The 72,089-nt window shown below is 44.3% G+C and overlaps 2 protein-coding genes across 5 annotated transcripts; one reads left to right on the plus strand and one right to left on the minus strand.

Annotated features, from left to right (window-relative positions):
- Positions 1-13,582: 13,582 nt before the first annotated feature.
- Positions 13,583-16,716, plus strand: PLA2G2E (phospholipase A2 group IIE; the record flags this gene model as incomplete). Its single annotated transcript, XM_081056108.1, has 4 exons — positions 13,583-13,622; positions 14,303-14,441; positions 14,598-14,704; positions 16,574-16,716. 4 exons carry the CDS (start codon positions 13,583-13,585, stop codon positions 16,714-16,716), a joined length of 429 nt encoding a protein of 142 aa, XP_080912234.1.
- Positions 16,717-22,974: 6,258 nt separating this feature from the next.
- OTUD3 (OTU deubiquitinase 3) lies at positions 22,975-50,527 on the minus strand. 4 transcript variants are annotated; one of them, XM_081055885.1, is made up of 8 exons: positions 50,165-50,527; positions 43,411-43,559; positions 39,208-39,320; positions 35,494-35,616; positions 30,892-31,023; positions 30,368-30,464; positions 28,998-29,182; positions 22,975-28,020 (listed from the first exon to the last, which is right to left on the minus strand). In XM_081055885.1, exons 1-8 carry the CDS (start codon positions 50,383-50,385, stop codon positions 27,844-27,846), a joined length of 1,197 nt encoding a protein of 398 aa, XP_080912011.1. In that variant the 5' UTR covers positions 50,386-50,527; the 3' UTR covers positions 22,975-27,843. The 4 variants fall into 4 exon arrangements, with proteins under 4 accessions (XP_080912011.1, XP_080912010.1, XP_080912009.1 ...); XM_081055884.1 differs by having other exon boundaries at positions 50,179-50,299; XM_081055883.1 differs by having other exon boundaries at positions 22,988-28,020; positions 28,998-29,176; positions 50,165-50,522.
- Positions 50,528-72,089: the final 21,562 nt, after the last annotated feature.

The following is a 72,089-nucleotide window of genomic DNA, read 5'->3' on the forward strand; positions in this document are numbered from 1 at the left end:
CCAACCAGAGTGAGTATCAGAATTACCTGGAAGCCTTGTAAAAACGAATTCCAGGGACCCACCCCTAGTTCAGACAGTCTGGGGTGGGGGCCTCAAAATTTGCCCCTTTTCTAAGGAAATCTCTCCCCTAAGATAACCTGCCTGTCTACCTTTATTTTGTTTTCCTGCTTCTATTGCTCCTGTTCAGATTAAAACCAAAACACGTGAGGCATACTTCTCAAATAATTCTGCCCCTTTTCTAATTTCCTACGCAATCTTGATCCCTAGAGACAGAGTACTTATTATTAAAAAAGCCACTTTAACTGCTTTCTTCACCCTCAAGTTCACAACCATGTTATTGTATTATTTCTACACTTCACTATAGGTAGACGCAGCTTGTGACGATTCTATTAAGAGCGCCCATTCCTTTTCGGTTTTGTTTTTTGTGTTTTTCTCTGTTATAAAATCTACCATCTTTCCATGGGTAAATCCATCTTTTAGCCATAGCGTGACTTCTGTAGTTACTCAATTATAAATATAAAAGCTAACTGGAGCCTTCAAGTGCGATTGACCACATTGGCTAGGCCATCCAAATTCAAGGCTGATCGCTTTACAGGAGGGTTTTCCAACCTCAGCACTCTGGACATTTTGGGGGCCAAATCACTCTGTGTCGTGGGGGCTGTTCTGGGCACAGGAGGATCCCTGGCTCACACCCACTGGATCCTAGTAGCTTCCTCCCAAGTAGGACAACCAAACGCATCTCCAGACATTGCCCGTGGCTCTGAGGCCATGTAAATGCAGCCCCTGGACATGGACCAGATAGGCCTATGACACTAACGGCTAAAACCCCATGTTCTAGAGCAGCACTTCTCAGAAGGTAACATGCTGGAAAACCACCCAGAACAATCTTGTCAAAATGCAGATCCTGATTCAGGAAGTCTGTGGTGGGACCTACCTGGGTACTCAGAGTACGGTCCAACCCAGACTGAGAGAGTCAACATCTGCATTTGAGCAAAATCTCCAGGTGACACGTCTGCACATTAAAGTTTGAGAAGCAATGCCCTATAAAAACACACTCGAATTTAGCTGAGGCTAAAGCCCTGGCTTGCAGACCTGGCTGAAGAAACACACAGGAAATGCAGCCATTGTTTTGCCCCCAGGGACTCACTTAGGGAAGCCTCTCCGCGCCCCCCCGCCCCTTCCCATAAGGGATCCTTGCCTCAGCTGTGCAAGCTGCCTGACACTTGCACAGCCCCCGGGGCATGTGTTAAAGAACCCTGATATCCCCTGCACTGTGGTAGGGTCAGGCTCTTCTGAGTAGTTCAAGGTCAAGTTTAAACTAGCCTAGAACAAGGCCTGCATGGCCCATGCTTATGCCAAGTCCCTCTCCATGAACCTGCCCGTGTTGGCTAATTGTCACCTGAAGCTCCACCTATATGCAAACAGCGGCTTGCCTCAAATGCCACTTGCATTTTGTTTCCCTGGTTCGACTCCTTATCTATTTCTTAAGTTCCTAGCTGACATCAGATTTGGGTTTTGGAGGCAGGGTCATTAAATAATAGGTGTTCTCTTCCCGCATAAGTAGCTTTTGTAGTGAATTTAATCTCTGTCTCTCACTAACCCAAGCCCAGAAGAACACCTTATCTCACCTGACTAATTTTACTTCAATGTTTTGAACACTTCAATGTTTGAAACATTTGAAAACAAATACTATAGAATTTTATCTCTACCTCTCCTATGCCACTTATCACTTTCTACTGAGAGTTAAAGTTATTTCTGCACCTGCTTATCTCCTCTCTTTGGGACCACAAACTTGGAGGAAAGGTTACATACCTGATTTGTTTTTGCACCAAGACAAAACACTGCACATAAGAGATGCTCAATAAACATTCATTAATGAATGCTCACAACTGTTTCTACTGTGCCCCTTGGTCCATTATATTATGAATTGAGTAATCCTTCCACTTCTGGGTGGGCATAGAGCCTAGTTCTGTAGGTTAGCCCACCCTGGTCAGACCGCTCCCCCCATACCTGAACTCTGAAACTGTCTCTTGTAGATCTTATGCCATGTTGTCTAATTTACTGCGTAGTTCACCGCTAGCCTTTGGTTAATATTTGAAGTCACTTATCTTATTTGCTTTCATCTGTTTTTGGATCACCTTTGTTCCATTATCTCAGCAGCTAAGGACTTGATTGACAAATTAATTCAGATCTTGATCTGGAAATGTTCTCTGTCTAACATCAAAGTATAACAAGGTGACCCTTCCTGAGTAGGAAAAGACTCGAAGCTGTTTTAACCCTTGCCTGCTTAGAGAAGGGAGCTGGTGCCTTATGGAATTCGTCTATCAGATCTGCTCTGTTTGTCCGGTCAAAAGGGACTTATGAGACAATTAACTAACCTCAAGGAGCCGTTACATTCTTGCCCTGGAGTGAAGGAGTTATTCTAGAACCTGGAGGTTCAGGACATGGCTGCCTTTGTTTACTTTACCAGGGACCTTCCCGTCAACCTGACAACATGCTAACTCACCTGTCTCAATAGCACCTGGTGTTCGGCTTCATCTCCATATTCCACCGAAACAACCCCGTCCAGGGGTCTCCTGAGTACAATTAGGACCAGATTTCTGCCGCCCATTGAAACCTCCTGGATCAGTCTAGAGCCTTCTCAGTTTCTAATGACAGAACCCAAGTCAAACCAGTGTAAGTCACAAAGCGAATTTTTTTGGCTGACATAATTTGAAGGTTCAAAGTGGAAGTCAAACAATGTTGAAGCCAAGAATCTATCATCCATCCATCTCCCTGTCTGTCTGTCTATCTCTGCCTCCCTCAACACATTGGCTGCGTTCTATAAGCAGCTTCTTCCATGTAATCAAGATAGATGGTCAATAACTGTAGCTTGCATGGTCATTACAGCTCAAGACCCCAGGGAAAGGGGAGACCCATAAGTCAAATCTAATTGAAAGATTCTGATTGGTCCAATTTAGGTGCCTATTCCTGAAAATAGCCCTGTGACCAGGAGAAATGGAGGACTGTGTGTGGATATCTTGGGCCACGAGTCCACACTTGTGGTGGAAAGTGCAGGGAACCATGACAGATGGATTCCATGGAATAGGGGGAGAGATGGTTTTCCAAAGTAAATATTGGCTATTACCAAGCAAATGGAGAGGAAGTGTTGATAAAACCCTTCCCACCATGCCAGGCACACACACTCATATTCACACTCACATAAACATACGTATATACACATAGAACGCCTAATGCCTGGGCTTCCCATCTCCCCACCCCCTGCCACACCACTACCACGGCACTCCTAGTAACAAATTGGAGGACTTTTTCCTATTTCAGCAAGATGTCTGGGAATAATTCGGGAAATTAGCATGGACTTTAATACCCGAGATAAAAGAGCTCTTCATGCTGGCTCCCTGCCCGTTCATCTGAAAACAGAACCCACTGAAACACAAGCCCCCCACACATATATGGAGATGTTTATTGTCTTGTTTGGAAATGTGAACAAACAATCAAGGATCACCAAAAATGTGAAGAAACATTGCAAAATAAAGGAGATCACTATAATCAAATAGGGGGGTGAGGGTGGGGAGATGACCCAGATGGCATAGAGATAGTTCAGGAAACAGAAGATAATTTTTAAAATCTCTAATGGTTTCCCTCAGAAAGATTCAAGAAAATAATGCATTCATCAAGCAGAGAGATATGATGTTAAAAGAGTAACTGAATAACAAGAAAGAGCTCTTAGAAATTTTTTTAAAAGATATGATTGCTGGAATTTTTTAAATCAAGGAAGGACTGGACGATAAAGTGAAGGTAATTCTCAGAAAGTAGAGCAAAAAGACTATAAGAGATATATAACAGAAATATAACAGAAAAGAAAAGCGACTCAGAGAATCAGTCCAGAAGCCAACAGTCAACTTATAGGAAATTGAAAAAGAGAAAACAGAGCAAGAGACTCTCAAAGATACATGAGAATTCCCCAGAGCTGAAGAATAACAGTCCATAGATTGAATGACCCCACTAAGTGCCTAGAATGTCAGATGGAAGAAAGACTCTTAGCTCCATCACTGTAAAATTTTAGAACCTTAAAGATGAAGTAGGGATCCTAAAAGCTTCTGAGGAAGAGGAGGAAATAAACAGTTATCTACAAAGGAACAAGAATCAGGCTAAAGTTGGTCCACGGGCCACACTTTGCCAATCCCTGGGCCAGAGTTCTACACCCAGAGAAAGTATGAGGCAACCAAGATATTTTGGGACATGGAAGGATTTAGAAGATTGTTTCTTTTTTTCTAGAAAATTACCTGTGGATGCATTTCAACAAAATGAGAAGGTCAGCTAAGTTAAAAACATTAAGTCCAAAACACAGTCACAAAAATGATAAAGGTAATCCCAGAACGAATGACAGTGGTGCCTGGTGGAAATGTAATGCCAGTCTGAGTCTCCTTCTGATTTACATAGGATATCCTGATACATTTCTGGATCCCAAGGAACTTCATTGAAATGAAAGCATTGAAATGAAAGCACTGTATATGCACCACCCTGTAGTTCAGATGTACTGTTTACACAAATCAGACTAGACCTCTGTGGGTGATGGGCCCATTTTATTTCTGGTGCTCTGAGATCTCATCACCTCACCCACTGTCCTGATGACCCCACTTATTTTGTCCCAGGTGATTGCCTGCTGCCTCCTGGCATGCTGCCCTGGGTATCCCTCAAACCCACTGAAATAATGTCAGCTGTAGCTTCTTCAGCATTGGGGGACAACCAGCATTGCTGGCCAAGAAAGAAAAACCCCAAACAAGCTTTTAAAAAAGTATGATGCTCCCATCACCAATTGGGTTCTCTGAGTGAGAGTGATGGAAGAGGAATGTGGACCCTCTCAGGGGATAGTGAGAAGGTGCGCGGGAGGCAAGGTGCACGGGATAGATACAATCAGGAATTCACGTCTCCTCAACGTGTTTCATTCCTAGTCCCATGTTAAGACAGTGAGTCTGGCTTTAATTAGTGTGCTGAACTGCAGAACTTTAGGCCAGAGCCCCATGGCTACATGGGGCCTCATGTGATAATGAATTAGCAAATTCCTTCGATATTTTCTAGGCTAACTCTTCTGTTTCTTACTCTAGCAATCCTAAGCTTGAGCTTGCTGTTTATTCACATTTGTTCATCAAATTACTAAGAGCCTACTGTGTGCCAGGTGTTGCTCTAGGCACTGGGGCTAGAGCGGTGTGCAAGGCAGTGCCCGCCCTCAAGGAACACACATTCTATTAGGGGAGAACAGAAGTAATAAACAAGAAACATATAATACATTGGGTGGTGCTGGGTGTAATAAATACCTCCCTCTTTAATTAACCTGGTTCTGTCAAAGCAACCATCCTATTCCTCATTCCCTTTAAATTATTGCTATCAGCAACCAGCAAGTCTCCCAAGCTTTGCCCTCGTTGAGCAGGTGACAGTTTAGCAACTGTGGGTACCACGGGAAGCTAGTGTGCCAAATGACGGTCCCATCTCTGCCCAGTGACGTATCCCAGATTCCCTATTTCCCTCAGGGCCTGTTGCCTACAACCTTCTTCCTAGTATAATTTCCGTATCAGTTAAAAATCTTTGTTCACAAGCTACAGAAATGCATTCCGGCTAACCAAAGACAAGAAGCAACTTGGTGGTGAAAGGAAGCTGGTGACTCATGAAATAGAAAGAAGAGCTCATCCAGCAGCCTTTGGGAGGGACGGGATGCAAGGAGTCTCAGTAGCATGACCTTAAGAATAGTCTCTTTAGGACACTAAGGACAGAATGTTCTGCTCCATCGGCCTTAAGCTCTGAGTATCCTTCTGCTGAAGACGCTGAGTCCCAGGAGAGAGTCTGATTGGCTGGTTTGGGTCAGGTGTCTGCCTTTGGGGTGGGGCCTCATTTTGATTGTCAGTTCCACCAAGACCATATAGAATGAGAGAAGGAAAAATGGGGTATCAAAGGAGGAGAGAAGGGATTCTGAGCAGTGAAAAGCAAAGATGCCTATAGGACTTCAGAGCTTATGGGGCTCTGTACCCACAATTCCTACTGCATTTTCCTCCTTGGGGCTAGCTTCTACATTTGCACCTTTGGAACACCAAGACTCCTGTGTAAGAAAGCTGATCAAGCCAAGTGGAGGATGAGTCATCACTTCTCTCATCCTGGTGGAGAAAGAGAATCAAGGTGTCCAGCTGACAGCCAGCACTACCCATGAGACACGGGAGTGAGGCCATCTGAGACTCTCCAGCGCAGTGGCTCCTCCAGCTGATGACGGACCCACAAGTAAGCCCAGGTGAAATCAGCAGAGGAAATACACAAACGACCCCCGGAATTGTGAGAAATAGTAATTTGCCGTTGCTTAAGCCACTGTGTTCTGGGGTGGCTTGTCACCCGCGATAGATAACAAGAACTCAGGCTCTTTTGCATCTGGAATCCCTTGCGAAGAATCCCACCAAGCCCACAGCCACGGCCTGAGTGAGCTTTAGAACTGCAAGGGCTCTTGCCGATTCTCTCATACAACTCTCTCATAGCTCCTAGAAACCCAGAAAGTGCGGTGGGTTGGTTATTGGCCAGAGCTCAAAGCCCAATCTCTCCCCTCCCTGTTTGGGATTTTTCCCTCCAGCCTGTGTTTGTTCTCAGGCTCCTTAAGTTTTGCAGGAGCAGCATTTCTGAGCACTGGGGCGTTGGTGATGTCAAGTGACGAATCCCAGGAAAAAGGAAGTTTGCTGAGTTTTAGAAAATCCAGGTCACAAAGAAGCCCCAAGGATTGGGCTCTGGGCACCTGGGTATCTCCAGGGAGGATGGAGCAGCAGGCTCCGGAAGAAGCACAAATGGTCAGAGGAAGCAGATGAGGTCAGCTTTAGTGCAACCCTGGAACTAGACACCACCTTCCAGAGCCCGGGCCTCAGGAGTGAGTGAGAAAGCGGTATCAGGCCTGTGCCTAAACTCACCACTGGGAGGCAGCACGGAGCAACAGCTTCGGACCCACCCTGGGCATCGGGCAGTCGTGTTGCTGGGCTGGTTACTTCCTTGGCAAGACCCTGAGCCTGTTTCATCATCTGTAAAACAGAATAATACCGACCTCACAGGGCTGTGGTGCAAGTTACCGTCAAGCCCCTAGAACAACCTAGAAGGTGCTGAATGGATGGTGGCAGCCGCCACCACCAGCACAGACCCGAGACACAGACCAAAGGCGGCCCTGCGCTGGGCCCCACGCGCTCAAGGACCCCACGTATCACAGACACACACAGACGCAGATGCGCACACACACGTCACGGAAAGGCCTGCGTGTACCTCTGTCCGCTGAGGGGCACTAGGCGCTGGAGCAGTGCCGTCCCCAACCGTAAACGTCCACTCTCATAACACCCTGCAGGCCCCAGTCAACACTTCCTTGCATTACTTGCCCTGTGTTCTCCAGACAAAAGGCAACGGCATCAAAGTATCGCGAAGGCCGTGGGCGATGGACGCTGCTTCAAAGGGAGCACTCCCGGGTGGATGGGCTGACTCTCCGATCCTTCCTGTCACAGCATGAATGCACCAGGTCTTGCATAACAAAATATCACATCCCATTAGTTTACCCAACGTCCATTTTCTTGCATCTGTTCATTTCTAATTCAGAGGGTCTGGAGGTGAATTAGTGGGATATTCGCGGCAGGGTCCCAGGGTGATCTGGTGACAACAAACAATGCGTACACCAGATGTTTGACAACAAACATCGGGTGGCAACAAACAATGCGTATCACTCATAAATTTATCTAAATGGAGGGCTACACCTTACGTGTGTGTCGTGATAGCAATTCTTCACATTGGCAACTAAAGGACATTGAACCCTATGATTGCAAAGAGTTTTATTTGTATTAAAATATTTGGCAAGACGTAACTGAATTTCAACCAAAGAAGAACTTGTTAAGAGTCAACTTTATTCAACTAGTGTTATTCATTTTTTTATATTCATTAACTAGACTTTATATTTTGCCTTTTAATTTTAATCAAGGATTTTAGAAGAAAAATCCTTTTGAAAACATATATTAATTTTAATTTTTTTCTCTTTAGAGTCACTCTAATTTATGATTTTCATGAAACAATTAGATTTTATACACTTCAAATACAATTACATTTTAAAAATCTTCTGGGTCATTATTGTCAGAGGAACAAAAATTACATAAAAATGTGATTATAACATAATTGGAGACTTTGCTGAAACGAAAGCATGAAAGACAAATGTTATGGAATAAATGTATAATAATTTATGATGTATGCATGGCTATATTTTATGAGTTATTCAAACATTACCAGCCTATCAACAAAACACCCAGATACACGCAGTAATAATTCAACTCAATCTACTTGGACACATTTCTGACTTTCAGTCATATGAAAACTGGCTTTCCGTATATTTACTTTGTTGTTAAGAACGTATATTTACATAGAAGGATTGAACATGCCTTATTTCCCAGTCTGTCAGCTTGACTGATAACTTTCAAACACTTAAACACATGGTCTGAGGACTCCCAGACCACACAAATGTTGAAATATCAGGGGTGAATCTGACCACCACCAACCAGAACAGGCTCTTGAGGCCTCCAGGAAAGACTGGGGGAGGTTCCAGGCAGGAAGGGGCTTTGGACAGGAGGCCCCCAAACCTTTGCTAACCAGTGACACTGCTGCTAACAGCCACAAAACAATGATTGGCGTAGCAGGTTCCACTTCCAAGCTCTTTGCAGGTATTGCTTTATTAACTCTCCCAACAATGTGACAAGACAGATACTATTATTATCCATCCCACTGTACAGATGAGGAAATGGAGCCGGTGGGAAGTGAGGTCCTGGGCCCAGGAGTACCCAGTGAGCTGGTGGTAAAGACAGGCAACCTGACCCCAGAGCCCACAGTGTAGTCTCAGCCACGACACTATGGCATTTGGAAGCGAAGGGGCCCCCACAGTGGAGCATTGGTGCTTCGAGGGTCCGCTGTTTCCTCCCCTCCCCAGGACCACTGTACTCTTGAAGGCTCAGTGAAGGGGGTGGCCCAATGCACTCACCCCTCCTCAGACGCTACCCCACAGAGTTCGCCCCATCACAGCCCCTTCCTACAGCCCCTCCCTGTCACCAGATACCCGGGGCTGCGCCACCCAGGGGCCTGAGGCACAGCTCACTGACCTTCTCCTCTTTGTGGTGTCCCTCCTTTGCGTTCTCTCCTCAGCAGCCAGAAGCATCTTGTCCAAACACGGACAGGAGCAGGACACCTCCTCGTTTCAAACTCTTCACTGGCATTTCATTGTTCCCTGGACAAAGACCAACAAGGCACGGCTGTGCCATTTTGTAAGGACACTGGTGATCTTACGAAAGATGACAACAGGCTCGCATCAAGGATTCTTGTTCTTTACTCTCTGTCACAGAGGGAACCAAACTGTGTGACAACAGCTAGACAAAGCCTGTTCCCACTGGAGGGACAAGCCTCCCCGTCATTCATTCGGGTGCCCATATAGAGACTCCCTACAGGGAGGAAATGCTACCGGTCTTTCAGAGAACTGCCTCATTCCCATGGGGGACTCCCGGCCCTCCCCAGCATTCTGTAAGCTCTAGGCCACCTGTCCATCAGGCTCTAGCAACAGGCTCTCTGTGGGGTGAATGGGAGGTTTAGGGCCCCCAGGGCCACTTCCTGGTGAATCATACCCTTCAAGGCCCATCCATCACCAGCCCAGCTACCCCAGCCTCCTTTCAGCCCCTGCTGCGTGATGTTCCTCGGACCACTGGGCCTTTGCACAGGCTGTACCTCTATTTAAGCTCTCTCTACTTCCCTCTTTACCCAGTTAACTTCTTGAGATCCCTGCTAAATCATTTCTTCCACAGAGAAGCCCTCAACGACCTCTTGCCCAGATCTGATGCCCCCGTTAAATGCTCTCATAGCCCCATGGACCATTCTGTCAAGCTACTTACTTCTATTTGCAAGTAGGTATTTACCTATTCAGTAGGTAATTACCAATATCTGCCTCCCTACGGGACTGTCAGCCCCCTGAGGGCAGGTATTATACCTGGTGTTGCCCTCTCATGCCTTCCCTGCACCTAGGAAGTCCTCAATGTAGTTATTGATGAACAGGCAAAGATTCCTTCAGGGAGAAGTTTAGCCCACTTTGCTGGACAAGTCTGTAGGATGCGTCAGGCTCTCACGGAAGCAACAGAAGTGGTGAGATGGAGCCGCATAAGAGCTGCCAGCCAGTGCCTGACACACTGGCGGAGTTTAGTAAATGATAATTGTTTTGCCATTTTTATTGTTAGAGTGATGATGATGATGACGATGAGGACGACGACCTCTGAAGTACAAGGGACAAGTTTACACCCAGAGAAGGAAGACAGGGCTCACTGTGCCCTCTACTCACCTCCACCCCAGCCACCCTCCTCTGTGGAAGTGAAGACCCGTCAAGTGGGCACAATAATCCCACTGAAATGCTGGGGGCCCTGGCCCAGTTGCATGCTGTACCCCAGTGGGGTAAGTAGTTTGAGCTCCTGGGACAGCAGCTGCCTTCTCTGAGGCCAGGTAAGGGGGGAGGGAGGGAGGGAGGGAAGGAAGGAGAGAGGGAGGGAGTGAGTGAGGGAGCCAGAGAAGGAGGCAGGGAGGGAGGGCGGGAGGGAAGGAGGGAGGGAGGGAAGGAAGGAGGGAAGAAGCAAAGGAGGAAGGGAGGGAGGGAGGGAGGGGGGAAGGAGGAAGGGAGGGAAGGACCCAATATTTATGGGTTCTGTCTATGGGCATGGATGGCATCCTGCAAAGGGCTTTACACATTTCACTTCTTTTCCATCCAGTCAAAACTCCAAAAGGTAGGTCTAATTATCCCCATATTATAGATGACAAATCTGGGCTCAGAGGTGACAGGCTTGGCTAAGGTCACACAGCCTCTGAGTGGGGGAGCTAACACTCAAGTCCTGATCTTGCTGATACAGAGACGATTCAACCACATTGTGCCAGTAGTGAGAAAACCATGAGGCCAACCCCATTTCCTGAATGCCTGAAACTCTCCTCCAAGTCCAAGTCCTCCCAGCGCCCCCACTTTAAACGTCAGCTGGAGACACCTCCGCCTGGAAGCCTGCCTAGATTTCCCTGCCTGACTCTGGCCCTACTGATCCTCAGTTTTCTGCCACAGGTACACACTGGCAGGGGCTGGCAGGGGCTGGCAGGGGCCAGGATTCAAAATGGCTCACAAAGGGATCGTCTCAGAAACCTGCCCGCCCTGGTAAACACCCTGATGCTGCTGTAGGAAGGGCTGTGGGCCAAACCTTCCCAGGAATCAAAGCTAATTTCCAGTCGTTTAGGAGGTAGCTCCTTAGTGACTCACCGTTTGGGCTCTTGTGACGCAGGCCAGGAGCCAGGGGCTGCCAGGAGATGCCTTTGTTAAAATCAAAAGACGATGGTGAGCATGAGGGAGCCCCCGTCTCAGGAGACCATGACTCACAGCTGCCGTGTGCTCCTGGCCAGGTGCACTCACCTCTCTGGTCCCCCTCCCCCACAAGTCTTTTCTAAGTGGGGTGAGCAGAGCCCAACATGAAGAGCTCCAGGAGGAGTTATTAGCAGGAAAAGGGAGGGGCGGGAGGCAGGGCCACTGCTGAATATATGTCAGTGTTCACCCTGCTTTACTCTGTGTCAAAAACCTTGAATCCCAAATCACTGCCAGGAAACCCAGCCACCAGCTTTCCTATCCCTTTCCAAATGACACTTCCCCAGGGACTCTACCCCTGACAGGGTGGGGTGAGGGAATCTAGTTGGGACTCCTTCCTGACTGCCGTGTGAGACCCAGGCTCTCCTCTGGAAAGGAGGCCAATGCCAGGCCCTGCCCGAGTCAGCTCGTGAGAGAAGCCTTAGGCCTGATGGTTAAGCTCAGGGCTGCAGCGTGACTTTTTGTCATGGTCCCTGGGTACTTCTGCTTGCACGGGCCCTTTCTTCCCTAAAAAAAAAATAAAAAGCAAATGTTATGAGCTCATTGGAATAAAGACAAATATAATCCAGACTGGATCATAGGCTTTTTTCTCTTCTGATTTTAAAGAAATTAAAACATTCCCAAAGGGTTTCATGGGTATTAGGCACCGTGCTTCCTGTTGGCAATTAGTGAAGCCCTTTGACCTGCCTGGCCTAGATTCTGGCTCACTAGGTACTTAGGTGTGTGTCTCAGTTTGCCACTCTGTAAAGTGGGGATGCTCGCAGCACTCGCATCATGGGGCTGTTGGAGGGCTCCTGGCGACCCCACTTGAGAAGAGCTTGGCACAGTCCTGGCACAGTACTCAGCACGGGCTGCCTGCTGGGCTGCACTTGCGCTTCCCATCTTTTCATGAAGGAGGCAAGGGTGGGATGCCTTCCATGTCCATAATACAGACAGGAAAACTGAGGTCTGAGCAAGGGAAAGGACCTGCCCAAAGCCACGTAATAAGTGGTGAATCAGACTCCGAGGCCACAGATCAAGCAGTGCCCGGGCCCTGAACGTTGATGGAAGTGGTTGGTCAAGTTACCCAGTCACAGACGGGGAACAGGAAGGGTAGGGGCAGGAGGAAGACACGGGCCAGGACGGGGGTGTCTTGCCTCCAGTGCTGCCTGAGTGGATGCAAGGGAAGGGGCAACAGTCAGCAAATGAGTCACTGTGAGTCCATGGTCAGTGGGACTTTGAAATTTCTGACCACAGCAGAGCCGGGCCCTCTCCTCCATTCCTGTGACCATGGGGACAGCAGCTCTCCCTGGAGGACAAGCTATGCCAGGGGGCTACTGTCTCCCCCATCCAGCCCCGAAGATGACATCAAGAGGATGGACGTTACCAGTCGATGCTGGAATATGGGTTGTCAAGCTGACTCAGAGCTTATTTCTCCGGCAGCCACACTACCCCAACTGTTCAAGGATTCGGGGAGAAAGAATTCCCATCTGGGAGCATTTCCACTGCTTGTCAAACAAGCAAGCACCTGCCCAGGAAACAACAATAAGGAAAAATCCCTAAGCTCAGCTAGCTGAGCTCCCAGGTTTCAGCATATATGTTCCTGGACAAATGGCCCCCCTGGTGACCTACCGGTGGTCAGGCTGCTCTCAGGGAGGCTGGAGGTGAGGTGCGGGCAGGAGCAGAAGGCACGCTGGAGTAGTCAGTGGCAGGAAAACAGGACAGACTTGGCACTTGGCACTCCTGGGCCATATGAACTTAAGTTTCGCAGCCTCTCTGGGCCTCAGTTGCTACATCAGTAAAATGGGGCTGAGACAAAGATACCAAGAATGAAAAGCACATGGCACAGCTCCAGCTCAAAGCTCTGTCAGTAGGACCTAGCACAATGAGTTTTGGAAAAGGGTAGGTGATGGGAAGGGCAGTGAAAATAAAGACCGACACATTGCACCCCCTCCCCAGACTGCCTGGAAGCGGAGCCCATGGGCCTCAGGCTGGCCCCTCCCCTGGGGTCTTGGCCGAAGTGTCAGACCTGGAAGGACGGTTGCATCACAGGGCATTCAGGGGTTAATGACGGGGAGTGGACAGGATCTGGGTATTTAACTAATTGAGGAGGTGCCCTGAGATCAGAGCTGCCCCTGCTCACTTCCTTCTGCAGCCCAGCTCCTCTGCTCCTGCTCAACTGCCCCCAGGATGAAGCCTCCCCCGCTTCTGACCTTCTTTTGCCTCCTGGGTAAGTGACCTTAGTGACCTTCCCCCATCCCCCACCCTAACTGGGAACCCTGAGCTCCCTGGAGGCCCCTAAGTCTGGCCCTGGGGAAGGCGAGGGTGGGTCATCCTGAGGCCAGTTCTGCTTGAGCCAGCACTGGCCATTGAAGAGGGAAAAGAGAGGGGAAGGATGCAGCCTAGATGTCCTGGGGAGGCAGAAGAAAGGGGCTGTCAGAGACCCCAGACAGCAGACCTGGGACTCCTGTCACCCATGTTCCATTCCCCACCCCAGCTTCCATTGTTGGAAGGATCTAAGGGAATTCGGGGAAGTCCGGAGCTTTGGAGGCCTAGCCAGTGGCCTCTGATGAGACGGCAGGGATAGGGTGCTTCTGGGGGGAAGGGGGCTGACACCTGGGGAGGTGTCAGGACCCAGTGGGAGACACTTGAGGAACAGTGGGGGGTATTCTAGAAGATGGTAGAGGAGAGTGGGTGGCGGATTGGGTGCTCGGACACGATGGGGCTGAGGACGAGGGGATCCAGGCGCCACGATGTCATGGGCACATTACTGATTAGCGTTATTGGGACTGGGAGTGAGGAGGGGGAGGCAGCATTACCTGGACAACCGGAGAGATGTCTGGACGCAGACTGGAGGGGATCTCAGGAGATGCTCAGGGATCTGATGGCCTCCGTCCTCCCTCCCCGCAGTGGCCCTGGCTGGTGGGAACCTGGTCCAGTTTGGGGTGATGATTGAGAGGGTGACGGGGAAGCCGGCACTGCAGTACAACGACTACGGCTGCTACTGCGGCATCGGCGGCGCCCACTGGCCAGTGGACCCAACTGACTGGTGAGCAGGCGGCCCAGTGGGGGGACTCCCTGTGGGATGGAGGCACTGGGGAGGGGGCGCATCTGGGACGAGTGAGGAGCTGGAGACATGGGGCTGGCCTCTCCTCGAGCCCCTTTGAGCCCGGGGCCCCTGGGCAGTCCCTGGTGATGCTTCTAGGTGCTGCCATGCCCATGACTGCTGCTATGGGCGTCTGCAGAAGCTGGGCTGTGAACCCAAACTGGAAAGGTATCTTTTCTCTGCCAGCCGGCGCGGCATCTTCTGTGGTAAGTGAACAGCCCTAGAGTGCCCTGGGGAAGGGGGATGGCATCCAACATTAACCCCCTACTGATGGTGACTCCTGAGCCTCATCAGGGCCAGACCCTGGGCTGGAGGGGTGGAGTCTTCCATCATCATGAAATTGGGGAGAGGCCTGCCCATCACCCAGATGCTCACCTACCACCCATAGAGGCCCCGTGACCCCTCGGCTCCAGCCCTGGGCACAGGCGCCTCCCCCTCCCAGAGGCCTCCGGGCTCCAGCCTCTGGGGAGAGGAGCAAAGGGGCAGAGCTGAGCCCGGCCCCCAAGGAGCTGTACGCACACCCCCTCCCAGCCTGGGTGGTAGCTGCAGCTGAAGTCCCCAGGACAGAGCATTGAGGGTATGATGCCTGATAGAAAGAGCTGAAGCTTTCCTTTGCGACCGCAGACCTCATTCCCAAAGCCTGACCCCCGCCCTTGTGGGGCTGTCAGGCTGGGCCCCTTTACTCAGCTGTGCCAGGTCCAATGCCCACTTGGACCAATTAACTTTCCTCTGGTCCCTTGCCCTGGGGAGCAGCAGCCCAGTCCCGTGGGGAGCCCAGAGCAGAGAACCAAGTCTTCTTCCTGCTGCAAAGCCAGGAGCAGCCTGCAGAGAAGGCATGCCCAGCGGGCACAGCAGGAGGACCTGGGAGGCTCAAAGGGGACTCAGCTCAGATCTCCAAGGTCTGGCCAGGGGGAGGGCAGAGCCAGAACCAGAACCACTGGAGGCAGATTTGGCTCAGAGTTTCTTGCTCCTGCAGCCATCCACTCAGCAAGGCAGCTTTGTCAGGTAGTGAGCTCCCCATCACTGGGGGTTCATAGCAGGTGGGGATGGCCACTTGTCAGGGGCAGTGCTGCGAGGAGGAGTGAGGGGAAGTTTCAGGTGAAGATGGCCACAGGTTCGGGGCTTCGCCTCCTACCCACTGTGTGACTCTGGGCAAACCCAGGGATTTGATGTAACCCCTCAAATCCTCTGCTTTCTTCTCCGTAAATGGAGATAATCACTCTCTCGCCAGCTTAGTCCAGCTCCTAGCAAGAACCACCCAAAAGAACTGACGTGACTGCTAAGCCCCTTCCAACTCTGAGTTTTGCTGAAACAGCAGCGTGGGTAGAACCCCAATGGGGAATGGAGACTGGCCTTTGAGGGGGGACATGAAAAGCCCTGGACATTTCTGAGCTGTGAGATGTAATCTGGGGACAAAAACCCATCCCTGGAATCTCAGTTCCCTCTTCTGAGGGCCACTCGGGCAGACAGAGGCAGTGACAGAAGAGGCTTTGGACCCCTGGTGTTCTGGTCCCAGGCTGGCTGTGGGCACACATGGGGGTAGGGTGGTTAAGGTAAATGCCAGAAAATTTGGCTCCATCCACGCATGGAGACAGGCACAGGGTCCGAGCAAGCCCCCAGCTTCAATGCCAATGGCCTCCCGTCTGGGCACAGGCTGCTCGGCACGCACAGGCCACCTGGGATTGGGTGGCCATCATTTCATAGTTTTCCTCTCTGCTTGCTGGCTGCAATCCATCATCAGCAATGTTTCATGAGGGGGCAGGAGTTGCCTAGAAATCCCCCGGGGCTGGGGCAAATGAGGGTTAGTGAACCAGATGGTCTCCCTGGCGGGGAGAGGGCTAAGGGCAGACAGAGAGGCTGGGGAGAGGAAGGAAGATGCAGCCTTCCAGCAGGCACCCTGGGCCCCAGCAGGCCCTCCTGGGCCCTGCCCCTTCTCTCACCCTTCCCTTGGACATCCCCTGTGAGAATGAGCTTCCAGCGGAATGGGGTGAGAATGTGGACCCCAGGGCAGGCCTGTGCGTGTCTGAGAGTAAGAGGCCAGAGCCCCTGGTCCCTGACTCACCTTGTCCCATCAGCCGGCAAAACTGCCTGCCAGCGACAGACCTGCGAGTGTGACAAGACAGCTGCACTCTGCTTTCGCCAAAACCTGTCCACCTACAACCGCAAATATGCCCATTACCCCAACAAGCTATGCACAGGACCCACCCCGCCCTGCTAAGGCCATGCTCCAGCTCCTCCCTGAGGCCTGCCCAGGCCACCACCTTTGTGGCAGTAGCCCCAGGCCTGGGGAACACTGGCACCAAAGCCCTCCCTCTGGAATGTTCCTTTCCTGCAAACCCATCCCTCCCTGACAACACCCAGACTGTGGCCTGGACCATCGCTGGATTCCCAGGTCATATCTTCCTCTTAGGAATAGCCGTGCCCCGGGACCCCTCCCAAAAGACTCTGTAACCCATCCCTGGAATCTCAGTTCCCTCTTCTGAATAAGTGAATAATGGTTTCTATAATTTTAATATTCTCAGATTCTGTCATTGTAGGATTTGATTAATCTAGTTTCATTTACTCATTCCTTCATTTCTGAGCACCTGCCATGTGCTAGCAATGAGCTCAGCACTGGGACACATGGGAACAAATCTGACATGGTGGCCCCTGCGTGCAGTTCCAACGTCCTGTCCTAATTTTCCATTACAGAGCGTTCCTGTGATGCTTTTTCTAACATTCTACAATCTTATCCAAGACAATAATGGCAATCAATGCAAGGAGTATTTCTGGGCCTAAGGCAGAATGTGAGAAGCATGAAAAACACCAGCCTAAAAATATTGTCCCCACTATGTCATCGGGCTTCAAATCCCTCCCATTAGCAGATAGGCTAAGAGCGAAAAGAAGCTCTAGAGTCATCTTATCCAAATCTCCCCTTTGACAGAGAGGCATCGGGGGGCCCAGAGAGGGGAAGGAAGTTCTACCTGAGGGGGCGTCCTCACTCTCAGGCCACTGTGTCTTCAATTCTTCAGGAGTCTTTACCAATCACTGACACTCTGTCCCTCTGGCTGTCATCTTGGACAGCCCAGAGTGCCCAGGGAAGGTCAGCTGCGAGGACGTTCAGGCAGGCTGCTGATACAGGGAGGGGAGAAGGAAAAATTTCAACATCCTGGGACTTACTCGGCGCTATGAAGAATTTAAGGGACCAAAGGATTCCTAACAGATAGAATGCAGCCTATCCTCGAAGTAAAGTGTCTAGACAGAGGCTACTCTTAGATAGAGATATAATATCTCCACTATCTATAATGTGGTTATAAAATCGTCCAGGATCCATCCGGGTGAGCCCATTCCCTGACCTAAAGTGTGTAATGAGGCATTGCACGGAGTAAAGCTCATAGTGGATACACAAAAAGTGAAGAAATCAAAGGGATGGTTGTCATAGACTTGAAAAGATGAAGAAGTTCTGTGCTAGCAAACAGGGGGCCGGGGGCAGGTGTGCAGCTTTGCAGTGTCGACTGACCCAAATCCTTGGTAAAGAGCCACCAGATCAGGTAGCCCCGGTTGGCTGGGAAAAGCGGTCCTGAGGCGCCCTCTGGTGTTGATCTTATTCAGGCTACTAGAAGGAAGCCTACATTTGCCGTAAACCTGATTTCCCTTCAATGGTGGGGGCGGGGGGGGGGGTATGGCGGGGGGGGGGGGGGTAATGTGTGCTTCTGGGGTAGTGAAATCGGTCCCCTCGCAGTTTCTATAATAAATACGCTAAAGAAATAACCAAATAAGTCCTTACAACCATCTTAGAACGATGGTGCTGCTGCATAAATGAGAAACACAGAAAGAAGGGAATGACTTGGGAAAGATGGAGGGAAGTTGTATTCTGGGCGTGATGGATTTCATGGAGCAATGGGGCAAGGACCTGGTGACCCAGCAGTTGTGTAACCATCCAACAAAGTGAAAATGGAACTGGAGAACAAGATTCCAGTACACCTGTTGTGACTTTCTGGCCACAGATCATGGCATATCCTTTGCTTTCCCGGAGATCAATAAATGTTTGGTGAATCAACGGGTTTGTCTAAATTCTGTGTGTGTGTGTGTGTGTGTAGTACACACAATTTCTCGCTGCTGACTTTTGGAAACGACTGAGAAAAGGAAAGAGAACCCTGAACTAGAGGTCAGAGGTCCAGAGACAGACCTCTGTCACTTAGCAGCAATGCACCAGCTCCAAAGCCTCGCTGCTCAGTGTAGCCCATGGCCAGCAGCAGCAGCGTCAGGCGCTTGTTAGAAATGCAGACTCTTGAACCTGACCCCAGACCCGCTGAGTCAGAATCTATAGGTTAACAAGACCCCTGGGTGATTTGTGTGCACACTAAAACCTAAGAAACGCTGATATATGGCCACACCCTTAGTTTCTGCATTTGTCAAATGGGATGACATTTCCCTGGCAGGTGGATTGTGGCAAGGCTTAAATAAGTTAGTACGTGTGAAAGTACACCAAATAGTGCCTAGCACGTAATGAGCATTCGTGTTCTATGAATGAGTGAATAGTAACAACATTAGCTAACATCTATTAAGAATTTGGCATTTGCCAGGCACTGTTCTCGGTACTTCATATTTATTTATTTATTTATTTTTAATTTATTGGGGTGACAATTGTTAGTGAAATTACATAGATTTCAGGTGTACAATTCTGTTATTACATCATCTATAAATCCCATTGTCTGTTCACCACCCAGAGCCAGTTCTCCTTCCATCACCATATATTTGATCCCCTTTACCCTCATCTCCCTCCCCCCACCCCCCTTACCCTCTAGTAACCACTAAACTATTGTCTGTGTCTATGAGTTTTTGTTTCTCATTTGTATCTCTTGTTCTTTTGTTGTTTTTGGTTTATATACCACATATCAGTAAAATCACATGGTTCTCTGCTTTTTCTGTCTGACTTATTTCATTTAGCATTATACTCTCAAGATCCATCCATGTTGTCACAAATGGTCCTATTTCATCTTTTCTTACCACCGAATAGTATCCCATAGTGTATATATACCACAACTTCTTTATCCATTCATCTATCGAAGGACATTTTGGTTGTTTCCATGTCTTGGCCACTATAAACAAAGCCGCAATGAACATTGGAGCACACGTGTCTTTATGCATGTTTTCAGATTTTTTGGGTAGATACCCAGGAGAAGGATTGCTGGGTCATATGGTTACACTTCATATTTATTAATTCACTGAGAGAGGGAAGAAAGGAAGAAAGGGAGGGAGGGAAAGAGAGAAAGAGGGAGGGTTCTTTGCAGTGTCACTGCTGGAGAACTGAACACTGTATTAAAGTTCCTTCTATCCTTCACTGAGCTTTTCTACAAGCTATGCTCCTGGCCTCTTGCTGAACACTGAGAGAGGGACCAATCAGATGTGGCAGACTGGCAGGTGGACACCACCCGTTATTCCACACTAGTGAGTTCTGTGACAGAGCTGAGTGGCCTTTCAGGACCAAAGGCTCCTCCGCCCTCCATCCTCCATCCAGTCTCCATCCTGTCCACCAATGCCACCGTCACCTTCCCACAGTTTGCCTTCCATCACGCCACTGCTCTGCCCCCTGAACCATCAGTGGCTCCGCATTGGCCGCAGACCCTGGACATTCAGGCTTGGTGTCATCTGCTTTTCCAGCCGTCTGTATTTCTCTCTGCTCCTCACCATTCCTAGAACATGCCCACTGCCTTCCTGCCTTCACAACTCTGCACAAGAACTTCCTTCAACCTAGGAGCTTCCCTCTTCAAAAGGCATCTTATCACCATGTTCAAATCCACACGCTTTAAGGCACATCTCAAATGCCACCTTTTCCATAATGCTGTCCCAACGGCAGCGGATTTCTCCCTCCCCTGAAGTGCCAAGCAATATGTTTATACCTATCCTGGTGCTGCTTACCCAGTTATCTAGTTCCTGTTTGGGGTTCCTATATGGTGGAGGCAGATTGCCCTGGGTTCAAATCTATGACCTTGGACCGTTCTTTGTTCCCTCCTCTGTAAAATGGGTCATCAGCCTTACAAAGTGGTTTTAATGTTTAAATACGACACCGTATTCAAAGTACCTGAAGTATTATAAAAACTCCGTCTAGACTAGGTTACCTTATGTATTTTTGCCTCCCCTATTATACCCATCACACAGTAGATGCTAAATAAACATCTGTTCAACTGAATCCATGGACACAATAATTGGAATTATTTAGGGAATCAGCATCATCCATATATGATACACTAATTATGTGAAGAGCCCCTCGGCTCATTACTCTGAGTGCTCATTTATCTTACATGGAAATGTTTTGAAAATCATTAACCTTCAGTGCCCTGAGCTGACGCCCCACAGAGACAGAGGAGAGACAGTGCACAGCACTTCCCTGGAGGGCTGCTACCTGTCATGGGTTCCAAGGTCACAGGCCAACCCCTGACATGAAAATGTGGTCAAGATAGACTCAGTACGTCTGATGTTTGGCATTCATTCAGCAAGAAAAGCATTCGTCTTCCAGTAGTCTAAGGCACGCGAGAAGTGTTTGAAGACGTTCCCCGTCTCTCTCCAAATGACCTGCAAACCCTTCATCAATTCTGTCCCACTCCAGGGGTTTGTTTCTGCTGGTCCTTCAGGACAAAATGCCTTTGCTCCCTATTTCCACATCCTTTCTCCCCCTTCACGCCTAGTCCAAATGTCACCTTCTCCACCAAGCCTTCCTCGAGGTCCTTTTGAGTCACAGCTGGCCTATCAGTCTGTCCCTTCTTTAATGGCATGTGTGCTTTTGGGTGATCTTAGGCGTCCGCTTTCACTCCTGGAACGGACACTTTCTTGAGGACAGGGTCCACCTCCAACTCAACGCCTGGAAATAAGGACCCCCACACAGTACAGGTTGTCAGTATGGCTGGATTTGTGGATGTTTGGGTGAATACACAGAATAAAAACGCAGTTGTCGTGAGGTAGCTACCATAGGGAGGTTCGGACAAGTTTCTCCAGCGTGGAAACCTTTGCCTCCTGTCAAGCCAGGATCTAGGAAGTAGCAGGATCGGTCTTGGTCCTTGAAAACCAGTAGGTTGCACTACAGTCCAAGAGTGTAGGCTGCTCTATCCAGCAGTGCAGCCAAAAGCATACAGGAGCAGGCCAGTTTGTGACAAATTTTGATTGTCTGTCAAGGCACACATACACTTCTGTGCGTTAGGGGTAAGGGCTGGGGGCGTGTCTGATGAGCTAGGTAACTTTAAAGCTGGGTTTCCAGTCCCGGCTCTCTCCTAGGCAACCATGAGCAGTTACTAAGAGACATTTTCCCTCTTATGGTATTTCAATCTTTGGCTTCATACACTGTTACTCACCCAGAGTCAGCAGTGCTGTACTCTAAAGAAAAATAGAACTAATGGACCTTGTTTTCTCTAACTATTCCCTGTCTGGCCTGAGAACATTCCAGTCTCACAGACAGGACCTCACAGGTTGCCTAGACCTAGGCAAGAAGCAGCTCCATCATCACCCGACCTAGCAGGGTGGCCTCCTGGCCCCAGCTGAATCCCTGCAAAGATAGAATTAAGGAGGCCATGCAAGTCTCCCAATTGGGGGCGGGGGGAACACCAACATCGGGACGTCACTTTGGTCCTAGGCAGGATGTTCCAGAAAGCATCTCGGTTGGATTTACAGGGTCCAGAACCTGGGCTTCACGAGCTCAGGAACTGGATAGCATCACTGCACCCAGCGTCTTATCAGTCACAGAAGGAGGTGAGAATCATACGAGAAGGACAGTGACGGAGGAAGGACCTCCTTGCCAAAAGAGAAGCCCTTCTTTCATGCTGTGTGGTACTTGACACCTGTTATCAAAGCACCACAGAGCCAATTCAAAAGGTGCTTGAAGGGTATAAAATTAGAACAAGAAAGAGTGGGCATTTCAAGGCCAAAATCGCAAAGACAAGGCAACAACTCGTGAGACTGCGCCAGTCTTGACCTTGAAGTTGACCAGAGCCCTGGTGTGGGCTGGGCCCCAGCTGGACTCGCTGAGAGATTCTGCTCTCTCTGTGGCCACCCTTCCCCCCTCCCCTCTGGGATCTCTTCTAGGTGTGTCCATGCTGCATTCACTGCCATCCACATGTATCTGGCAGAGTGTCTCCTCCTAGAACGGGGTCAAACCCACATTCAGAATTCTAGAGAAACCCAAGGTGTCAGCCACAGACAGCTGCTCCACATTAGACACTCCCAATTATGAGACGTTCTTAGATAGCAAGCAGAAACCCTAAGTGTTCCGTCCTTAAGGATGGCTCTGCCAGTGTGGGGGTGGCCGTACTCACCTGTACTAAGGCCACCAGCCGCTGTTTTAAGCTCAGTGAGATCCCATCCGCCTATACACAGGAACAACACTCAATCGGACACACAGACACCTTCCACGTAAAGGTCTCTAAAAAGGACATTTTGCAGAATGCTCTCTCAGACTCATGCACTCAAACGGTAGCCAGATAGTAACAAAAACAACTTGCAACTTTGTCTTTAAACTAGAATTTATTGGTATACAAAACTCCATTTCATAGAGAAAGTGGCACGTCTTTGCAGCTTCTATTGCACCAAGTATTGAAAATTAAAAACACAAAACAAGAAACATTTGGTTCTGAAAACACTGCAAATAGCCAAGTACAGTACTTTGGTAAATAAAAAATAAAATGGTTCCGATGAACACAATCTGTGGAAAGAAACTATGGAAAGGAAATGGACTACAGACATCAGACAATGTTCACATTTCTGCCCGTTGAGCCCCATAGATAAGGCGAGGCTTGCTGAGTCTATGGATCTTGACCCCATGGAGGTCTCCAATATTTCCAGACTGACGCTAGAACAAGTATAGTGCAATTAGAAAAGCGAAGGTTCCTGAGCCTGGGAAGACTCCCTGTATTCTCCAGACACACTTGCCATCCTTCATAAAAGGTCCTGATGCCCACCAGCGCTGGTACATCAGCAAGACTAACATGTGGGTTTCAAGTCCGACTCCTGGCTCTTTTCTTCTTCTCACTAAGCTCAGTGCTGGTGGAAGATGCTGGAAGGGTAGCTGGGGAGGCTGAGGGCCCTTCCCACCAGGGAAAATGAAGAGGAGAGTGGGAAGTGGTGAAGAGCCCCACACCAGCATTCACTCCTCAAGTTATGGTCGAGGGACCTACCAGGGGATCGAACTGCAGGCTCACCTGACTGAGCTTAAATGATTGTCATGAACGGCTGGCAACAGTGACCTGCTGGATGTTGACATGCAAAGGATTAGGGGCCGACCACAGAGGTTCTGTCCGGTGACCACTACCCTCCATGCTCAGCAGCAAGCGAGCGGAAGAAGTTCTGTGTCATGGTCGTGCTTTGACAGAAATACAGTCTTTACTGATACCATCTCATCCCCCTCAAGTAACTTTGCCAGGACGCTAAACATTTAATAGAGCTACAAAGTAGTTCTAACTAGGATAGAGACTCTAGAAAGTAACCCCTCAGAGGAAATGGTGAAGAGCTTGAGGTTTTGCAGGGAGTTTCCTTGGGGACAGAGCAAGGACAGAGCTTCCCTAGGGCCAGGATCCGGGGCGCACGCTGCCAGAGCACCTTAGGACTGACTGGTGCTCCCCATCTCCACTTCACACCAATGATCCATTTCCCCCTCTAAAATGAGATGGCAGAAGATTTCCTATCCTTTAACTATGCCATCTAGAGCTTCAATTGAACATCAGCGGGAAAATACAATTTGCTTTAGTCAGGAAAACATACCTTATAAAAAGTGCCATGATTAAATCACCTCAGAACAACTGTCAGAAGGCCCCAGTTTTAGTAACACCTGTTCTGAAAGCTGAGCTGAGACTGTGAATAATGAGAAGGGCAAAACAGGAGAACTGCATCAGACTGAGTCTCAAGGTTGGCTGGAGTCGTGAGGTAAAGAGCTATGCATCTACCCCAAATGGAGTCCCAGGGCCACCGACTGACACACTGAAACTACGAGGCTTGGTGCTCAGCCCGCCCACAAAGACCCTTTTGATCAGAGGGACTTGCAGTGAACTCTGACTAGGCATCCAAGTTTCCTTTAACCGACTATTTGGGTTGAGCATCTCACAGAGGTAAATGGATAGCATTCTATGTTGACCCAGTAAAACCCAGGCAGAGTCTAAAGAGTTTCTCAGAATGAGAGAAATTGCACATTGACGACAGGGACCCACTACGAGTACAGTTCAGTGCCCAAGTCCACCTGCTACCTACCTACTTAATATGTGAGCAGCTCTCCCCCACTGAATGGGGTCCCCCACCCACATCATTTCACATTGTAAAAGCTGCCCAGGGAAGCAGGCCAGGGCATTTTAAATCACCTATACAGCGGCTCCCTCGAAGCCCAGCTCTAACTGTCCCACAAGGGAGATCCCACTTCACACGCCCTCGGAATGAAAATGGGTTTGGAAGTGTTTGCAGAGTTTATAAAAGAAACTACAGATGACCACGACTAATATTTAAGATTCTTTCTGCCACAATTTCTCAACCAGTTCTCCCGAAAGCACATGTTCATATTATTGACAAGTTAAATATACGCACACATTCTACTTCTCTAGTATCTCCCAGTGGCCAACCGTATTGCTTAGAAGTTGTGGTTCTGTGTTGTTTTAATACATCTACCTCTTTAATAGAAAGCTGTGGTCACTACAATTTCATTTCTTATTTTGACCTTTAAAAAAAATCTTTTTAAAAAATTCATTCCACCTTTATATACAGTTTGTAAGACTAGAAAGCAGCTGTGGTCCACTGCCCATCCCCCTCTCCTGGCCTTGTTAAAAGCTACCGAGACAAGTCCGTGTAACATGAATCTCTAACCGCCACGAGGTAACTCAGAGGTTAAGAAAGGTTCGCCTCCCGGTCTGAAGTGCACAGGAGGACCCAGACTCGGTAACAATTACTGACAACGGCCACCCAGGATGGGCGCACCAGGCCTCCGCTGTGGCTGCCAATAAAGTCAGTTTGAAGAGCCTACATGGCAGCTTAAGTGTATGGATTCCATCCACCGCCTCTTTCGGTGACACTGAGGCAGGGAAGTCAAAGTTCAAACCCTCAGCTAGAAGACATCACTGAAGTTGGATACATGTACCCCATTCCTAATAATTAACCTACTAGATACAGACCACTTATAACTGGAAAGCTAGGAAATAAAAGAAAATCCCTGAAGCCACTTGATTAGTTTTTAAAACCACTGTTATTTTACCCCAGAAATGCTGAAGCCTGTTATCAGAATTAGGTAATTTATAAATATATGTGTCCGATATTCTCTATTAACTTTTTAGCAGCTTCTGAAACTTCTAAAACCCAGTAGGGGCCAAGGCCACCTTCATTAACCAAATAAATAAAGCAATTCTACTACTTCTGACAATGGGTCTCCCCTAAGCTATTTCTGACTTCCAATTCTGCTGAATTTCTGGTACACAATTGTGACCCTCAGAGAGAATCTGGTCTCCTGCACTCTCATAGTACAAAACAGACAGGAAAGAACGTTCATTCAGAAAAGCTCAGCTGCCCAGAGTTGAAAGCCAAGAAACAGTAGGTACTAAAGCACTGAACCTCGCTCCCTTGCAGCCAGTCAGGCCACAGACACCCTTCACTTGTCTGATTGACTGCGAGATCCTCAAACTCAGAACTCCGCCAGGAGCAAGAAAAACAGCTGTGCTTTCTCAACCTGCTGAATAGGAAGCACAATGTGTTGTACCAAGAAGAAGCCCAAACCACCTTGTCCTGGGAGCAAGTCCTGGAGACAACAGATGTGCCCACCACAAAAAGTCACCAAGGAAAAAAAAGCACAAAATTAAAACACATCATTAAAACCGCAGCCAGCACATCACCCAGTGATAAAGACAATTCACTGAATCCAGGGCCAACCCAGAGAGTATGTCTACACACATCAACACTTTTTTATAGTTTTCCCTCAGCCTTGGAACATTTATAATTTTGAAATCTGAAGGGGGGGAGGTCATTCATAATTTACCTTTGATTCAGCATCTTATTTGTCTAAATATTAGGCCCTGAAAAGGCAAAGACTGTGCAAGACTGACCACTGCAGACATGACAGCTTTCAAGTTCACACCCACCTAACTCAGTTTTAGGAATGACACATCTCCACTGCCCAAATCTGTTTACTTCAGAATAGCAGAGTCGTTCAAAGTCCTCAGCTAAAGTATGTTCTCTGCCCTGCTGGTCTGACCTAAGTCACTGACAATTTGTGGTGGGAGCTGGAGAGTTTGTCCAACATCAGAATCCCAAACAGGGTTTAAAACAAAACGAAAACAAATGCAGCATTTCTATGGAATCTCCTTTTCATAATACTAAGAAAATTTAGCAACAGGCCGAGTTACCTTTTATTTCTCTGAAGCCTCTAAGTCTAGAAAGGTAGGGAAGAAAATACAGTTACTTAAAATTTGAACATGAACAACCCTAGATATGCTTCCAGACATTCTCTCTCAACAAAATCAAATAAATGGCTCTTTACACTCTTCCTAGGCAAACACTCAAGAACCCCTTGATTTCTCCCTTTTACAACTTTGGATTCTGCTCTCCACACTATCAGAATCCCAGAACTGTATCATAAGCAGTAACATCCATCATCCCATTGTCAGGAAATAAGTACCAAAAACTCAACACTCGGGTTTTCCAGCAAAGCCCAGGCCACATTAACAGTCAGGCGCACGTATCATATGGCTTGAGAGTAAACGAGCTAACAGCACCTGCATCCCATCTGAAATAACATCAGAAGCAGGAAGGAGAGAAGTGTAGTTGTTTAAGTTCCACCCTGACTACAGGCCTCAACCCCCATATCTTATGACTTGGAGAGAACACTTCCTGAATTATTTTCTGATTAACCTGGATTAAAAGAAAATTAAATCTAAACATGTTCCTGAGTCAGAGATCGTTTATAAAGTATCCTGTACATTAATGTATCCGTTTGAAAATGAAAGAGAAACAAAGGAAACTTGTCATTCTGCATTTCTAGCAATTAATCTAAATTACTTCATGAACAATTACAGCAAAACTCACCCCAAGTGTTAAGGAAAGATCCCAGGGTCACTGTTACTGATTTTCAAGGCAAATAAAACCACACTCTAAAGGTTTTTCCTGGTATAACTATCCACTCCTAAAACTCAGTATTTTAATTATGGAACATGAATGGCTTCACTGCACTTTCACAAAATAAAACACCCACCAAACTCTGAACAAAAAGGAGGCAGCCTGAAGGACACTAACTGAGTGTGCGAGCTCATGTGCGGATTCTGTGGGCCGTGTTTCGTAAGGACGGCCTCCTGGGAAAGCCGGTACGCAGCCCTCCATTTTCCACTCACTTCTTACAACGCCCAGCCGGCCACAGTCAGATACTGAGGGCAGCGAAGGTCTTCACCAAGGTGACCTGCGCGTTCGCATCTGTTTCACTTCTGTTGTTGTCCTTGTGGCTACTCCTGCTCCCCAGGGCTTTGTGACGGTGCCTCTCCTCCTGTCGCTTCTTCTTCTCCAGGCGCTGCTGCTCTCTCCTCTGTTTGTTTGTGACCTGAAAGGGAAGACGCCCCATGAGTTGCCAGCCAGCTCGGCTGACTCAGGCTGCCACCTGCTGAAGGGAGACGCAGGGCTGACAGATGCCGAGGGCACAGACTGCCTTTCAACAAGAACAGAGAAAACCCACCCCACAGAGCAAAAGTGATCTATTTTCCATTACTGCTCAAATTTACATTTAAATTTACATCCCCTCGCTGAGCTAGCAAACAAAATCAATTCCATTCTCCTCACAAACCAATCCCAAATGACCTAAAGAAACGTTAACCCTAGTCCAGCAAGAGATAACCCTCAAACATGCCACAGGACACCTTTCTCTACGTAATTCAATGCCCCAGTTATCCTAACAAACTCCTCAGAAGCTCACTGCATTTTTGTCTCTGCCTGTGGCTTTTTACATTATAGTGCATTTTGAGCTCACAACTTGATGAGAGTTTTTGAAATGAATTCCAAATTCAGTAAAATGAATGGCATCATATGCTACCGGGAGTGGGGGGGAGGGGCGGGGAGGGAGATGTACAACCTTTCTGGGAAGCACACCTGACCATTTACCAAAAAGCCTTAAAAAGAGTCAAATATCCATGCCCTTTAACCTGTCAGGTCCTCTTCTGGGACTTTAGCCAAGAAAATAATGCAAAATACAAAGATTTATACAAACTGGGCTTTTACAGTGGGCATTAACATGGAAAGCAGCGCTGCACACAGTAATGTCAGATGGGGAAGGGGCTACACGTGCGTATACAGAGCACAATTTCAGAGTGCACTTTCTTCCCATCGTCACTGCACACACCACACAGGACCAGTGAGTCCTTCATTCTGCTTCCTGACATACCTGTATGCATTCCCCATAGTTTTTACATTAACTACTTCTAAAAATCCAAAGAGAATTTCGCATTGAAATTGAGCTCCACACCCCACCATTGCCACCGACTTACAGTAGCCCACCATTTGCCCTTGCGACCCCATCTTTCATACCTTTGGGAGCTGGTTTTTATTTGCTTTGTTTTCTTCACTAGGGCTGGCCCGCGCCTTATTGTTTTCAGTCCTGCCTTCGTTTAAGCCCTGATTTCCAAAGATTCTGGTGCCACTGCCACCCTCCTCCCGTAAAGGACCACTCTGCTCGGGCACTCGGCCACTGGACTCAAGGTTCTCCTCTGCATCTTCCAAAGAAAGATATTTCATTAAACTTGAGTACCTAAGATAATTACACAATTCGATTACTGTTAAATGACTCCAAAATTACCCGGGTCCCTAGAGCACTGTCATTTGGGAAGCGAGTTTCCTTGAGGCAAATTCTAGTATCAGGTTAATGCAATGGGGATCACAGGGGAAAGATACTGGTAAAATGTGGAAGATAAATTTTAAAATAACCTGTTGACCAGCCTCATCATCAGCTTCCCACCAGAAGAGTGTTTTGTGTCACTAAACTACTGTTAACATGAATTTTTAGGGGGGAATCTTTCATTTGCACCAAAACCAGAAAACAAACAGGCTCTAAAGCTGTGCTATCCAACACAGTGGCCACTAGCTATAATACATGTGGCTATTTAAAGTTAAATAAAATTTAAAATTTAGTTATCAGTCTTACATAGCCACATGACAAGTCCACACCGTACTGACCAGCACACATACTTTAAAACAGTGCTGTTTTAAAGTCACAAAGACCAAGTGACTTACTGCTTTCTAAGAAGGCACAGCAAATATATAAAGTGGGTAATAAAAGAGCCAATCACACAGAAAACTATAATGCTAAGTACAGTATCTGGCACATTATCTCTGGCAATAAGTATTGAAATCATTTTAAATAAATGACTTGAGAAAAAAGTTAAGATGTCACATCTTTTTTCCTTCCTGTATGTCATAAAATTAAACTCTGTTCAAGTAAAAATAATTCTGAATTATCAAGTTGATAGACAATAATCTAAATATTTCCAGCAGAAAAAATAAAATATTTTTCTCTCCAATTTTAGTCAGCATTTTGATTTTATAAAGAAACCTTATTTCTAAAAGGATAAAGTCTTCCCTGACATTCTCCATCCCTCCCAAACTGGGTTAGGTGGCCTTTTCATGCATTTCCCTAGCACCTTGAATCCCCAACTCCATCATGTATTACTATGCCAGTTTACCTATCTGTCTCTACCACCCTCACCCTCACCCCCAGACTACATTCTCTCTGTTGCAGGGCTAGGACCTAGTAAAAAATGCCTGCATACAGAAAGTGCTCAATAAACAACTGCTGAATAAATGACAGTAAACTACCACCTGTGGCTTAATTAAAAATAAGCATTTGGAAAATTACCAATATAGTCATTTTGAAAGCTTATAAATATCAATCGTGGACTTACTATTTCTTTTCCCCTGGTTCATCTGAAGCATGGCAATTATTGCAGATTCAATATTATAATTTTCAGCTTCCAGGTTCTGGACTATCAAATTAAAATCCTATCCAAGAAACAAAGGAACACTTCAAGACTCTGGGTATACTTTCCTCTCTCTCTCTATTTCAACAATCTGATAAACAAAATGATATAATAGTGAGAATTGAGATAAGGTTTCAAGACCGTTTCCATTTTTAAAATGTCAGTTTTCAATAAGGCTGGGCACCCGAATAACCAGTTAATATGAAAAATAAATCCACATACTTCCTTGGGATTTTTGAGCAGTATTGGGTCAAGTCTAGCAAACAAGAGAGAAATGAATAAACAGCTCTCTTAAGTCATATCACACAAGTCATCGAACGACAGATACCATGGACCTACGTTGGCCCATCGGGTACGGGCATGCCAGACTGCTGCTACAAAACCAGCAGGTAAAGGAGGCACAGCAACGCTTGTTTAGACTACCGCTACTGCATGACTGAAATACTAACTGAACAGCCAGTGGCATTGCAAACTTTCTGGACGGCATCTTCCACTTCATCTCCCAGGTCATCTTCTAGGTCCACTCCCTTAGTCTTGCTCTTTTCTCTTTTATTTGATTCATCTGGATGAAGCATCTGAAACTAAAGGAAATATAAGGAATAATAATCATGGATCTCTAGCAAACTATGTTTAGATCAACATAGAAAGACACTCTGATCTCAAAAAACATCCCAATATACAGGGAAAAGATTCCACAAACAATCTTAAGAGAAGGGCAATGACTAGGCTGCATTTCATCTGGATATGAAGATTCCAGGTCACAAAAAAAGTACTAAAAAGAAAGGCCCAAGATATGGGACGAACTGTTCAGTGAGCACTGATGGCATTAGAGCCCCTGCGGTTTCCAAGTACCAACAGTTTGGCCATGACAGCTGACTCAGACAGCGCACATTTGTCTCAGCTGATGTCCAGAGGTGTGAGCTTAGTAACAGACGAGATGCTCTATACTAGCACCCGACAAGCTTTGTGGCAGGACAACTCGTCTTGAAGAATCATCCGTATAACACTCCTCTAGTTCCCTAGGCCCTATTTGGTCATCAGCAGTCTTTGACGTGTGAAGTTACGGTCCCAAATGGACAATGATAGGTGAGCGTGACTCACTGAACCTCACCCACATACACCACCCCAGGGAACCCGTCAACCCAAATCCTAAAGCCACAAAGAGCAGTTCACTTAGTACCCACGAGGCCTTTACACCCTAAGCCTAAATCAGAAAAGCTAAAAGCATCCTCTACGGCTGCTTAATCACCTTCTCCTTCTGCTTCCCCTTAATGCGGGGAGATGGGGAAAACATTTCTAGTTTTTGCATATAAAAATGTAAGTGGAATCCAGCAGTATGCAGTAATTCCTTAGTGTTAATAAAAAAGCAACCCGCTATAAAATTACATCCTAACCATTTGGCGATGTGTATCAAGAGTGTTTGAAATTGATCCAAAGGAAATCATGTCAATTATAGAAAGGATTTATGTAAAAGCGCTCATCACAGTGCTACTAACTGTGGTGAGTAACTGGTAACAACCTGAAGGTTTCATAGTATGGGATGGTTAAACAACCGTGGTAAATCCACAGCACGTGCTTCATTTCCATTAAAGTAGGACACAATAAGGATTTCTACTACTACCATTATCATTTAACAGTGTTTTGGAGGTAAGTCAATGCAATTAGCCAAAAAAAAAACAAAGAAAGAGAAGAAAGTTATAAAATTCAAAAGAACAACAGTTATCACTACTGGCTGATGATAATTCTACTTACTCCTAAACTAAAATCAAAGAAAAACTACTATAAACAAAAAGAATTCTTGCAAATCATGTATTTGATACAAATCTAATATCCAGAATTTATGAAGAACTCTTACAACCCAACAACGAAAGAACAAACAACATGGACAAAGGAATTGACTAGACATTTCTCCAAAGATACAAAAGGCCAAGAAGCACACGAAAAGTTGCTCAATATCATTAGTCATTAGGAAAATGCAAATCAAAAACCAAAGATACCACTGCACACCTAGCAGGACAGACATAATTTTAAAAAGAAAGAAAGAAAAATGACAAGTATAATAGTAGCGGGGATGTAGAGAAAGTGAAATCCTCAATACATTGCTGGTAGAAATGTGGACTGGTGTAGTCACTGTGGAAAACTGGCAGTTCCTCAAAAAGTTAAATGTAGGATCACCATATGACCCAGTAATTCCACTTCTAGGTATAGGAGCCTAGAAGATTGAATACAGGTACTCAAATCTTAACATAAATATTCACAGCAGCACTATTCACAATAGCCCAAAGGTACAAACCCAAATGCCCACCAACAGACAAATGCATAAATGAAATGTGGTATATCTATACAATTGAAATATTATTCAGCCTTAAAAAAAAAAAAAGGAACAAAATGCTGATATGTGCTACAACATGTATGAACCTTGAAAACAGTACGCTAAGTGAAAGCCAGACACAAAAGGCCACATATTGTGTGATTTCATTTATATAAAATGTCCAGAACAGGTAAATCCATAGAGACAAAAAGACGACTAGTGGTGGCTGGGGGGAGAAGGGAAACGGGGAGTGATTGCTTAATGGGCCCGAGGTTTTCTTTTGGGGTAAAGAAAATGTTTTGGAACTGGATGAGGAAGAGATGGCACAGCTTAGTGGCTGTACTGAGGTCCACTGGCTTATATAGTTTTAAATGGTTAATTTTATGTGCATTTTACGTCAATTAAAAAGAGACTCCTGTAGGATAGCTGTGTATGTATATGATTAATATTTCATTAAAAACTCTCATTTATACAAATGATAATCTGCTAGGAAACATTAAGGGGAAAAAACATCCTTTCCTTACAATAGGAACAGAAAACACAGAACACCTAAGAATAAACTCAGCAAAAAATGGGCAAAATCTGTATGAAGACGCTCCTACAGCTCACCAAAGAAGTCAATTAAATAATACAATTTACCAGGGTCATGGCTAGGAAGATTCAACATCACAAAGATATCAATTTTTCCTTAAGTTACCCTGTGAATTTATTGAGACCCCAATAAAAACAAATATGAACAGGACTTTTTAACTAGACAAGAAAATGTATTCTAACATTCATATGTAAAACAAAGCAAGAATGTAGGAAATTACAAAAAAAAAAAAAAAGGAATGATGAATGAAAAATTCTACCAGATTTTAAAATTTACTCTTACTAATTAAAACAACGGATACATTAATACATGAGCAGAGAAACCAGTGGAAAAGATCTAAATGTTTAGAAATAGACCCAAGTACATGTGGGAATTTATATGAAAAAAGTGGCAATTTAAATCAGTGAAGAAAAGATGTATACTAAATAAATGGCTTGGGTACAACAAGGTAACCACAAGGAAAAATATAAAGTTGGATCCATACATCACACCTTTATCTGAATATAAATTCCAAATAGAGATAAGATTTAATTTCAAAAAAACATGAAACCATAAGTACTAAAATAAACTATGGGAAAATTCTTTGTTAACCTCAGAATGGGAAAGACATTCCTAATTATGACCCAAAACCCACAAGACACGTAAGAAAACTTGGTAAGTTTCACCACATAAAAATCTAAAATTTCTTCATAGCAAAGACTAAGAATAAAAGGATAAATGACTGAAAAAATATTTGCAACTCATAACACAGATATAAGCTAATTTCTCTAATATACGAGGAGCTCCTAAAAATCATTAACAAAACTTCATGTGAAAAAAATGGGCAGAGAAAATCAACATAGCTCACAAAAAAAGGAACACAAGTAAGTCTTAAACACAAGAAAAGATGCATAAACTCACTAACAAGAGAAATACAAATTTAAACTGTTAAGAAAACAATTTTTGCCATAGCACACTGACAAAGATTTAAAACCCTGATAACTCGCTGTGCTGGCAAAAGTGCAAGAAGAGACACACGTTGCAAGTGGGAGTCAAAATTGGTAAAACCTCAACAGAGAGCGATTTGGCAACACCTATGAAAATTATAAATGCACACGTCCTTTGATGCAGTAGGGATTTATCCCACAGATACACTCATACATGTGTGAAAAGATGTACATTGTTTGTAAAAGCTGAAGTTTGAAAGCCTCCTAAGAGTCCATCGATAAGCGGGTGGTCAAACACATTACAATGCATCCACACAACAGAGTACTATGCCGCTACTTAAACAGTGGAATACGTGCACATACATGCCTATTTGCTTGATATACAGAGGGTGCCAAAAAAATGTATACACATTTTAAGAAAGGAGAAAACGGTATTACAATTACGTTGATGGCATCCACTTTGATCACCTCTCGTAATTGCAGAAGTCAAACGTGACTTGTATTCATCTTTTGTTATCAGTATATATTGAGTATTACAATTTTAATACAGTTTTTTCCTTTTTTAAAATATGTATACATTTTTTTGGCACCCTCTGGATAAAATATCTGTAGATTTGATGATATACTGATAACACAGGCTGCATCCAGGGAGGGGAACAAGTGTGGGAGAGTGACTTTCACTATATAGGCTGTTATATATTTTTAATTTTAACTCATGGATAAATACGCATTCCCTACTTAAAAAATTAGTTTTTAGTTTTTTAAATTACGAAGAAAGTGTGTAACACAAGAAAAGGCTTATGCCATAATGTTAATTTTTAAAAAGCAGGAAACAAAGCTATATCAATACCAAAACAACAACAAAATTGTGTCCATGTAGTTGATTTTGTGTACTTTTCATTTTCTTTACTTTTTCTAGTTTCCGAACCCTAGATACAAAGCATGGACTGATTTTCAACATATTAAACATAAAAGTAATCCAAAGTTTTTATAAAATTATATTCACGTCATCAAAGCTATCAGCTATTAGGGAGAGCAAAAGAATGACAACAAATTTAATCTTCTGCTCTCATCTGCGCTAAAAAATGAAAAAAAATCAAGCCCACAGATTCTTAAAAGCAACATTCCATACAACTATCGCTGGTTTTCAGCTCCAGGCACCCAGCTCTCGACCGGGTTCCTCAAAGGCAGGAATACAGAAGGAAAGAGGGGTGTCACTCACGTCAGTCTGGAGATGGGCGGGGGCTTCGGAGTTATCATTGATCCTCCGAACGCTGTCATAGTGCTCTCCGTACCGATATGCGATGTGTAACTCCCGCCCGGTGCTTTTCCCTGTACCACGAATCTGCAAGCAAAAGAAGGGAGATGCCAGCGAGGATTTGGACAGCGTCACCTTCTGGAGAGAAACGCCACCCAGACTGCCCAGGAAGCCCAGTTAACAGGCTCCATATGGAATGCATGGAACATGACTAGGATATGTCCTGAGCCAGTTCTGACTCCCGTCCGCGTGCATATGCTTCAGTGTGCTTAGTATGGAACGATATGGAAAGAAATCCATATAGAAACACATACTCAAAACCCAGGGGCAGATTTACAATGAAGTTGAATAGGCTTAAGTTTCAGGGCCTCAGCACGTCTCGTCCCCTCAGACACACAGACCTCGACTAGACAGAAGGCCTAACGACAGGTGTAGATTTGTTGGGATTGAAGCCCCAACAACGCAGGGGCCCTCTTTGAGGAAAAAAAAAAATACAAGATTACAAATGTAAAAATGCTAGAACCCCCTCCCAGGATCTTGAAAGGAGGCCTTAAAAAGGGGCCACTTACGCATCATTAGCTTCACAGTAAATCCACCCGTCGTTACAACAAAATAACATTTTCCATCAACCACATACTGAGAAATATGAACAAACTCCAATCTCCCACTTACATCAATTTCAAAACACAATTATTCGTAGTCCAGCAGCACTAACGCACTGCATGACCATGGCACTACTCACAAGGCAGGGCACCTCCATGCAGGGCACCCCAGCAAGAGTGGTGCTCCCAGGAGTCATGCAATCCAGAAGCCCTAAGGCCGGTCCCGTGAAAAAACACCGCCTCGACAGAAACTCTAAAGTAATTCTGAATCTGTCACTTAAAAAGCCCAGTAATCGTCTCTTTGTTAAAATTTGAAAACATTAGCACTTCTGTTTTTCCTGAAAGTCACAGGTAGTAAGACACTACTATTAATTTTAACAATACTTATGGTCTAAAATCACAGCCAAAACCATGGAACAAATAGGAACCACACGGGACCATAAGTCAGAACCGTGCAAGTTCTCTCCGGATAGAATATCTAGGTCTCAAAGTGAAGAGAGTCTGGTTTTGATACACACAAAATAGAGACAGCACCATTTATCTCCTAGGAACAGGACTGGGAAACTAGCTTATTAGAGCCTCGGAATGACATAATCCCTAAAGCACTTACATATTTCGATAATATCTAATACTATATACGCATGATAAATTGGAAAAAATAACTAAAAAAAAATAGTCATCAAATTGTGAACTGATTTTCATGGAGAGAGAGAGTACAGAGGATTTTCACTTTCTATGTTACACGTGCCTATACTGTTCACAGAAGCATACATTCCATTTACAACCAGGAAAAGAAACAGGTTTCAGTATCTCCATGTCGTATGAGCCTCCTCATTATTAATGTACAAGCTCTTATCCATGACAGTAGCAACCAATACAATTTCAATTCTTCAATTCCATTAAGATGCTTCCTTGGGGTGGGGGAGATCCAATGGACAGTTCCATTGTATAACAAATTCATTTATCTTAAAAACATATGCTTTCAATGTTTAGCAACCTATGAAAGAGAACACTACAGAAATGTATTTGAAAGAAAATTCTAACTATGCAGAATTATCTTCCATAGCTACTTAGGCAATTAAGAAACTAGAAAAAAGTTATCGATGGAGGAAAAGGCAGGCTGTGTTTACTAAGTTGACACTGAGTAGTTTCCTGCAAGAATAGGGTCTTTATACTGTATATTCAAATGATTTTGATGACTTCTGCTAAACAGTGAAAATTAAAGACAAGAAACTGGACAACGAAGAAGGTGACCAGTATTCTTGGCTCAAAGACCATCCTTAGAAAGACAGCGTCTCACTAAAAGTATGACAGCTCTCCCTGCTGTCAGTCCATCGGACAACTCTGCCCAAAGAACACACGCAGATGCTGTTCTGCTCACTGCGTCCCTGGTCAAAATCCTCACCAACTCAGGAAGTATCTGATTTATTTTGCTGTAATTGTGTTAAAAGGACATTACGCCAGTCACAAGGGTAGGTACCACCATTTGGAGGACATTCTGGAAAGGCAAAACTGTAAGAGACAAATCAGGTTAGTGGTTACAAGGAGCTGGGGATGTGGGGAGGGGACAAGTGACTGCAAAGGGGCATGAGGAAACTTTTGGGGGCATGAGGAAACATTTGCTGTGTGTTGATAGCAGTGGTGGTTACATGACGATATTTGTCACAACACAGAAATGTACACCTGAGAAGGGTTAATTTTTGCTATCTGTAAATTATAGCTCTACAAACTTGACTTTATTTTTAATGAGCAAAGGCACATTAAGAATAATTTGCAAAGGTATATGCTGGTGGTATATGAGAAAAAAATACCAGTTGCCTTTATAGTAAAAATACATAGGGATACATAAATGTTTGTGTATACATATGCCTGGATGTGTCTATATGTGTGCAGATGTGTTTAAAATGTGTATGACAACATGAGGATACATATCGTTCCAGTTATGTATGACTGTTTATTTAATCAGTTTCAGGTGTACAAAATAATGTAATAGTTAGATATTTACAGCCCTCCCAAAGTGATAACCACTCTCCCCCAATCTACTACCTAAGAGTATGTGTAAATGACAGGGACACACACTAAAATGTTCACAGGAATAATCTCTGGGGAGTATGACTCTGGGTCATTTTTATTTGCCTTTATGAGCTTTTTTGAATTTTCAAAATTTTCTACAATTAATGTTTTATCTTTCTAATTAAAAAGAAAAGTTAGAAATGGAATAGTGGAGGGGGCGGGGGAGGGTTGGTGGAAATCACAGGCCCCATCCTCAGGAGGGGAGCCACATGGTACAGGAAGCCCTCTGACCGCACAGAGGAAGAGGGCGGGTGGGAGCCTTAATAACCTCCACCTGACCTCTGACCTTCCATACACAGAATGTCTGATCTGGTGGATTGGGAGATCCGGTTAACTTAGGATACCAAAGGTAAGAAGATTGAATGGACCGCTACTTCACAATTGGGGGGGTAGATAAAGGAAAAACAAAATGGCTCAACAACGTGCTCTGCCAGCCTATAGCACACACTTAACATTTGTTGTAAAATCTTATTTGCTGTAGAAAAACCACTAGTACCATATGTACAGCTGAGCAGAGCAGAGCAATGAAAGTTGACATCCTAGGCCATGAAAAAAATTTTGTTGTTCAGAACATCCTTTTTAGCAATGATTATGACAGTGAATCTGCTCTCTGTTTCCTTCCACCTAAAAATCATAAACATACATGTGGGACAAGACATACTTCAAAACCAGAATTTGTATGTGCTAATCCTTTACATAAGTATTTTACAGAATTATGTATAGTATTTCCACATGAGGCTCTCTGCCCCCAAATTACTCAATGCACTGCCTGCCGAATAATATTTCCGGCATTGTAACGCGCTCTGAATTACACTCGACACCACGTGAACATGGCACAGGGTTTAAGCCCAAGCCACCACACGCTTCTGGTCTCCGGTTAGGCTTGCAGCACAAGTGAGCCTGCAGAGTTCCATAGCACAGGTCAGGGCCCATCATCTTAGGACATCCCCAAAGCTAATTTATAAAGAAGAGCTTAAGACAAAGTCTTGAATAGATGACCTACCTGCCACAAAGGGGCATTAAGTTGATGAATCACCACATTCAATTGATGATTTCTTGCAAAGGCTACAATTGCATCATTGCCAGCAAATGTACCAGGCTTTGCCAAATTGGCCACTGCATGGAAATAGGAGAGAAAAATGAAGTCTTTATAATGGAAAAACCCAAATGCAAACATGCTTTGGTATTTATTTAGTTCCAAGTAATGCGGAACAAGGGTGTACCTCTAAAGAGCCCATCAGCTTTGTTGGGCTCCGCATTTAGCTGCTTGAACAGTGTTATCAACTGCAATCCTTCATAGAGGATTCATTTACTTATTCCTTCAATAAATATTTACTGAGTGCTGCCTATAAGCCTAACTCTATAAAAGACAGCGGAAACGTGACAACCAACGCCGAGATGACAACAGCTTGCGTTACTGAATGCTTAGCACGCAGCAAGCAGTGCTATACTCACTCCTCACAGAGGATCACTTTCCATCCGTTCCAACCTTCTGAAAGGCCTTATCATGCACACACCATCTTCTAGATGAGGAGACCGAAGCAGACTAGTGTCGACTGAAAACTAGTATCAACGAGGCGTTTCGTCACCAAAAAAGGATTTCTTCAGGAAAAAGAAAGGGTTGCAACCCAGTGCACGCAGACATGGCAAGCCGCGTGCACACTCGGGCCTGCAGGCCACAATGGACGGGTATTTATAGAAAGGAAGTTAATGGAAGGGGAAGGCAGAGCCCCAGAACTTTATTACAAACCCGAGTTCTTCCCGCAGGGTTCTCACGTGTAGGTACTACTGCGTAGAGTGCGAGAACTTCCGTTAGCCCTAGCGCCTCCCACAGACCCTCCGACTACGTTCGCCTCAAGCTCCAGTTCATCTTGATCAGTTATCACTGTGCCCAAGGTCACAGAGCCAGCACACAGCAGAGCTGAGGTTACAACTCGGGCAGCCTGACGCCGTGACAGCCACTCCATTATACAGCCTGTCACAGTTTGCCCTCAAGAAGTTGACAACCAGCGGGGGGCAACCAAGAAATAGGCGCTACGGATGCAGACAGGAAAGGGATGGATGGGAAAGAATTTGGCCTTGCCCTAAGGAAGGTCTCACCTTTGTCCACGGCTCCTGGGAGATAACCTCTAAACCCTTCAAATTTCCCAAGTGACAGAATGTCTGTTATTCACAGTGGACTTCTCAGCCACACCTGATAGTTTATGCGAATGAGGTGCTCATGGTGGACCTCTCTGGCCACGTGACGTCAGCCAGACCTGAGAAGTGCAGAGCTGGACACCGAGCCCAACCACTCAGGCAATCGATCACTAATGCCTACATCACGAAACCCCGACAGAAACTCTGGACACCAAAGCGCAGGTGAGCTTCAACACTGACAATACTGTCCCACACGTGATGCCAAGAAGATGACGCAGCCTGAGGACAACAGAAGCTTCACGTTTGGAACGTCCCCAGACGCTGCCCTCTGGCTAATTTTGATGTGTACCCGCGCTGTGTAATCAACTATAACTGAGTATAATAGCCTTCTGTGAGCTCTGTGAGTCCTTGCAGCAAATGATCCAACCTGAGTGTGGTTTGGGAACCCCCAAACTTGCAGTTGGAGTCAGAAGTGAGGGAAGTCTTATGGAAGACTGTGTCCTAAAACCTTGCAGTTTGGCTAAGAGCAGGCTGGACACATGAGCCAGTCTGGTAGTGGGGGTGAGGGGAGATAAGGTGTATCAGATACGACAACTAAAGCTGATTCCCAAACGACAAGGAGAGAGGTAGAAGAGGAATGCTCCGAGCAGAGGGGAGAGAGTGAGGAAGAGAGAGGGAAAGGGAGAGAGACAGAAGAGGAATGAGGTTCGAAGCAGAGGGGGGAGAGGGAGAGGGAAAGAGAGACAGAGAGCGGTAGGTAGATGAGTCTGCGCACTATAGAGCACGGCAGGAACTTGCAATGCTGAGACGGCAGGGTGGGAGCCGAGGCAGAGAAAAGAAAATCACAGGTCCTGGAGGCCTCGAGTCTAGACTTTATCCTGAGGTCAGTGGGGAGCTGCCAAGGGGTTGCAGACAGGGAAAAGATGTATTAGATGCACATTTAGATCACTAGGATGGCTGCAATGTGAAAAACAAACTGAATGGATCAAGAGGCAATGAGACCAGTCCAAAGAATACTGAAAACAATCTACGCAAATGGCCACGGAGGCCTGATTTTACAAGAGAAAAAACACTGAGGTGGACGTGACGTGACTTACTGAATGACTGAGTATGAGGAGGGAGGGACAGGAGACATTAAGAACATTCAGGATTCTGATCTGGATATTTGTACAGAAGGAGAAAAGATGTTGTCGATTCTCTGAAGCCAGAGTCTAAAGGAAAGAAATAATCCTAAAAAATATAGGCAGACGCAAGGGTAACCAGGTCCTGAAGAGTTAAGAGCCGATCATGTATTCACTCAACAAATGCCCTATGAGTGCCTACCATGGGCCACGCGTCGCCATGTTGAGGAACATAGTCCCTGCCCTCAAGAATCTCAGTGTAAAACAACACGTAACGATGATATGAGTGATAATGTAAAAAGTCTAGTCTTCAACTGACACACAAATCGAATGTGCGGATTCTAGGTTTCATTTCTGCTCTGGCAGTCAGGGCCAACTCACGTCTTTGAAGCTCAAAATTCTCTATGTAGTACCAATGGGCAGGCATTCATAGTGACATTTCAGGAAAACACTTCCCCGTTGTACATCTAAAATGACTATCACACTGGAGACAAGTTCCTTGTCCTGTCACACCCCCAAACCTACCCAATGGCCTTCACCACTAAAGATATTCAAAGCAGAATGTCGAGTACCAAACTAAGAACTCACTTCATTCAAAATGATAATGTAACTGGATCAATGACACAATTCAGTCCATAGAGCTAAACTACACACCTTGCCCCACATACCCTCATTTAATTTGTGCGCTGCTGACCAGCTGGTAAGCTGTGTCTTATCCGCTAGATAAAACGTGATGCAGGGAGAGACCATCAGAACTCAGCGACTGGTCTCAGCTCCTCACTGGGAGTCGTGCTGCGGGTGCCTAGTGACTGAGTTCTTTCCCGGTGAGGAATGAGACGGGCTTTGGGATCAGTGCCAGTTTCCCTGCCCATGTCTTCCTCCTGCTGCCCTTATCCTGCAACAGCACTTCCTTCTCCCTCTCTCCTCCCCACCCCATTATACCACCAGCTGTGTGTTGGCCTGGACCCCACTCATTACCCCTAGTAGCTGCCTTGGTGGAGACCCTCTTACTCTTTTATCTGGCCAATGTGGAGACCCCTTTAACTCATCTCCCTTCTCAGTGTCTTTCCCTTTCTTTCTTGACATGGTTTCCTGAGTTAGACTCTAAAACACAGGAACTATTCTGTCTCTTTCCTAATAGAGAGACAGGTAAGACCATGAGCCCTGTGAGGAAAACGTTAATGTAAAACATAAACACATCAGCAACTAGCGTAGCACATCCTCAGTAAACAATTGTCAGATTCCAGGTTAAAAGCTCATATGTATTTTCTTACTAGATTTGTGCCTATTAAGGAACTAATTAAAATCACTAAATGATTTGCCTCAAAGAAAACAGGCTGTGTTTGGGGTTTTGGTGAGAAATTAAAATGATTTTACTGATTTTTTTAATTATAAAATACATGATCACTTAAAAATCAGAAAAATCTACAGAAGATAATTTAAAGTACTCACAGACCCACCATCCCCAGGTGGCTAACACTTAAGAACTTATTTTAATTGTATTATTTAATTTAATCTTCACCAAAAAAACCTATAAAATAGAGGCTATCGTTATCTCCCCCTTACAGAAGTTTAAAGAGAGAAAATCGTTTCTGAAAAATAAGTGGAGCCATCTTTCCATAATTCGCCATTGTGTTCTGTGTGTGTTTACCGTGTAAAGACAGGATCACTCTACACACACTATTTTCTAGCCTGCTCCCCACCCCTGCACTGAACACAAAATCATGAACAGCTTTTCAAGTCAATTAACATCATCATTTTTATTAAAAGCATACACGTCTAACCCTAGTGCTTCTCAGCGCCTAGCATGCCGCCTACTGCAGAGCAGTCAAGTAAATATTTGTTGAAGAAATGACATAATTTATAGAACCAAACCCCTGGCTGGGCGGCTGGGGAAGTGATGGATGTCATTACCTGGGAGATCCAGTATCCCACAGTGAACCTACCATGTTTCTCAAAGGGAATGTCATCTTCTACAAAGGGTTCAAAGTCTTCCCGCTGCTGTATCATGTAATCCACTGTCTCCTGTCGGTGCTTGAGATGATTCCGGGAGTGTCCCTCCAACTGATCGCCAAGAGCTCTGAACAGGCAATTGCTGGCAAACCGAAAATGTTGGTCAAAACCTTGTAAAAGTGAACTTAATTCATCTAAAACGATGATGCTTCATGCTAGGCGGCCCGTGGAAATCTTTCGCACAGAGAAGAGAGAAAGCCTCAACTGTGACAGTGCGTGATTCTCCCCAGATACTGAGGGGAGCGTACTCGGGCACACGTCCAACCACACTACCGTCGTAAGAGGCAACGAACAAAGATTTTACTCCCCACGGACCGGGAAAGTCATTCAACTTCCAGGGGCCTCAGCTGCTTCCCCAAGTGAGGCTGGTGATACACTCACTAACCGCCTGAAGACAGGGTCTTCATGGCAGCCCCTGCCTCGCGTAAGGGCTGATTCCCAGATCCTCTTCCAAAATGATCAATTGTGACTACTCCTTTTCCGCAGTGATTTTCACTATAGCTGCCCAGCTAACTAATCATTCACCTAACAGAGTACTCAGAAGATAATAATTTGTCAAGCTCCCAATACAAACAACTGAACTCAGTTTAAGTCCTGAGAACAGAGTGGAGACAGCCATGAGAAGGCCAACGCATAGCTGTACCCTGCAGAGACACTTTCCCCTCCTTGGCCCCTCACTGCTTACCCAAGGAGCTGCAGTGCTGCTGTTACTCCTGCCAAACAGAAAACTTTAAACACTATTTTTATTTTGTTTGTTTCTAGAATTCAAATGCTGGTAGTAAAACTTGTGAGGTATTATTTTCAAACCCTTCAAAGACTTCTAAAATTCCAAACTGTATCACAAACAGAGCCCAGATACACAGAGCCTGAAACAAAACACACACAATCTGGTCTCCTTAAAACTAAAAATAAGCCATTCTGAAGTCAAACAGTTGCCCGGTTTCACACCAAATTGTTTACTCTTCCAAATGAAAACTTACGATACTCTAATTCCAAAATATAAACTCATCACTTCCAGAGACTTCAGATTTAAATGCATAGGAGAAAGAGGGTTTTTATGTTTTTTTCAACTCAGAAAAATGAATTTTCAACAGAAAGTTATAGAGAGGCAGGAATCTCTTCAAACGTATAAGGATTTATACTGTAGTTTTGCAGGGGGGAAGGAAGAATTTAAAAACAACAGATTCTAGAAACTAGAAACCAAGAAGTTTTGCATCAATCTGGGACAAGATTCTAGACAGAATTGGAATATAGCAGTTCTATAACTAGACTAAGATATCTGTTGCTAAAAATTAAACAATGGCAGTCTTTTTTCAACCGGAGGGGAAAAAAGCAAGCCAATGAATAAAGCGTTCTCAATTTTAAGCTTTTCTCTCAAATTTTCTTCAAACGTTAGCACTGCCATCACTTGTCTATTCTTTAATCTCTCTTAAGAGGTGTGATTTAGCCCAAAATTCTGTATTTAATTATTTCACATTTAATATATAGAAATTCATGGTGCTCTACAGAAAGTAACATGCGTTCTAAGAACTTTTAGTAACGTGGGCACACGTTCTCGTTGTAAGCCAAAAGAGTAGGTATAAAACTGTGTCCACTGCATGAGTGCAATCATGTCCATCGCACACCATCTACACATAGAAACACACACAAATGTATGCAAAAACAAAAAACAAAACACTGAAAGTACCACTCAAACATCCACTCGTCTGACGATATGCCAGGAACTATCCTAACCGCTTCACATGTATTCAGCGTGCTTAGTCCTCACTCCCCTGAGACAGGTTCTGTTACTATCCCCCTAGGGTAACTCGCTCAAGGTCACAAAACTAGTACGAGGTGGACCCAGGATTCAAACCCAGGCACCAAAATGTTAGCCATAGTTATTCCTAGGTAGTGAAATTAGGAGTAAATGTTAAATTATATATTATTTTAATATACTTTCCTATGTATACCAAACTTTCCTGAGCTCACTAAAGAGTCAACATGAAAAACCAAGATAGACAAATCACTTCCTTTTCTGAAAGAGTTGCAAGTTAATGAAATGGGAAATGGAAACGAACACTACAGCCAACCTGAGTTCCTTAGGGAGCCCAGCAAGAGCACTCATGACACATGAGAACAAAGCCACCAGGGCCCAAAGGACCTCTAGGAGCTGCTTCTGCTTCCTGAGTGCACACCATCCCCCGTTACACCACGCAGGGCTTCTCAAACCCCACACTAGTGACATTTTGGGAGGATTCTTTGTTGTGCAGGCTGTCCTGCGCACGGGAAAATGTTTAGGAGCAACTTGGGCCGCTTCCCACCAGATGCCAGTACCAAAACCACCACCTCCTTCACTGCCAGTGATTACAATAAAAAATGTCCCCAGACATTGCCAAATGTCCCCAGGGGACAAAATCATCCTCACTTGAGAACCACTGCGCATAGGGATAGATGTAAAGGTCTTGCATTTGAGTTCACAAAAACAACCAATTACAAAGTAGCATATAATAGTTTGCGGGGGGGCTCAATAATTTAGTATGAGCCAATATTGTATACAGACATCAAAAAAAACACGGATGGGCTCCTAGGCTGCAGTAATGGTACTCAATGTGCAGGAAAAGGAGGGGCAACGGCTTTGTTCTATTCCTTGTGGTCAGACTGCAACTAGAGTACTGGGTACCATTCTGGTTCATGCATTTGAAGAGAGACATGTTCAGGTGAGATGACGTGGTTTTAAAATGCATAATAGGAAGAAGATGAACAACTAGTGACATCTAACCTAAAGAAGGCTCAGGGGGAAGTGACAGCTGCCTCCAGCTATTTGTCATGATGAAAGGCATGTTATACTTGCACGATAATATAAAACACGGGAGCTACAGAGACATAGATTTTTGACAATAAAAGGAAATTTGATTTTAGCTCCATGGACATAGATTGTATAGAATCAGGATTTTGTAAATTTCTATCTATTGGCAACCCTTAGGAATTGTCTCCATCTGTGCTGTACCTCAGCACATGCGACTACCGAGCCCTTGAAATGTGGTTAACCCAAACGGACGTGTGCTATGAGTGTAAACTACCGGATTTTGAATAGTATTTTCAAAATGTAAAATTTCTCATTAAAAATTTCTATATTGATTATATGTTGAAATATTTTAGATATAGCGGCTTAAAATATATATTAAAATTAGTTTCACCTGTTTCTTTTGCTTTTTAATGGGGCAACTGGAAAACATTTAAATTCCATACGTGGCTCTCGTTTCATTTCTCCTGCACAGCACTGGTCTAGGTCACTGATTCTCAAAGTGTGGCCCCTGACTAGCAACGTCAGCATCGCCTGAGAACTTATACGAAATGAAAATTCTGGAGCCACCCCAGGCCTACTAAATCAGACACTCCAAGGCTGGCGCCCAGAAATCTAGTCATTCCAAAGTGTTTTAACTAGCCCTCCAGGTGATCTGCTCCATGCTCCAGTGTGAGAAATGCTAGCCTAGAATCTAGACACTAAATCAGAGGTTCGCAATTATGGCCGCGCCCAAGAATCACCTATGGACCTTTTAAAAATTATCAGTAACCAGCCCCACTGCCTGAGACGCTGGTGGAGCTGATCTAGAGAGCCCAGGCACTGTATTTTTTCCAAAGTTCCCCAGGTGATTCTATTGTGCCACAGGGTTGAAAACCACTGTGCTGGAAACAAAAGACAGGGCTGCTGTACAGGTATGCCGGTAATAGACAGGCGAGATGACGTGTGAGAGCGCATCCATCCCTAAGACCCTACAATTATAAAAGCTAAATAAAAAAATAAAACTTGTTTTATTTTGACAGAAATAAATGGCTAAAATTAGTGATTCTTTAATGTTTTAATTTTAGAACACTACTAATTAGTAATGTAATTTAGGGCTACATTTAGTAAGATACAACTGGATATAGTTCAGAGAGATGCTAATATTATATTACCTAATCCAATTAGATTCTTTTCATGCTGTAGTCAATGATGTTTTTAAGGACATCGTCATGGTTAAAATATTTCTTTCTTGTTTTGAAACTGAATCCAATTTATGTGGGTCCACCTTCCAGGCAACACAGAAAATTGCAGGTGGCCAAGGATAAATCACAAAACGCCATCAATAGCTCCCTGATTAATCTATCTATGCTAATCTGACTCAACTCACGGAAAGGCTACACTAGCAGATACCAGCTAATTTATCCGCAAGCCCTCGGAGGTTCCGGAGTGCTGTAACTACCATACCACCAACAATGAATCTGCCAACACAGCGAGATGCTCTCAGGATATTCAATATGATAATCAGACCAGAATGGGAAGACGGAAGAGTGAAGACTGTCAACTCTTTTTTTAATATTACCATATCTTTATTATATTTCATCAAAAGTACTCAATAAATATTACTAAATCAATGTTGATACCTGCCAACCATCACATATACAAGAAACACTGTCCACTGATAAAGCCACGTCACCGCATCCATATCCGAAAGCACAACACTGAGGGCTGAACCGCAGCCCATCTCACGGCACCCACGTGAAGAATTTGTTGGCTTCAAGGACCCCACACAAGAGGAATTATCATTATCATTCTAACACTGGCCAAAGAATAAAGAGCTTGGAAGTGAGAGACAGGAGCATTCCAGGCCAGATGGCTTCTGGCCTCGGCAGCCTCAGTGCCCCTGACCGTACCCCTGTACCCTACACTCCGGTCATCCTACACAAACTATAGATCTCTTCAAAAAAATGTGCTCTGCTGCCTTTAACCGATTACTCCTCAGCCTGGAATGTTCTCTCGGCATATTCCTATCGGTCCTTCATGACCCAGTCTAAGTAAGACCTCCTCTGAGAAGCATCTAGCACAGGGTCAGTTTCCACGAGAATTTGCTGAATGAATGAGAAGCCCTCCTGACCATTTCAGAGAGTGTTAATCACTTCCTTCTCAACAGCACCACTACAATCAGTCACTGTTAAGAAGATATTCAACTGTTTCATTTATATAATCCATTCTCAAAGTGTGACCCAGTTTTGGGCGAGGAGTATCTCTGAGACCCTCTCAGGTATCCATGAGCTCAAAACTAAGATGTTACTGATCTTTTTCACTCTCATTTTCCCACAAGCATACGGTGGAATTTTCCAGAGGCTATCTAATATATGAGGCTATCCCTCTGACAGCTAAGGAATATGTAAGTTTTCTTTTACTTTCTAATATAGTAAATATTGCTAGCTATAACCCACATAAACAAAAGTTCTTTGGAGTCCTCAGTAATTTTTAAGTGTAGAGGGGTCCTAAGACCAAAACATTTGAGACTTTCTGTTACATGTTTCTCTCACTAGACTATGAACTCAAGTATCTTAGTTATCAATGTATTCCCAGCTCCTTGCTTAACCAAAGGTTGCTGAATTAACTAAAGAAGTACACTCTCCTCGGGGGGTGGGGGGCAGGTAGCACCCCAAAGTTCCCATAGAGTAGGAAAGCCCCCTCAAGATTTTACAACTCTCTGTGGCGTGATTCCTGCTCATAAGCAACCTTCTGTTGCTTATGTATTTCAGTTTCCTGGGCATCCTAACATCGAAAGTCCCACCCCCAGTCTAGCAGACCAAAGCCACCCAATCGCCTGCAAGGAAGAGCCCCACCCCAATCCCACTGCAGTCAATTAGCACTTTGATTGACGGCGAAGTGTCTTGTGCTTGTGAACTTGGTTAGGATAATAAGGTCCTGAGTAGTTAACAAACTTTATATTTGACAAAAAGCGAGCTACTAGGTGGAAAGCAAGACCCAGCAAAGCCCAAGTCCTTAAGTGCAGAGAGGACTGCCCCTTTGAGATGCCCTGCAAGGGTCTAGCTGGTCTTCCTCCATGATACTCCTATCATTCACCCATTGCACAAAAACGCACTGAATGCCTCCGCGTACGAGGCGCTGTGCTCTGTGGCGGTGAACAAAACGGAACACACTCGAGGTCCAATCGGCCCACAGCACTGAGCACGCGTAGGAAAGACGGGAAGGGTTAACGGGAGCCCGTCCATCAACAGCCTTGATACCGAACTTCTCCTCTTCCATCCGTGCTTCCGTTTCCACGTCCCCTTTCCTGCAACCACGTTTCCTCCCTTCCTCCCGTTCTCTCCCTCCCACCCATTTATTTATCCCGTTTTCCCTAAAAAAAAAAAAAAAAAAAAAGGCTGGCCCAAGATTCCAGCCCAAACCCCAAGAAAGCTTGGCTAAGCACCTCTGCTTACGAAGAACCTGAGGCCCGTGGGAGTAAGAGTTAGACGCATCGCCCTCAGCCAGCAACAGGCCCCCGCCAGGCAGCAGCGGGGTGGGGGGCAAGCGCTACCCCCACGAGGCCACGCCGCCGTCGGTCTGACCGTCACTACGACCGCTCTGCGCGCTGCCCTGCTCTTCAAGCGACCGGCCGCGCCCGGTCCCTGCAGGTCTCACGTAAATGTCACCTTTCGGAGAGGCCTTCCCGGCCACCGACCTACAGGAGACCCGCGCCAGCGTCCTCCCTCCGGACCCCGGTAGTTTCCTCGCGGCCTTGGCCACGCGTGGGGCACTGACTCGGGCGTCTCGCGGGGACCCCGCAGTGGGGAGCGCCTGCCGCTCGGCGCCGCCGGAATGAATGAGTGCACGAGAGCGGGCGACGGTCGCCAAGCCCGGCGCGTCCCCCGGCGCCGCCTCCCGCGCTGCCCGGCCCGCCTCACCCGTCCCCCGGCACCTCCCGCAGCTTCAGCCCCAGGGCCTGCAGCTGGTTAGCGAAGCTCACGAACTCCTCCTCGCCGCCGCCGCCGCCCCCGGACTCCGGCCGGTTCCTCCGCTCCTTGGCCAGGGCCCGGCGCGCCGCCCGCTCGTCGCGCTTGCGCTCGGCCTCGGCTTTCCGGCTGCCGCTGCCAGGCCGGCTCTTCGCCGCCTGCTTTCGGGACATGGCCTTGGCCCCGCGGCCCGCAGCGGCAGGAGGAAAAGCCGCAGGACCGCGGGGCGGCCGACTCAAGTGCGGAGACGGCGACGCGGAGCCGGTAACGAAGCTCAGCGACGGCGACGCGGACACCGCGCCTGCGCCGACGCCCGGCACCCCGGTCACGTGTCGGAACCCCGCCCCCTCCGCTTGGCTTGATGGTCAGGCGCCATAGAGAGCGGACCTGGGAAGGCTAGAAGGGCACCCGTCCTTGTTTGTTCCGTTCTCCCCCTAGCGGTGGGTGGTACTCTAAGCGAGGAGCCCGCGGGATCAGAGCAAAGCGGGAAAAGGTCAAGAAGAGAAACGGAGGGTGACAGAAGAGTGGAAGGTGAGAGCAGCGGCACAAGTGAAGAAAGAAGAGACACTGAAACATTTAACTCTAGTTGGGTGCCTACACTTGTGGCGATAGGGGCTTTCATAGGACCCATCCTTGTTTAAGTATCCTGAATTACAGGAAACTGAGTTTGAGAGGTTAAGTGATTTCAAGAAGATCACACAGCTCAGAAGCGGAGCTTCGCCCTGGGTCCAAAGCCCACGCACCTGGTGCATTTCACCTTGCCCTTCTCTGCCTCTACCTGCCCTCGTGATTCAAGGGAGAGGTAGCCCGTGTCCAAAACTGGCGGCTCCTCTGGTCATCTTGATTCCACCCTCCCAGGGTGACCAACCGAGGTTTGCCCGGACTAAGGGTCTTCCTGGGACACAAGAGTTTCAGTTTTAAAACTGGGACAGTCCCAGGCAAATCACGAGAGTTGGTCACCCTGCTCCGTACGCGCCTACTCTGGAGGCTAACTCCATCAGTAACCCCCTGTCGCCTGCAGTAATACCCTCTTCTCCCTCCTCCCTGCTCCTCGTAACTCTCTTCCCGTAGTGATGCCACTGTCACCTCTTCTGGGCCATCTAAACAGTCTGTCACGATCCCTGGGAATGTACCCGAGTCTCTTTCCTTAATAATCTTATTTTCTCATTCCCCTTACAAGTTCTTCTTTGGTAACAGCCTTCACTTCCTCAGTTTCAGTTAGCATCTATGTTTATCTTCGATGTGTAAATGACTCATTTCAGGTCCTGTGCCAGGTGCCAGGTGTAACACTAAACTAAAGAGACATGGTGGTCGCCCTCCGGAAGCCCAGATTCCAGTGGGACATATAGGCAGGGACACAGCAATTACAATAATACTGCATGAGAAATGCTCTCAAGGAGGAGGTATACAGGGTGCTGTAAGGAAAAGAGCGAAAAATGCACAAAGCATTCCCAGGAGAGCTGAGTTGTAAACTGAAGCCTAAAGGATGAGTAGGACTTGGCCAGACCAAGAAAGTTCAGAGCAAAGGGGATTGTGTATCCAACACCAGACCTCCGTGTTGAGGCGCTGAAGGAAATGCAATTGGACAGGACCACAGGGTTTGGTCCATGAGACAGGAAATAGAAGGAAGGCTCAGCTTGCCCAGTCTCCTAGGGCAAAGAAAGAGTGTAGCCCAAGTTCTTAGAGCCATGGGGAGTTATTGAAGGGTTTTAATTAGGGAACTGACATGATCGGGTTTATGCTTAGAAATATGTCTTTGGCTATAGTGGAGAGAAGGGGCTATAGTGGAGAGAATGCCAGGTAGGAGGCGCCTGTAGATGTCCAAAGACAGGTGATGGTGATGGTGATGGCTGGGGCTGGGATGGAGGGGAAGAGAAGTAGATTGGAAGAAAGATAGATTCACATGCTAGTAAAAGTTCATGGAAGTGAATTGGATAGAATTGTTGTGGAATGTTTCACATGCTGCACTGAAGTTCCTGAAGTTCTTTCTCTACACATCTTTCTTTCATTCTCAGGATGAAAGAGCATGAATTGTGCCTGGCCCCACCTTTTCTTGCACTGACATTCCAAGGCCTGCAATGAGCCTCTGCTTGTATTTAGTAAAGTTGGGAAGCAGTGCTAGGAGTGGAAACCGATGGACAGGATGGCAGAGACCCAAGATCTGATCCAGATATACCACTCCATGATCCTGGGTTAGTTGCTTAATCTCCCTAGTTTCCTCTTCCTCAACTGTTAAATAGGAATAACAATAGTGAAGACCAAATATAATAGTTAAGATAATAACGACAAACTTTTATGGTATTTACTGTGTGCCAGGCACTATTCTAATTGCCTTACAAACACTATCTTATTTAATCATTACAACAATGCAATGAAATATGTACTATTTTTAATCCCTTCTTTATAGATGAGAAAACTGAGGCACAGAGAGGTTAAGTAACTTTCACAAAGTCACATAGCTAGTAAGGGGCACAGCCAGGATTTGAAGCCAGGCCATCTGACTCCAGAGTATATACTCTTGACCACTAACTATATATTATACTACACATACAACTTTTTATAAAGTACAAAGAACTCTACATAATACATGAATTTGTTTCATTATTAACTCTTACATGCTTCCCATATTTGTTGCTGAAACGGTCTTTCTACCATCTCTATTGTCCCATATCACTACTGTCTGATTTTCTATTTAACTTTCTCTGCATTAAAGCAGATCACAAAGATTTAGAGCCTGATAGCCCTGGGTTTCCATCTTGGTTTCACCTTAGGTGAGTTATTTAACTTCTAAACCTCAGTTTTCTGTTCTATAAAATGACTATGATAACGTAAGACTGGGCGGGAGAGTTGTAAAGATTAAATAAAAATGAAAAGCCCGAGGCCTCCAGTAAAATCCAGCTTAATGAAGTTGTTTGAATCATTCCTCTGATTGTGGAAAGTTCGTGAGCTCAGGGGCAAACCCTGACACTGCAAACTTCAGAAACTGGGGGAGAAGAGTTTGTCACCACAAAATGTGGAAATGCAGGATGTGTGAAAATATTGACAGAAAGGCAAACACGTGCCCTTCTTTTAAACTTCTTTTCTTGCATATGTCCGTGGCCTGTCAGCCCATGCCTAGAATTTTGAATGAGCTATTTTCTCTGCTCTCATCAGAAGCATGTGTTAGATCATGTCTTCCCCTGAGTGCAAATCAATACTGCTTATGAATCATATCTAAAGGCCGAAGAGAAGGAGTACTTGTGAATTAAATGGATGTTCTACCAACTTCACCAGAGTTAGTTAAAAGAACCATCAAAACTTATTGGGTGGCATTTAGTACAGATAAATAACAACAAAAAAATTGTGACTATATTTTAGTAAAGAACTGCAGCTTCAGGACTTGCAAGAACATACCAGCAAGGATGTGGGGAAATGGGAACTTTCACACGCTGCTGTTGGGAGGTAACCTAGTCTGGCCATTTTGGAGGGCAATTTGGGCAGTCTCTGGTAATGTCCTAAAAGTATGACGACCCAGAAATACCGCATCTCATTATTTACCCTCAAACAAATCCTGTACACGTGTACTAGGAGGGTGTGCAAGGATGTTTGAGGCATAATGTGTGTAAAAGCAAATAATTGCAAACAATGTAAATATCCATGAATAAGAAAATAGCTTCCTCAATTATGAAATGGCCATTTATTAAATACTCTGCAACAGTTCAAAAGGAAGAGGTGGAGTGGAAATGAGGTAGGTCTACATGAACTCACATGAATAGCTGCCCTAGACACGTGCTCAAATGGAAACACATGTAGTAGAGCAATCCATTCCATGTAGCCTTTATGTAAAACAGGACAACAACATAAAATGGAAGAACTAAGTGTTCTACAGCTATGTATGTGTACATAAATATGTAGAGAAAGGTCTAGAAAGATAAATACCAAATTGATAAGAGTGAGGAGGGAGTAAAGAGTGAATGTGATCTTGTCTTTGTATTTTTTTTAATGAGGGCAAAGTAATTTTGAATGTATTATGTGTATAATTAATAAAATTGTTTTACTGGACTAACAAAATCTATTCTTTACTTCAAACTGAAGCCCTATAGAGTTCTTTGGGGGACCTGCTTTATTATCTGACATGAGTTTGTAATAAGCATATTGGTTTTCCTGACCAGTAGGTATTTTCCTCCTTGGCTATTACCACCCACAGTTAGACTCAGTAGCTAAAGGACTTCCTTCTTGCTTGGGAGCCATTTTCAGCCACAGTACCTCTTGCCAAGTCAACAGAAGAGGCAGTCATGGGCTCTCCCCCTCATCATTTATGTCCCTCAGGCAATAAAAGCTTTATTAAATTCTCATCAAACTCAACGTCTTTTGCAGGCCAACTTCCTTCTTATGAAATCCTGTTACTACTCCCCACATTATACTTTCTCACTGTAACAATCTTAACCATGCAACTCTCCTTCCTCTGCCTTCCGAGAAGACACCTCATGACTCACTTTGACACCTAGAGCTGACTTGCAGGAAACTCCTATTATGAATACGGAACTCCCATGATTCACTGTTGGTTCCTGTTTCAGATGAAGGGAATGTTGTGCTGGGTATAATATTACAACTTCTTTAGAGGTAGTCAAAGCAGCTCCACTGCTGACAGCCACTTCAGCTCAACAGGCTGAATTCTATACCTTAACTAGAGCTCGTACCTTAGCTAAAGGTAAAACTGCAAACATTTAGACAGTCGTTAAGCCTTTGGGGTTGTTCATGATTTTGGCACACGCTGAGGATTTCTAATTTCTGGGAGATCTCAAATTAAGAATGGATTCTCTGTTAATAAATTACTAGACTCAATCCAACTTCCATCTGCCTTGCCAACCTAGTGACACAAGACTAAGTAAATCTGTGGTTGATCCGTGATGTTGTCAGAGAAAGATTTTGCCCAAGAAGGGAAATGTGAAAGGTGAAATAAAATGGAGTCACTTAAGTCAAGGGATTTTTAATGAAGCCAGGAGGCCATTAAGGAGGTGGACCTTCTGCATCACCTTGCCGGGTGATACTATGAATTTTTGAACTGGGCCAAACCACACATATCCCAAGGACTCTGCAAAGAACACCTGCAACTTGCTACAGTAATGGACTTTTGCTTACTGATAGCTTTGGAAACCACCTATGTTTAGCCAAGACTACCTTTCTGCTGCCAACACCAACTAAAACTCTTTGTAAACAACTAATGCAAACATTCCTTTTGTTTGTTTGTTTTCCTTTTTAAACCCCCTGACTTTTGCTCCCTAGTGTGACACTATTTGGGATGTTACCCAAATCTGTGTACCCCAAATTGCAATTTTTTAATCCCAAAAACACACATCTGCTTGATTATTGCTTCCTGCTGATTTTAAGTTGACATAATCTTTAAGAGTCCTCGGTATCTTGCTCTCTTGCCTTTCTCACCATATTACCCTCAGATCAATCTTGTTTTATTGTCAATTTACTCTTCCTTCAAGGACAGGACTTTCTAAGCAAACTTAAATACCAACTCAGCTGTATTCAAACTGTCCCTGATTATGCAGTACTAGAATTTGAATTGATACGTCACTCTATTTTATGGGCATAGAGGATATAGTATATAGATATCAAATAGTACAAAGAGCACCACTTCACCCCACCATCCAGACCCACTCTGCAAGTTCACTTGGGCAGAATGGGTACTCTCTGCAGATGACTGAGTGACAGAGTCTCTGAGAAAGACAAGTCAGTGTGCCTGGCACCAAGACCAACTCTTTAATCCATCATTTGTATCTAATGTTGTAAAAATGCAACATGGATTGATTATCTTCTGTGACAGTCCCCTGGTAAGCCACAGAGAAGATTGTTATTCAACAAAACTCTCTCTCTCAAAAAGAACCCTCATACACTGTTGGTAGGAATGCAGACTGGTGCAGCAGCTATGGAAGGCAGTGTGGAGGTTCCTCAAAAAATTTAGAATTACCATATGACCCAGCAATCCCTCTCCTGCGTATCTACCAAAAAAATCTGAAAACATTTATACATAAAGTGTGCTCCAATGTTTATACATACATTTATACATAAAGTGTGCTCCAGTGTTCATTGCAGCTTTATTTATGGTGGCCAAGACATGGAAACAACCAAAATGTCCTTCAGTAGATGAATGGATAAAGAAGTTGTGGTACATATACACAATGGAGTACCATTCGGCGGTAAGAAAAGATGAAATAGGACCATTTGTGACAACATGGATGGATCCTGAGATTATAATGCTAAGCGAAATAAGTCAGACAGAAAAAGCAGAGAACCATATGATTTCATTGATATGTGGTATATGAACCAAAAACAACAAAAGAATAAGACAAACAAATGAGAAACAAAAACTCATAGACAGACAATAGTTTAGTGGTTACCAGAGGGTAAGGGGGTGGGGGGAGGGAGATGAGGGTAAGAGGGATCAAATATATGGTGATGGAAGGAGAACTGACTCTGGGTGGTGAACACACAATGGGATTTATAGATGATGTAATACAGAATTGTACACCTGAAATCTGTGTAATTTTACTAACAATTGTCACCCCAATAAACTTTAATTTAGAAAAATCTCTCTCTCTCTCTCTCTCTCTCTCTCTCTCTCTCTCATTCTGTTTCTGTGTGTGTTATCGTTGATGTTAGGGTGTGTGTGTGTGTGTGTGTGTGTGTGTGTGTGTGTGTGTGTACATATTTGGAGCTTTGTCATCCTTTGTCTCTTTGCAATTGTTGCCTCTACTCTTGGTGGTGGTTGTCCCCATTGTGTGTCCCTATATGTCCCACTTTCCCTCTCATACGTCATCCTGTTCTCTGAATTTCCAGAGCCCCTTTGTCTCACCCACTTAGCATATGGTGGACCAAAAAGAAAATAGTTTTGGAATGGTCAGATTGAATTGAGTCCAAACCCATTTTTGTTGCTTACAACCTATGTGACCAGCAGTATTTTCCATAATCTTTCCAAGCTCCAGTGCAAGCTCCAGTGTTATCATCTGGAAAGTGAAAGCAGTATTTTATATATATATATATATATATATATATATATATATATATATGATATCATATATATATATATATATCAGAGTTTTTCTGAGGTATTGATATCATGACCCTAACAAAGTATCTTGATCCAATAAATATTAGTTTCCTTCTGCCTCTCGCCCTCACCTCTCTTTTGTCTGCCCCACCATTGCCCAGACTCTCCACTTGCCCTTAAATGACTATAAAACTGAAATATATTACACATAATAATTACTTATATATGTAAAATGAATAGTTGCATATCCTCCATTGTCACTTTCTGGTAACTAAATAGAATATTTTATACTGCTCTCAAGGGGAATAAAAGACATCAGCTATTGTTTTCATGTGACCCTCACTTGATTTCTCCCTTTCAGCAATGGCCCTTGATGGGGGAAAAAGGTCATGGGGTGTGGGAATGGGGCCTCCTATCCCTGAACTAGATACTCACACTCATTCAATGACTCTACTAGTCCATGAGTTGCAAGATTTATCTTTACGGCTCCGTAACAATTTGTTTGGTGTATCTGTGCCAAAGATCCTAATTGCCCACAGTGTCTGCTCTTACAGTCATCTGTCTGCGTAAACTATTTCATATTGCACCATCAGCACCCGTGCCAGGACCCCACCCAGCGGATCAGACTAACCAACCCGGTAGGTGAAGGGTAGGGGAGCCCTGTGCTGTACGGCACACAAGGGGGCAGCAGAAAGACAACTTTCTCTCTTCTCAAACAACATACAAGGAAACTTTTCTGGTATAAAAAATACATGTTCATGGTAGAAAAATTTTAAAGGCATTATAAAAAAACAAAGCATCCATAATCCCACTCTCAGAGATAAGGAGTGTGGCCATTTGGGCGTCTTAGTTCAAACCATGGGAGATTGCTGATATTCGACCATATGACAATTTCATGTGATTTAACCTAATACGCCCTCCCACTTTTTCTCTACAATGAACATAAATGCATTTTTAATACAAAATTGAAATGGGATTATATATATGGTATCTTTAAAGTATCTTTTAAAGAAAATATTAACGATTATGAATATGTACAAAGAATAATGCAATGTACACTAGCATGCACAACAGTTTCCTTGGGAAGTAAGAGGTCACACGTACAACGGAAGCCCCACGTACACCCTTCCTCAACAGTCACATACTCCCAATCTCCTTGAGGTAACCATCCTCACAAATTTGGTGGTATGTAGGTTTGTATTGCTACACAATATGCAGGATTGTTTAGCATTTTTTACTTTATGTAAATAATACCAAAGTGGATACATCATTCTGTAACTTTTATTGCTTGCTAAACGTTATATTTTTTAATGTTTATCCATGTGGATACATGTAACATTTATTTCTTCATTTTCAATTTTTTGTTATTAAATATTCATATTTTCTATCTGCCTCTCCCCAGTAGACTCGGTTCCTCCATGCTGAGGACCCTCTCTCAGTTAAGTATGGCTTGAGAGGTTCCATAAATGGGTGTTGAGTGGAACAGACAAATGCAAGAAGTGAAAGAGTGAGAACCACCGTGCTAGAAAACCAAGCCCAGGCTCCTATGTTGGGTACCCATGGCAGAGAGCATTGATAATAAGAAGGTTCCTGTGTCTAGAAGAAGCAGATATCAAAGCTGAACACTTCATTATGATGCCACCTCTCTGGTGCCAGGCTGAGGGGTGAGGGCTTCCCATCCAGAATGCAGGGGAAGGGCAAAAGCAAAAGGAAAGCTTCCAAAATGTCCTGAACCCATGCCTGAAAGATGAGTAGGTCCCTTTCTCCATGGCAACCAAAAGGCCACATTTTCAGAAAAAGGCATTGACATGCCCTCAGGATTCTTTGACTATATTTATCTCCAAGTTTTGGGGTTTTTTTGGAGAACTGAAATTTATCATCGGAAATGGCATTGTTAGAGCCTTAAAACACAGACAACCAAAAAAAAATTGTTTTTCTCCTAGTCAAAACCTTCCTAACCCTGATAAGTTTAAAATGTACCTGTAAACTGAACTGCAAAACACAGGGATAAGAACAAATGACAGTAGCAGTGAGATACAGTGGCAAAAGTTTAGGGGCTCGAGAATCAGAGAGAACCAAGTTAGATTCCTGACTTGGCCACTTCCTGAATGTGGGACCCTGGGCGAGTTAGCTAACCTTGTTCAGTTTTTCTTTATCTGCAAACTAGAGATATGAATGCCCACCTTGCAAGTTGATGGTTTCCAATTGCCTGGTTTACTGCCTGTTGCACATTCTGTAAATGCAAGCAACTTTTATGAGCAAGATGGGTTATCAGGGAATTGCCTGTGACTATTGAAGCTAAAGGTGGTTGTTGAGAGAAAATGAAAACTCCTTACGATTATGAAAACCCAGAGACTCGCCGCGACTGCTGCTGCGAGCTACTGGTCCTGTATTGCTGCTGGAAATCACTTCCTAGTCCTGCTCAAAAATATGCATGTCCTTTAAAGAAGGTACATGTCTGACATCCCAGGATACTGCTTTTGGTTCTGTGCCCGTTTCTCTTCTTTTAAAAGATGGAGAGAATAAACAGGCATGTATCAGCAAAGTTCAAGAGAGACTCAGACCTAGAGATGGGACCTCTCAGATAAAGTGGAATGTCTCCTGTTCCTATGAAATCTCCAGATGCAAAAGCATTCTGAAAGGAGATGAAATCTGGCAGTTCCACCACATCTACTGCTGCCCAGGCAAACATCTTTTTTTTTTCTTTTTTTCAGTTAGAAGAAAAAGGAATTGGGGTCAAAATGACCCCTTTGGAGTAGACCTATTCAAAAAAATGAGCATTTAATTTTTGTATTTACAGTTTAATCATAATTCTCTCTCTCTGTCTCTCTCTGTGTGTCTCTCTCGCTCTCTCTCTCTCTCTCTCTCACACACACACACACACACTTTATTTAAATTAGCCTTTGTTTTCATTTGCAGTGCTAAAGCCACTGGGATTTCTTCATTTTGCTGGTGAAAAATAAGTCATGCTTCGCATGGTGACAGAAGATCACTAGAATTGTCGTGGTGATTATTTTATAAGGTATATAGATATCAAGTCACGATGGTGTACATCTGAAACGAATATAATATTGTATGTCAACTATAATTTTAAAAATAAGTCATGCTTTAAAAATGTGCACACCGTTTGACTCGGTGCCTAACTTCAGAAATAATCATCATTTGTTATCATGGGAAAAGTGGTAAACAGCCTAAATGTCCACCAAGAACACGTTTTTCAAATAAACTAGAATGCTGCCATACTATAGAATAACCTGTAGCCATTCCAAATAGCCTTGTAGAAGACTAATCAAATTAAATGCAGTGGAATACTATTTACAATGTGTCATGTGGTGGAAAAAGCAGTTTGCATGGAGGTAAGGATCCCATTTCTGTAAAGAAGACACATACACACAGAGAAGAATGGAAGAATAGAGATCGACATGCTAAGTTGATTCCCTCTGGGCTCTTGGAAATGGAGGTGCATTTTATGCTCGTTTTTTGGCATTGTTGCATGTTTGCATTTTCTAAATTTCAAATGTTGAAATATTATTACAACGGCCATAAGCAAAAGTCCCCCAAAAGATGTGAATAGTCCTTGGGACACCTGGGTCTTTGTTCTACTCCTATTCCCTAAAGTTTCCCTCAACACCAATGCCAGTGCTGAATCAGCCTCCGGAGCAGGTCAAATACTCCATTCTCCAGCAGATTCTAACTTTGATTTGTGCCGGGCATTCTCTTGTGACATCATCTAAGCATATTTATTAGTATCAGAAACAAAATAGCTGCCATACCCATTGGCTTGGCTTGCCCAAAAAGAAAATCAGAGATAGGAACTCAGATTAAAAAAGAAAACATTAAGTACCTCTCCTTGGGGAAACACATGCATACAGCTGTGACTTTGGCACTGCTGTGGTATCAGGAATTTGAGATGAGCCGGCCATCACATGGATGGCTGGGGCATTTTATTTATAGGCTAAAGAAAGCTGCCAGCCCTTTGCTGTGAACCTAGAACCTGCCCTTGGCCCTCGCTAAGTGAGACAGAAAGGACAAGACAACCTTGACACCCTGACCCATCATTGTGAGTCTATTCTCTGCTCGTTTACGTTTTTTTTGTGGTTCAGGAGTTTTGCAGTCACAAAGTGCTTGCCAGGCTGGTCTCCTTACTGAACAAGGGTAGCTTACAAACCTGGGGAAGTAATGCATTTAGTAACAGATCAAATGAAGATACAAAAGTGTCAAAAGAAGTAATATGACAATCTTTCCCCCAGTTAAATACTCCCTCCAGTTCTAATATCACCAGGTACAAGAAGCCTTTCAGGGTTTCATACGTTACCCTTACTTAGACCAAAGACTATCTTCAAATCAGTCGCTGGAATCTGAGAAAATGTCTGTGAATCAATGAATGAGTGACTCATGTGAGGAAATGACTGTGAGAATGAATAGAGGAATGCATCTTCTCTGACAGCACTTTGCAGATATATGTACTCAAGCATTTCACAAACATTTATTGAGGACTTATTGTGTGTGCCACGCTTTGTTATGGGCACTAGGATACAAAGTGAGCCAGACAGACAAGCTCCTGCTTTTAAGGGAGCTTATATTCTAGTAAGGGAGCTAGTCATCCACCAGCGAGCAAATATGTGCCTGATTGCAGATGGTGACAGGGCTATGAAGAAAACTCACAGATTACATGAAATAGAGTGCCTCGTGGTGCAGGGTGGTCGGAAGATAAGGGGAGCAGGGAGGGCCCCTCTGAGAACGTAGCATTTGAGCACTGACTTTGAATGACTATGAAAGCACTTGTTTTCAAGTGCTTATTTAGCTTATTTCAAGTTTTTTCTTCTTGAAAGTAAAAGTTCAAGGGCATGTCTGGCATCACCTTTTTCTTGACCGTGGGGGCCATCACTGTGAGCCAGCAGGATACAGCGGCAAGCACATAAAATTTGCAATCAAACTATATGGATTCAAATCCTGCCTCTATCACTTACTGGCTGCAGATGTTGTGTAAGTTACTTAGGCACTGGAGACTCAGTTTACCCATCCAAGAATGGGCATGATGATGATGATGATGATAATACTTTTACAGAAGAGATGGTTAACTACCCATCAAAGCTCCGTGCTTCCTCTTTCGTAGTGTGACGTTATTGCTAAAAGGCAGCTGCCTAACCATGGATTCTATTCTTCAGCTCCTTTTACACCCAACCAAAGACAATTTTTTGCCACTGAGCTATGAACAGAAGTGATGTGTGTCACTTTTAGGTCTGCGTCCCTGAGTTATCATATGGAGAATAACCTCCTCACCCCTCTTGACCAGGAACACCCTCATTGGACAGTTAGAGAAAAACAAACTTTGATTGTGTTTCACTCTTAAAATTGTAGGGTGTATTTCTTATAACATCTGATATTATTATACTAACTAATACCACCTTAAGGTGTTGTGAAAATGAATGAATGTGTTATACCTTGTCTGCTCAAAGAGGTTGCTGGCTGAATATAATTGAGTACAGGGTTTTGAATTCTTTTAAATCGGCCTCACGAGATTTTGACCCTTTCACCTTCTCACCTTTCCAGAAAGGGATGGTTTTTACTATACTGGTTATTTATTTCTTGGAAGGTTAGCAACTGTAGGAAGAGGAATATTAGAGCCCCTATGACCTTGCAGATTTGTGTTACCAAAAATGAATTTTCAATTGCTTGGAGACACAGGAGGAGAGAGATTACTTAGTTAGTTACCATTTGTCTAGTTAGTTAGGTAAGTAATCTCCATCCTCCTTGAGCTCAGAGTTTGCCGTGGAGCTTGAAAATCAAGAGCTTCTCAACCTATAAAACATTTTTTCTCTTCTCCTTCTTCCTCTAAGAGCTGCAAGACTTTTAGTTCTCAGGTATCTAAGAGGAAACAAAAGAACGATATACCTCATATTTTTCATCCACTTTAAAATGATATAATGAATATAAAGCTCTTTGCACAGCAAAAGGCACATAGTAGGAATTTGACAAATGGGCCTGGCTTCGCTTTAGCTCATTAACTCCTATTAGCTCACTGTTAACCGTGACATGATTGATATAGTTTGTCTCCACTCTGGTTTTTCCGTCTGGGACTAACTAATCCCATATTAGACATTCTATGTCATTTACCTCTCTTGTGTAGCTCACATGTATTTGACTCTGTCCTTTTTCCTGGAGATTTTATTTTGGCTTGTCTTATAGTCGACTGCTGTTAATTCTTTCTTTAGCTGTGTCTCATCTGATGTGTTGCATTCTTCGTTGTGTTTCTTATATCTTTTAATTGTAGATTTTCTATTTAGTTCTTTTTCGAATCTGCTATGTCATTTTTATTACCTGTTTCCTGAAAAAAAAATCCAGCTTAGTTTGTTGTTTGTATCTCCTTGAATGTAGTAAGTGCAGTTGTTTTATTGTTTGTTTCTGATCATTCTGATGACAGTAGTTCCTAAGGGTCTGTTTCTTTTGTCTATTGTTTCTGTTCACTATTGCTCATGGTGTCTTGTCTTTTGGTGTGCCTAGTTGTCTTTAATTACTTATTGGATATTGTATTTTTAAACCTATTTATTAAACTAATTTGAGGCATAAGATAACATGTTCTCCCAAAGAGGATTTTCGTTAGCATCTATCAAACACCTGAGAATACTATCTGTATAGGACAATTTAATCAAATTCAAAAGATTGAGGTTTTCTAGGCTACCCTGATGACTCAGACAACTACAATCTGCGCTAGAGCTGGTTTAATTCCAGTTTACCCTTTCTCCTAGGATATAGCCTTTTCTAGTCTCAGATAAAATGGAAATGTTTTACCAATATCACTACCTTTGATGGAATTCAAAATCCTACTTTAGTTCCCCTACCTCTGAGAGGCTGCCAAAAGTACAGCTCAATCTCTCAGCTGCCTATTTGATACCAACAAATGTTCTGGAGCACATGGATTCAGGCACAAATATCAATCCTAGGACTATTGGTTCTCCAAGATTGAGCTTCATATTGTTTCTGCCTATACCTGCCTGAGTCCAGATAGAACAAAATCTTCAGTTCCAGGTATCGCGAAGGATTGCTTTGAAAACAAATCTCTATTTCTGTAAACTGCAGCCATCCTCATCACTTCCGTCAGATGTTATTTTCCAAGGGAAATCAGAATGGTTTACAGGCCAATCATTGCTCCTGCCAGCCTCATAAATTAGGAGACAAGGGCAGGGCAGAAAATGGGGAACTGCTTTATTGTCCCATTTTTCAAAGCCAGTTTCCAAGTCAAAGCAGGTGAGTCATACACAGAGATCAGAATCCAACACCCAGTCTGTTCCACCCTCCTGAATTCCCTCCTGAAGTGGGGGGCTTTACCCCATAGGGAAAGCCACTTCTCTTCTAAGAAATATACAGAGGCCACCAGGGAGAGGATGGTGGGAGACAAGTGCATGCTAGCTTCCTGAGTCTCCCTAAGGATTGGGGGAACCCGTATCTTGAGTTTTTCAGGACCTTAATAAGCATCCAAGCTACTATTAATTGAGCATTCAGCACCATGCTAAAGTACCTTCATGCATTATTTTGTTTAATCCTCATACAACCCTCTAATGAAGGTTCTATCATTATCCTCACTTTCAGTTTAGGAAACTGAGGCCCAGGGAGGCTAAGACACTTGCTATGGCATCTAGTTAGGAAATCGCAGGCCTTTGACACTCAAGTCAGTGATCTTCTATTGCCTTTCCATCCTTACTTACAGATGTGTTTCTAGATATTGAGAGACAGAGAGGGAACAGAGGACTTCCCCGAGTCGCAGGCTCACTCATTGTCAGCTGAGGAAGCTGAACCCCAGAGCGAAGGACACCAGGAAGAGGAGAGGATTTCTCTGAAAAGAGCAGGGTGGGTGCAGACTGACGTGCTTGTTGACATGGCAACCTGGACACACCTGGAAACACCTGCTCCACCACTCAGATGGCCATTAATGGGGTAAGTGTCATGCTCTTTCAGTTATTATTCTCTTCTCGTTTCTTCCAAGTTGTGCAAAGGTCAAGTCCCATCAAGAGGGTTCCCAAGGATTCCTATCATCATCTTATCTTAGGAAGCAGCTTAAAGAATGTTTTGGCACTGAGGCCCACCCCTTAGAAAGGCCTCTTCCAGGACAAGGAAATGCTACCTCAGTCGCATGACTTTGAGTGGCTTTGGAAGCATGTCCCTGCCCCCAAATAGATCTCTTGTATTAACACATCACAGTGGCTGTCCTTTTAGTGTAAAAAGAAGTGAACCTTCTTTCAAAATGTAAACATTCCCAGAAAGGATCCTGAATTTTTTGTCGATCTTAATTTTTTTCTCACATAAAGATATTTTTCCCCAGACTTTTGTAACACTACCATTTGTCTACCGGGAGTCTGACCCATAAAAAGCCCTCAATAAATATACTATCTATTTACTAGCTAATGAATCATCAAAATAAAGAAATAAATAGCAGCCTAAAATTAGAGAGAAATCTCAAGGAAAGCCATCCTTCATCCAATCTCTCTCTTTTCTTTTAAGGGAGTTGAACACATGAAATAGTTGCATGAACTTGTCCTATGGGGGTGGGGGGGGATGTACATATAAGTTTTATGGTGTTACAGAAAAGCATTATGACTAAAGATGTTCTTGCACCTGAATAATTTTTAAAGCCACTAGCTTCAGGTGATTGGTCCTGCTAGCATTTATTCATAATTTAGAAGAAACTAATTTACAAAGCTGTCTTTCTTCAAACACCTTTCTGGGTGTTCTCAGCATCAGCAAGAAATCATACTGAAAGGGCTCAGCCCATATAGCCTGGCATACAGTAAGCCCAGAATATATTGCGGCTGGTATTACTGGTGTTTTGGGGACTTGAACTTGGAGACTTAACATTTACAGCATTTTAATACCACCAATTCTGTCTCGTAAAGAGCAAGAACACTGATGAAGAGGTACTAAATACCTTCATGTGGGATTCCCTGCAGCCTGAGGGCAGAGAGCACACAGCAAGCCATCAAGAGGAACATCTCCAACCAGAAACTTCTCCCGCAGCACAGGCTCACCAAGGGCATGTACAACGAGGTAAAAATGTAAGTGGAGTGTCAAAGGAAGAAATGAAAAGAGGGTGGGAGAAAAGAGAAGGCATGAGTTGGTGCTCCATCTGTAAAGTTGATGGGCAGTGCCTGATGATTTTTAGTGCTCCTTTCTAGTACTCTGTGTTGGGAGAGTAGTTAAAAAAAAAAAAAGGTATGTGATGGTGAGGAATGATTCAAAAGCCTAAAGGAAGATGTTGAGCCCATAAGGGCTATGTTGCTTGTCTCATGCATTGTACCTAGTCTACAGATCTCTTCTTCCCTCGCTCCCTTTCATGTTCCCAAGTGTTCTTCACTATAGGATGTGAGTGAGAAGTGATAGGCTGAATGTTCCCAGGGGGTCCTAAAGACAGACCTTTAATATAGTACAAGGGTTACACAGGTGTCAAGGTGTGATTATTTCAGGAAATGGCCAAAGAGACCCTTGATTCATACTGTGCTTCTGCTGAGGAGACAGCCTTGTGGTATCCAGTGACAAAACTGGAAAGATGTGGGCAGTGCCAGGGTCCATCCAGGGCTGCTACTGTCAGAAGTAGGGACCAAGTTACCAAGAATTCTCTCTGATAAACATCACTTTTATGACTGCCTGACCAGTTCATCCAGGTAAAGGAGAGAACTTACTAATGTTCTGAGTCAAGGATTGTCAGATAAAATCCAGGATGTTCAGTTGAGTTTGAATTTATCCATTTATTTAACCACTGTGAACATTATAGCTATATGTCTAAACATGGAGACATGCTTATAGTAAAATATTATCTATTCTTTATCTGAAATTGAAATTTAACTGGGCATATTTTGGACATAGTTACACTAAAAATATTATTCATTGTGTATGTGAAATTCAAATTTAACTGGGTGTCCTGTATTTTTATTTGCTAAACATGACAACCCTAGTAAAAGTCCCCTGTTTTGTTTTACTTCATTTCCCCCCTGCTTGTCATCCTCCATTTCCTCTTCTGGTCTTCCCCATTGTAAGCACCCACATTGATTTTATTTAATACAAGCCCATCTAATTTACCTTCCACTTGTTTATTTTGATATATGCATAAATTTGAAATTGTATCATATTGATTTTTTCAATTCACACAAAATGGAATAATACTATAAATCTCATTCTGTTCCTACTTGTTTCCTCAATACTTTTTTCTTGAGAGCTATCCATGTCACTACATATAAATCTAGATCTTTAGTTCTGGATTCTATATAACGTTTCATTGAATGGACAGACCATGTTTTATCTAACAGTCTCCCAGCAGTAGACATCGGGGTAGCTTTGACCTCCAGATTCCACAAAAGATTCTGGGTCAAACTGTGTGCACATTGATGGGTGTAAGTCAATCTCGTATTTATTTGCATTTCTCTGGTTATGTTACAGACATGTGTGAAAGAGTTTCTCTGGGAAGTATTCTTAGGAATGGGATAGCTGGTTCATAGGGTATACACGTGTGAAATTCAAAATATTTAAGAACCATCAAGATGTGGGCACTGCCCACTCAGAACAGACACTGCCCGTGAGTCATATGGGTGACTACAAACTGAATATCTTCCTTGTATATCCATAAACATAATTCTGTTAGTGCTCAGGAACTGCTGAGTAATTAGAGTTACTCAGGAACTGCTCTGCCAATCTACACTCTCACCAGCAATGCATAAAGGGCCTCCTTTTTTCACATGTTGTCATTATTTGAAACTATACCTTTTAATTTTTGCTAATTTGATGGGTATCAAGTCACTCTCATTGTTGTGTTTATTTACATTTCTCTGGTTATGAGTGAGACTGAACGTTTCTTAATATATTTTTTTCGCCATTTGGGTTTCCCTTTCCATTGTAAATTACCTGTTCATACCTGTTGCCCATTTTTCTATTGGGTTCCATTCTTTTTTCCTGCAACTACATAGGCGTTTCCTGTGTAGCCTAGAGCTGCGCCGTTCAGTAGAAATACAATGTGATGTGAGTCACATATGTAATACATTTTTTTCTAATGGCCACATTTAAAAAGTAAGAGAAATAAGTGAAACTAATTTTGACAGTATATTTTATTTAATCCAATATAGCTACAATATTATTTCAATGTGCAATCAATAGAAAAGATATTGAGCTATATTACATTCTTTTGTGCATGCTGTCTTTGAAATCTGATATTTATTTTACACTCCCAGCACATCTTAATTTGTCCTAGTCAATCATAAAGTGTTCAATAACCCCATGTGGCTAGTGGTGTATTGAACAGTGCGGGCCCAGAACCCAGATGCTACACAATAATTCCGTATAGGTTTAGGTTGAAAATATCTTTGAAGACAATTGTCACCTGTCTTAGTATGTTTGCACTGAAATGCCATAGACTGGTGACTTATAAACAACAGAAATTTATGTCTCACAGTTTTCTGAAAGCTGGGAACTCCCAGATCAAGGCACTGGCAGGTTCGTATCTGGTGAGACTCTGCCTCCTAGTTCATAAATGACTTCACATGGTGGAAGGGATAAGGAAGCTCTCTGGAGCCTATTTCATATGGGCACTAATATCATTCATGAGGACTCCACCCTCACCACCTAACCATCTCCCACAGGCCCCCCCTTCAAATACCATCACGTTGGAGATTAGGTTTCAGCATATACATTTTGGAGGGACATAAACATTCCAGTCCATAGCACTGCAAAATTTGGATTCCATCAAAAATTAAGAAGTGGAAAAAGCATACTGGGTAGGCATCAGAATAGGTTTACTGAAGAGCTAATCATGCCATAGGCCTAATTTTATATAGTTAGTTTTATATTCTTTTTCTTAACACCCGCCTCCAACTGCATAAACTTCAGGTTCCACAAAACCCAGATCTACCCTTGGTAGGCCTCAAGCAGTGCCTGCCACCCGGCTAAAGCCCACGCTCTGCTTCTCAGTTTGAATATTTCTGGTGATAGGGGGAAGTGTGAGCTTAGGTTACCCAAGTCAAGTACACATTTCCAATTAATTCCCCCAAGATCTGCATTTATGCTTTTTTGATCAAGACAAGGGCTTGAGAAAGAGTGTTATTCTAAACAAATAATAATAATAACTGCCATTTGTTGAGTGTCAACTACCTGCCAGGCACTGTACTAGGAGCTTTCCCTTATGTTTTCTTCAATGAATTCTTACTACAACTCTTTGCACCTCAGGGGGTCAAATAAACTGTCCAAGGTCATAGAGTCTGTAAGTGGCCAAATTAGGATGTGAACCTAATATCAAAATCTTTGCATGTACTGTGGCTAAAAGTTCCCTAAGGGCTTTGGACTCATACAAGATTGTAAGATTTAGCAAATAAATACACAGGTAAGTAATGAAACGTTTTTTACTGTAGGTATTCATGGGTGTTTATCTGAAGTTCAAGTTCAACTGGCTGTTCTTAGTTTTATCTGGCAATCCTACCTTTATAGATAGTTCCTAGTGCCATGAAATGGAGAGTACGTAAATTCCCTGCACATATCATTCTTAAAGTTAGACAAGATAAAGTATGCAAAATGCCTGGCACTCAATGAGGTTCTACTCCTTGGTGCTGGGCATAGGGATTGTGGGTCATGGCTGGGTGACCTAGGATAAATTGGTTTCTCTCTCTGGGCTCCGTTTCCCCTTCTGTAAGATGAAGAGTTGCTCTCATCATCACTCAGGACCCTGAAGCTTCTGTGTTCAATGGTGGCCAATCAACTCCTTCATCTTTGCAGAAAAGAAAAGAACTTTTCCTGCTAGGGAAGACACATCAGCTCAGGTTTCCGTCTGGCTGTTTTCAGAGACCAGGAACACTTTGGTGATTGTCAAGGCCCACATTTGGAAAAGCCAAAATGTCTTCAGCCGAACGAAACCACGGCTGAGATTCTGAAATCTGTTTTGCTGAATCCTAGTCCTGAAAGATGTTCTGTCTAAAATGGGGAGAGGAGGTTGTGTGATCAAATAAAGTGGGGGAAAATGTGATATATATCAACCCCATCATGCCCTGTGTAAGAACATACGCAGAGTCAAATCCTGTTTAACTTAACACCATCTCCCAAGCTTGTTTGCCAGTGGAATCCCTTGTGCACAAACATGCCATGCAGTGATTGTTCCATGGGACTCACTTTGGGACACAAGAACTAGGGCTGCTATTATGATGGTTGTCTAAGATAATATTCAAAGCCGGATTCCTATCCCTGGGGTGACTTTAAATGAGGGCAGGTACTAGCATTCAATTGGGATTTACAGAAATACAGCATAAATTTCCTTTTAACATTTATCTTATTTTCTATCTGGAAATGGATGGGGAACCTGGGAACTGCATAAAGCAACCAAGTGGGGTTAAACACAGAAAACAAAGATGCGAATCCCTGTTGTACCACTTCCTAGCTGCGTGACCTTAATGTTTCTGAACCTTAGATTCCACATCTAAAAATCAGACACAGTTATACCTTCCACACTGGGAGTAAATGAAGTACCATACGAGAATGCCTCGCATGACGCCTGACACATAGGAGGTGCTCATTATATGTCTGCTAGATCTGAACCAGTTGTTGAAGCAAAGAAACAGACATGTCCCCATGTTGCAGAGATTAGAATTGGTGGGGAGAAACGCCGGCATGGAGTACGGATGGACATGGGTCTTGCATGCACAGGGCAAGGCAGATCAAAGGAAAGAGACTTAGAGAAGCAAATTCTTGGCAAATTTTGGGGCCAGTAGAAACTACCAGGCCGGAAGTGCTAGTAGCCAATCTCAGGGTTGAGAGGAACAGCGTGGGGCCCAACCTAGGCCTCCCAAGGACACAGAAAAGAGCCATGAAAGGCTCATTTATGGATCAGATTTCTCTCTGGGCTTCAGCAAATTAGACAATACCTGCCTTATTCCCCATCAAAGTGGAACATGAGGATAAAGTGAGATTTTGTAGTGACAGGACTTTATTGGAATCTTGTAGTTAATGGAATATACCCATATAGATAAAATTTGAAATTAAAAGTATAAAAATTGGGACTCTGGGTGGTGAACACACACTGTGATATATAGATGATGTATTACAGAATTGTACACTTGAAACCTTTATGTCTTAATAACTTTACTAACCATTGTCACCCCAATAAACTTTAATTTAAAAAAAAAATTGTTATGTGGATCAAAGTCAGTGTCTATTCAATGAGGATGCATGGAATTCCCTAACAATCTGGCATATGAAAAGGCTCATTTTCTAAATCTAAATCCTGCCTGGCTGCAGGAAAATTCCATCTCTGTCATGTTTTCGGAGGCCCTCCTCTCTCTACGATTATGCAAAAGTCCTTGGGACTTGTGCAATCTAGAACATTCAGGGAGAGTTCTCCAATCTCCAGACCACCCTGGACTGTGCCAGCCTACCTTGAGGGTGGCATTTCTGCCTCCTTGGAGCCATGCGTGAGCACAGGCGGTTTTTGTCCAGGCCAGGAGCCTCTGTGCCCGGCATCAGAACTCTCTCTGCTCAGCCCACAGTTGTTCCCCTCAGAGGTCCTGCCTGCTCTACTTTTCTGGAACTCATAAAATTTCTCTGTCCTATCCTTCCTATTCTCTGGGGAAGCTCTCCCAAATTTCTCCTCTCTTCCCTCCCGACTAAGGGCTGCCTCTCCCAACCCTTGAAACCCCATTCTCTCTCGGACAATTCCACTCTGGTCCTGGGGGTGGGGCGATTCTGGTTTAAGGGAGCCTGGAAACGTCTGCTTCTGGCTACCTTCTTGGGATGAAGAAAGAGACACTATCCAGAGAACAAAAATACAGATTTATCTCAGGAAATGATCACATATACACAAATAGTACATTCTTCACC

The sequence above is a fragment of the Rhinolophus hipposideros genome (assembly GCF_964194185.1).
Source record: "Rhinolophus hipposideros genome assembly, chromosome: 8".
Classification (NCBI taxonomy): domain Eukaryota; kingdom Metazoa; phylum Chordata; class Mammalia; order Chiroptera; family Rhinolophidae; genus Rhinolophus; species Rhinolophus hipposideros.

Coding starts and splice junctions, on each gene's coding strand:
- OTUD3 (XM_081055885.1), bottom strand. CDS start 50,385: ATGTCCCGAAAGCAGGCGGCGAAGAGCCGGCCTGGCAGCGGCAGCCGG. Junction 39,321..43,410: donor CATTCCCTTTGAGAAACATG/GTAGGTTCACTG, acceptor ATTTCCATGCAG/TGGCCAATTTGGCAAAGCCT. Junction 30,465..30,891: donor GCAATGCCACTGGCTGTTCA/GTTAGTATTTCA, acceptor TTTCTTGGATAG/GATTTTAATTTGATAGTCCA.